The sequence below is a fragment of the Salvelinus namaycush genome, chromosome 9, assembly GCF_016432855.1.
Source record: "Salvelinus namaycush isolate Seneca chromosome 9, SaNama_1.0, whole genome shotgun sequence".
NCBI lineage: Eukaryota > Metazoa > Chordata > Actinopteri > Salmoniformes > Salmonidae > Salvelinus > Salvelinus namaycush.
In genome coordinates this window covers 32,933,301-33,005,389 of record NC_052315.1, presented here as the reverse complement: position 1 = coordinate 33,005,389, position 72,089 = coordinate 32,933,301, and the positions used below count along the sequence as shown (strand labels likewise).

The 72,089-nt window shown below is 41.6% G+C and overlaps 1 protein-coding gene across 1 annotated transcript; it reads left to right on the top strand.

The window, feature by feature from the left end:
• Window positions 1-32,873: 32,873 nt before the first annotated feature.
• On the top strand, window positions 32,874-57,321 carry sema3e (sema domain, immunoglobulin domain (Ig), short basic domain, secreted, (semaphorin) 3E). Its single transcript, XM_039000390.1, has 18 exons — window positions 32,874-32,901; window positions 33,991-34,151; window positions 46,720-46,779; window positions 47,357-47,476; window positions 48,543-48,636; window positions 49,337-49,453; window positions 51,807-51,949; window positions 52,103-52,217; window positions 52,334-52,403; window positions 52,499-52,643; window positions 54,401-54,626; window positions 54,863-54,954; window positions 55,081-55,122; window positions 55,357-55,523; window positions 55,773-55,854; window positions 56,110-56,220; window positions 56,341-56,602; window positions 56,672-57,321. Exons 1-18 carry the CDS (start codon window positions 32,874-32,876, stop codon window positions 56,890-56,892), a joined length of 2,256 nt encoding a protein of 751 aa, XP_038856318.1. The 3' UTR covers window positions 56,893-57,321.
• The last annotated feature ends 14,768 nt before the right edge of the window (window positions 57,322-72,089 follow it).

Below are 72,089 nucleotides of genomic sequence, written 5' to 3'. Positions count from 1 at the left end.
TACCAATGAAACATTTAATTTCTCACCATGTATTTTCAAAAATCGTTCTCCGTTAGCTGCTCTTCCATCTTTAGTAAATCTTCCTCTGTTTCGTTCAGGTTGAAGTTGAATTCCTCAACCGGACTAGGGCGACTGTCTTTAAGAGGTCACGGATCTCACAAAGGAGATATATGCCTCTTGAAAGTCTGAAACAATGTAGTTTTACATTTGTTCACTTCCAAGTATAAACAGCTTAATTTCAATATCATTAAAAATGGTTTAAAAATAAATGTGTCAAACTTGCTTCTGGCATAGGAAAAGGGTCTGATCCTTTGCAACACTTTGGTGGGGGGGATCTCTCATCTGAAGAGGCAGAAGCAGAGTCTCCCACATGACCATCCCTGGAGCATGAAAGCTCAAAATTCTCTGCAATAAAATATTGGGCATCATCCCAAATACATCAGTCAAGAATGAGAAATAGGAGTTGGCTTAAGTTGTGAAGGATCCTCTCAATATAATCACTTGGTGGCTTGCGCCGCGTTTTAGTTTGCTATTTCTCTATCCCCACACTTGGTGGCTTGTGTGGTGTTTTAGTTTGCCATTTCCCCTCACCACCAATACTTGGTGGCTTGAAGGGGGTTTTAGCCTTTTGCTTCTTAGTGGCACTGGCTTTCTGGTACGTCGGAGCAGATTTTAGTTGGGGCTTGGGTTGGCCTACAAAAATAAGACATGCAAGTGTAACATAACGTCCAGCATCTTTCTACACAACTTTGTAAGGCAAACTAAACACAATCTAATTTTACCAAACTTGCATCTGTCACAGGAAAAGGGTCTGATCCTTTGCAGCGATTTGGTGAGGGGGATTCCACAATTAAGAAGTCAGAAGGAGACCAAGCCCTCATGCTCCAGGGTCATGCTCCAAGCCATGTGAGAGACAAAGAGAATTCTCTGTAAGAAAAGGTTGGACAACATCACACCAATTGTTTTTAAAATTAGAATAGCTTTCAGAGACAAAATTATCAAGAGTAAGGAGTTGGCTTAAATTGTGAAGATTGGTCCTCAGCGTCATTACTTGGTGGCTTGTGCTGCGTTTTAGCCATTTGCTTATTGGTAGCAGTGGCACAAGTTCTGGTTCTTCAGGGCAAATTTTGATGGGGCTTGGGTAGACCTTTGCATGAAAATAAACATGCAAGTGTAAAATACCATCCAGCCTTTTTCTACAAACATTTGTCATGGTTCTTTTTGAAGTGGAAGACTTAAAAAGTAAACCTAAACACATTACCAAACATTAAACCAAAATTCTACAACAGCATAGGGGCTTGGTGCCTGGTGATCCAGATCCAGATGGATGTCAGCTCAGTTTCACGTTTGTTTCACTACACTAACAATGGTGAAAAATTGAGTGATTCTGTCTGGGTTGAGGCTCCCTTCACACACGCTTGTAGATTTGAAAGAATCAGTTAAAGTAATGCGGTAAAATGTCTCCCAGTCAATCAAAAGGCAAGACGGTTGTTCAGTGGCTGGGGTTTAGGGACAAGGGGTTGATTAGTATTCAGCATTGCAGGCTACCATACTTACGTACTGTAACTTGGAGGCGGTAGTTTCTGGTGGTGGGAGAGTACATTCCTCATGGGATTCTAAACACAACAGAATAAAAAGATACAGATTAAAAACCATGCCAAGCAAATTGAATTTACACAAACTGTCAATGTGTGTTAAAACATACCCATTACAAATAATTGTAACGTACTTATCTTTCTGTTTCTCTTGGAGATCTCCACTTCACTGGCTGTGGGGATTGACATCTTCACATTGCTGTTTTGATTCTGAATGGTAGGGTGAGGTTTCGAACAATTGCAAAGTCATTTTTAACAACCAGCAGTTTTCACTTATTGTATTTTCAAGTATAATTATCTTCTAGCGACTCAGAAACCCGGATCCGGGAGCACCCCCCACCCCCCCCCCCCCCCCCCCACACTGATTAGCATCGCTAGCATAGCGTCACAATTAAATAGTAGCATCTAAATATCATTAAATCACAAGTCCAAGACACCAAATGAAAGATACAGATCTTGTGAATAAAGCCACCATTTCAGATTTTTAAAATGTTTTACAGGGAAGACAAAATATGTAAATCTATTAGCTAACCACGTTAGCAAAAGACACCACTTTTCTAACTCCATCAGTTTCTTACTCCATCAGGTGCTATCACCAATTCGACCAAATAAAGATATAAATAGCCACTAACCAAGAAAAAACTTCATCAGATGATAGTCTGATAACATATTTATTGTATAGCATAGGTTTTGTTAGAAAAATGTGCATATTTCAGGTATAAATCATAGTTTGCCATTGCAGCCACCATCACAAATCTCCCCAAAGCGACTAGAATTACTACAGAGAGCAACGTGTATTACCAATTTACTCATCATAAAACATTTCTTAAAAATACACAGCTCACAGCAATGGAAAGACACAGATCTTGTGAATTCAGACAATATTTCAGATTTTCTAAGTGTTTTACAGCGAAAACACAATAAATCGTTATATTAGCATACCACATATGCAAACGTTACCCGAGCATTGATTCAAGCCAAAGAGAGCGATATCGTTATCATCGCCAAAATATATTAATTTTTTCACTAACCTTCTCAGAATTCTTCCGATGACACTCCTGTAACATCATATTACAACATACATATAGAGTTTGTTCGAAATGTGCATATTTAGCCACAAAAATCGTGGTTATACAATGAGAATAGTAGCAAAACTGGTCTGAAAATGTCGGGCGCCATCTTTGAGAGTGATCTAGCCTAATCGATAACTAATCATAAACTTGACTAAAAAATACAGGGTTGACAGGAATCGAAAGACAAATTAGTTCTTAATGCAATCGCTGAATTACATTTCTAAAATTATCCTTGCTGTGCAATACCGGGTCCGCCAAAGCGAAGCTACACAAAACAAAATGGCGATATATGCGTTTAACATTTTTCAACAGAACAGCGATTTATCATCATAAATAGTTCTTACTATGAGCTGTTCTTCCATCAGAATCTTGGGCAATGTATCCTTTCTCGGGTCTAATCGTCTTTTGGTCGAAAGATGTCCTCTTGTCCCGTCGAAATGGCCACTAACGTTCGACCGGTACTGGAAACGTGCCCAGCGCTTCAAAGTGCGTCACAAAGAAATGCCTCAAAATCGCACTAAACGGATATAAATTGCTATAAAACGGTTTAAATTAACTACCTTATGATGTTTTTAACACCTATAACGAGTAAAAACATGACCGGCGATATAGAAGTGCCTAAACCATAGCTTGGAAGGAGGCCAGTCCCGACGTCCATCGTGCGTCAGGCGCAGGAAGAAAAGAAAGCTACTTCCGCCTTGTGGTCTTTTATACAGGCCCTGATTGCGCAATCGACTCCATTCAAATTGTCACCTCTTACTGACATCTAGAGGAAGGCGTGGGCAGTGTTTGTATCCTCATAGCATTTACAGGGACATTAAAACTGACCTGGGAACAGAGGCCAAGATTTCTGAAATCTCACTCCCTGTCAGGAAAAGTGCTGTAGAATGAGTTCTGTTCCACTCAGAGACATAATTCAAACGGCTATAGAAACTAGAGAGTGTTTTCTATCCAATAATAACAATAATATGCATATTGTACGAGCAAGAATTGAGTACTAGGCAGTTTAATCTGGAGAGCAATTTATGCTAATGCGAAACTGCGCCCCCTATATTCTCAAGAAGATAATGTATCTTCCATTTACCCGATGTCAGTTTTATCCTCAGAAGCTGGAATGACTCTCATTTAAGACAGTGTGTGGACCAATCATTTATTACTTTGTCATATTTATTTGGGGGCCACCACACAGTTTGGTCTTTGATCCAGTACTCTGCAATAACATCTACTTCCTTCTAATTTTCCATCAACACTGCTCTGGCCCACGTCCTCTGAGATTAGAACCAGGGGAAATACAGACAATATAATATAAAGTACTGACACTAAAAACCATGAAAATGTATAACGCAAGGAGGCCAAGATGCAAAAACAATAGAATTAATTTAATCCATGCTTGAAATAATACAAAAAGTGCAAGGTACTATATTAAAAAAAAGGAACGGCGCATACTGTATGTTTTGGTCTCATACCTTCATCAGTGCTGTACAAACAAATTAAGAAGACAGCAGGTGTGACTTAAGTACGTGTCTTCTTAATTTGTTTGTACAGCACTGATGAAGGTATGAGACCAAAACATACAGTATGCGCCGTTCCTTTTTTTTAATATAGTACCTTGCACTTTTTGTATTATTTAGCTGTTCTAAAACTTTTGACCGGTCGTGAATATAAGAGATATCTGTGTATAATGGCACCGGATGGGATGACTGCAGTTTTACAGGCTCCTAACCAACTGTGGTATTTTGTCTGTTTTTTCACATTGTTTGTAACTTATTTTGTACATAATGTTGCTACTGTCTCTTTTGACCGAGAATATATGTATTATGTTATTTTTCACCGAGCGAATAATATAGAGCTGGTTGGGTTTTCCGTGCATCGACAAGACATAAAAGTCTTGTCTGGTAAGACAAGGGGCGGGGGTGTGTGTCTATTTGTCAATAACAGCTGGTGTGCAATGTCTAATATTAAAGAAGTCTTGAGGTATTGCCCGCCTGAGGTAGAGTACCTCATGATTAGCTGTAGACTACATTATCTACAAAGCTAATTATCATCTATATTTTTTGTAGCCATCTATTTACCACCACAAACCGATGCTGGCACTAAGACCGCACTCAACCAGCTGTATAAGGCCATAAGCAAACAAGAAAGTGCTCATCCAGAAGCGGCGCTCCTATTGGCCGAGGACTTTAATGCAGGCAAACTTAAATCCATTTCACCTCATCTCTACCAGCATGTCACATGTGCAACCAGAGGGAAAAAACTCTAGACTACCTTTACTCCACACACAGAGACGCATACAAAGCTCTCCTTCTGTCACGACTTCCACCGAAGTCAGTTCCTCTCCTTGTTTGGGCGGCGTTCGGCGGTCGGCGTCACCGGTCTTCTAGCCATCGTCAATCCACTTTTCATTTTCCATTTGTTTTGTCTTGTTTTCCTACACACCTGTTTTTCATTTCCCTCATTAATTGTTGTGTATTTAACCCTCTGTTCCCCCCATGTCTTTGTGCGGAATTGTTTGTTGTAAGTGCTTGTGCACATGTTTACTGGTGCGCGTCAGGTTTTGTACTCATGTTGGTTATTTCTTTATGCCGTTGGTTTTGAAATTAAACTGCTCCGGCTATTACCTAGTTCTGCTCTCCTGCGTCTGACTTCCCTGCCACCAGTTACGCACCCCTTACACCCTCGCCCTCCATTTGGCATCCTTTTGATTCCTTCTTACAGCAAAAACTAAAGCAGGAATTACCAGTGACTCGTTCAATACGGAAGTGGTCAGATGACGCGGATGCTACGCTACATGACTGGTTTTCTAGCACAGACTGGAATATGTTACGTGATTCATCCAATGGCATTGAGGAAAATACCTCAGTCACCGGCTTAAAAATAAGTTAATCGACAACGTCGTCCCAACAGTGACTGTACGGCCATATCCCAACCAGAATCCATGGATTACCGGCAACATTGGCACCGAGGTAAAGGCTAGAGCTGCCCTCAGACAAACCATCAAACAGGCAAAGCATCAATACAGTACTAACATTGGAACCTACTACACCGGCACTGATGCTCGTTGGATGTGGCAGGGCTTGCAAACTATTACGGACTAAAAAGGGAAACACAGCCGCAAGCTGCAAAGTTACGCGAGCTTAACAGACGAGGTAAATACCTTTTATGCTCGCATTGAGGCAAGCAACACTGAAGCACGCATGAGAGCACAATCTGTTCCAGACGACTGCGTGATCACGCTCTCCGTAGCCAATGTGTGCAAGTCCTTTAAACAGGTCAACATTCACAAAGCCTCGTGGCCAGAGGAATTACCAGGATGTGTACTCAAAGCATGCGTGGTCCAACTGGCAAGTGTATTCACTGACATTTTCAACCTTTCCCTGACCGAGTCTGTAATACCTACATGTTTCAAGCAGACCACTCTAGTCCCTGTGTCCAGGAAAGTGAAGGTAACATGCCTAAATGATTACCGCCCCGTAGCACTCTCGGCGGTAGCCATGAATTGCTTTGAAAGGCTGGTCATGGCTTACTTCAACACCATCATCCCAGAAACCCTAGATCCAATCCAATTTGCATACCGCCCCACAGATGACGCAATCTCAATCACAGTTCACACTGCCCTTTCCCACCTGGACAAAAGGAACACCTATGTGAGAATGCTGTTCATTGACTACAGCTCAGCGTTCAACACCATCGTGCCCACAAAGCTCATCACTAATCTAAGGACCCCGGGACTAAACACCTCCCTCACAACTGGATCCTGGACTTCCTGATGGGCAGCCCCCAGGTGGTAAGGGTAGGCAACAACACATCTGCCAGGCTGATCCTAAACACTGGAGCCCCTCAGGGGTGCTTGCTTAGTCCCCTCCTGTACTCCCTGTTCACCCACGACTGGGTGGCAAAAAATAACTCCAACACCATTGTTAAGTTTGTTGACGACACAAACGTGGTAGGCCTGATCACAGACAACGACGAGACAGACTGTAGAGAGGAGGTCAGAGACCTGGCAGTGTAGTGCCAGGACATTAACCTCTCCCTCAATGTGAGCAAGACAAAGGAGCTGATCGTGGACTACAGGAAAAGGCAGGCCGAACAGGCCCCCATTAACATCGATGGGGCTGTAGTGGAGCGGGTCGAGAGTTTCAAGTTCCCTGGTGCCCACAGCTCCAACAAACTATCATGGTCCAAACACACCAAGAGGAGACTGAAAAGATCCCCAGATCCTCAAAAAGTTATACAGCTGCACCATTGAGAGCATCCTGACCGGTTGCATCACAGCCTGGTATGGCAACTGCTCGACATCTAACCATAAGGCGCTACAGAAGGTAGTGTGTAAGGCCCAGTACATCACTGGAGCCAAGCTTTCCTGCCATCCAGGACCTATATACTAGGCGGTGTCAGAGGAAGGCCCAAAAAATTGTCAATGACTCATGGCAAGCAGTACCAGAGCACCAAGTATAGGACAAAAAAAGGCTCCTTAACAGCTTCTACCCCCAAGCCATAAGACTGCTGAACAATTAATCAAATGGCCTCCCAGACTTTTTACATTGACCCCCCCCCCCCACCCTTTGTTTTTACACTGCTGCTGCTCACTGTTTATTATCTATGCATAGTCACTTTACCCCTATATGTACAAATGACCTCGACTAACATGTACCTCTACACATTGACTCGGTACCGCCGGTACCTCCTGTATATAGCCTCAATATTGTTATTTTATTGTATTACTTTTTGTATTTTTTTGTATTTTTTTTTACTCTAGTTTATTTAGTCCTTTAAGGATCCGTCCCTTTAATAAATGTTCTCCTAAAATGACATACACAAATCGAACTGCTTGTAACTCAGGCCCTGAAGCAAAGATATGCATATTCTTGGTACCATTTGAAAGGAAACAATTTGAAGTTTGTGGAAATGTGAAATATTTTTGGGATAATATATCAAAATAGTCTGGTGAAAGAAAAAAACAACCGTTCATTTGTATTTTTTTGTACCATCATCTTTGAAATACAGAACGGCCATAATGTATTATCCCAGCCCAGGTGCAATTTAGATTTTGGCCACTAGATGGCAGCAGTGTATGTGCACAGTTTTAGACTGATCCAATGAACCATTGCATTTCTGTTCAAAATGTTGTATCAAGACTGCCCAAATGTGCCTAATTTGTTATCAAAACTTCTTACGGATACGTGGGACGGTAGCGTCCCACCTGGTCAACATCCTGTGAAATTGCAAATACTAAATTCAAATATTTAACATTCTTGAAAATATATGTGTTATACATCAAAATAAAGCTTATCTTCTTGTTAATCCAGCCAAGGTGTCAGATTTCAAAAAGGCTTTACGGCGAAAGCAAACCATGCGATTATGTGAGGACAGCGCCCCGCATACAAATGCATGACAAATCATATTTCAACCAAGCAGTTGCGACACGGAAGTCAGAAATAGCGATATAATATATGCCTTACCTTTGAAGATCTTCTTCTCATCTATTCTCTTCTCTTCTTCTCAAAAAAATTCTGTAGCATTGAAGTTCTCCAATGACACAGTGGCCTCTGTCATTCTTAAATGAAAGAAGTTTGGAACCACCAAGACCCTTTCTAGAGCTATCCGCCTGGCCAAACTGAGCAATCGGGCGAGAAGAGCCTTGGTCAGTGAGATGACCAAGAACCTGATGGTCACTCTGACAGAGCTCCAGAGTTCCTCTGTGGAGATGGGAGAACCTTCCAGAAGAACAACCATCTTTGCAGCACTCCACCAATTAGGCCTTTATGGTAGAGTGGCCAGAAGGAAACCTCTCCTCAGCCCGCTTGAAGTTTGCCAAAACTATAAGAAACAAGACTCTCATGCCGTGCGGTAGCAGAGAGAAAAGTCTATGACTTTTGTTGCTGGAGTCTGACAATTTGTTGGCCCTTCCTCTGACACCACCTGGTATAGAGGTCCTGGATGTCAGGAAGCTCAGCCCCAGTGATGTACAGGGAAATATGCACTACCCTCTGTAGCACCTTGCGGTCGGATGCCGAGAGACCTGAAAATAGCTGTGACGCTCCCCATCCAACCTGGCAGAGCTTGAGAGGATCTTTTTATTTTTAAATAAAATTCACCTTTATTTAAACAGGTAGGCCAGTTGAGAACAAGTTCTCATTTACAACTGGGACCTGGCAAAGATAAAGCAAAGCAGTGCGACAATAACAACAACACAGAGTTACACATAAACAAACGTACAGTCAATAACACAAAAGAAAAGCTAAATAGAAAAATCTATGTACAGTGTGTGCAAGTGTAGAAGGGTAGGGAGGTAGGCAATAAATAGGCCATAGAGGCGAAACTAATTACAATTTAGCATAATACTGGAGTGATAGATGTGCAGATGATGATGTGCAAATAGAGATACTGGGATGCAAAAGAGCAAGAGGGTAACTAATAATATGGGGTTGAGGTAGTCGGGTGTGCTATTTACAGATTGGCTGTGTACAGGTACAGTGATTGGTAAGCTGCTCAGATAGCTGATGCTTAAAGTTAAAGAGGGAGATATAAGACTCCAGCTTCAGAGATTTTTGCAATTTGTTCCTGTCATTGGCATCAGAGAACTGGACGGAAAGGCGGCCAATGGAAGTGTTGGCTTTGGGGATGACAAGTGCAATGTACCTGCTGAAGCGCGTGCTACGGGTGGGTGTTGCTATGGTGACCAGTGAGCTGAGATAAGGCGGGGCTTTACCTAGCAGAGACTTATAGATGACCTGGAGCCAGTGGGTTTGGTGACAGATATGTAGTGAGGGCCAGCCAACGAGAGCATACAGGTCGCAGTGGTGGGTAGTATATGGGGCTTTGGTGACAAAACGGATGGCACTGTGATAGACTACATCCAGTTTGCTGGGTAGAGTGTTGGGGGCTATTTTGTAAATTACATCACCGAAGTCAAGGATCGGTAGGATAGTCAGTTTTACGAGGGTATGTTTGGCAGCATGAGTGAAGGAGTTTTTTTTGCGAAATAGGAAGCCGATTCTAGATTTAATTTTGGATTGGAGATGCTTAATGTGAGTCTGAAAGGAGAGTTTACAGTCTAACCAGACACCTAGGTATTTGTAGTTAGGTGTAGTGTAGTCGTGTAGTGTAGAGTAGTGATGCTAGTCGGGCGGGAGGGTGCGGGCAGCAATCGGTTGAAGAGCATGCACTTAGTTTTAGTAGCATTTAAAAGCAATTGGAGGCCACGAAAGGAGTGTTGTATGGCGTTGAAGCTCGTTTGGAGTTTTGTTAGCACTGTGTCCAAAGAAGGACCAGATGTATACAGAATGATGTCGTCTGCGTAGAGGTGGATCAGAGAATCACCAACTGCTTGAGCAACTTCATTGATATATACAGAGAAAAGAGTCGGCTCGAGACTTAAACACTGTGGCACCCCCATAGAGACTGCCAGAGGTCCGGACAACAAACCCTCCGATTTGATACACTGAACTCTGAGAAGTAGTTGGTGAACCAGGCGAGGCAGTCATTTGAGAAGCCAAGGCTATTGAGTCTGCTGATAACAATGCGGTGATTGACAGAGTCGAAAGCCTTGGCCAGGTCGATGAAGACGGCTGCACAGTACTGTCTTTTATCGATGGTGGTTATGATATCATTTAGGACCTTGAGCATGGCTGAGGTGCGTCCATGACCAGCTCGGAAACCAGATTGCATAGTGGAGAAGGTACGGTGGGATTCGAAATGGTCGGTGATCTGTTTATTAACTTGGCTTTCTTTTGAAGATTTTAGAAAGGCAGGGCAGGATGGATATACGTCTATAACAGTTTGGGTCTAGAGTGTCTCCCCCTTTGAAGAGGGGTAAGCCCGCTGCAGCTTTCCAATCTTTGGGGATCTCAGACGACACGAAAGAGAGGTTGAATAGGCTAGTAATAGGGGTTGCAACAACTTCAAGTTGCTGCAGGGGATGCTGCAGAGCGAGTTGCTGCAGGGGGTGCTGAAATGTTGGCCAGGGTAGGGGTAGCCAGGTGGAAAGCATGGCCAGCTCTGGAAAAATGCTTATTGAAAAGATCAATTATTGTAGATTTATCGGATCTGCAGAGAAGAATGGGAGGAACTCCCAAAATACAGGTTTGCCAAGCTTGTAGTGTCATACCCAAGAAGACTCGATGCTGTAATAGCTGCCAAAGGAGCTTCAACAAAGTACTGAGTACAGGGTCTGAATACTTACAGTATGTAAATGTCATAGTTCAGTTGTAATAAATTTGAACAAAATTCTAAAAACCTTTTGTTGCTTTTTCATTATGGGGTATTGTGTGTAGATTGATGAGGGAAAATAAACAATTCAATCAATTTAAAAATAAGTCTGTAACGTAACAAAATGTAGAAAGAGTCAAAAGGTGTCGGAATACTTTCTGAATGTACTGTATGTGTGAGTGTGTGGTTAGAGTCCAGGGAGTGTACATCAGGCCTGTGCAAGAGTCAGTGCAAAAAAAATATAATAAAAAGATTAAAATAAGAGGGTCAATGCAATTAGTCCAGGTTGCCATTTAATAAACTGTTCAGCTGTTGTATGGCTTCGAGGTAGAAGCTGTTAAGGAGACGTTTAGTCCCAGACTTGGCAGTCCCGTACCGCGTGCCGTGCGGTAGCAGAGAGAAAAGTCTATGGCTTGTGTGGCTGGAGTCTGACAATTTTTTTACCCTTCCTTTGACCCCGCCTGGTATAGAGGTCCTGGATGGCAGGAAGCTCAGCCCCAGTGATGTACAGGGCCATATGCACTACCCTCTTTAGCGCCTTGCGGTCGGATGCCGAGCAGTATCCATACCAAGTGGTGATGCAAGCCGTCAGCTCTTGATAGTGCAGCTGTATAACTTTTTGAGTATCTGAGGATCTCACATATTTTCAGCTTCCTAAGGCGGTATAGGCATTGCTGTGGCCTCTTCACAACTGTTTTGGTGTGTTTGACGATGATAGATCCAACGATCACCTCCTTTGTCTTGCTCACGCTAAGGAATAGGTTGTTGTCCTGGCACCACACTGCCAGGGCTCTGACCTCCTCCCTACAGGCTTTCTCATTGTCGTTGGTGATCAGTCCTACCACCGTTGTGTCGTCTGAAAACTTGGTGTCCATGACCACGCATCCGTGGGTGAACTGGGAGTACAGGAGGGGACTAAGCACACACCCCTGAGGATACACAGTGCTGAGGGTCAGCATGGCGGATGTGTTGTTGCCTACCCTCACCACCTGGGGGCTGCCCTTCAGGAAGTCCAGGATCCAGTTGCGGAGGGAGGTGTTCAGTCCCATGGTTCTTATATTTGTGATGAGCTTGGATCGCACTATGGTGTCGAACTCTGAGCTGTAGTCAATGAGCAGCAGGTTAAGGGCAGTGTAGAGTTTTCAACATATACATGGTTTTGATGATTACGTTGAAATTAGATTGATGTAACAACCTGTTAGTCAGGTTAAGTCATTGTATTTCAGTTTAAGTTGAACCTAATTTCAATCTTTGCAATTCTGTTTGAAATTATATAAAAACACTACTGGTTGATGACTTTTTGCAAATCCAAATGTGTTTCAAACATAGATTCAAAGTCACAATATGTTGAAACAAAGTTGATTCAACCAGTTTGTGTCCAGTGGAAACATTCATATTTCATTCAAGTCATTACTAGCCTGGGGGAGAGGAGCTGCTCTGACTGACAGACAGACAGACAGACAGACAGACAGACAGACAGACAGACAGACAGACAGACAGACAGACAGACAGACAGACAGACAGACAGACAGACAGACAGACAGACAGACAGACAGACAGACAGACAGACAGACAGACAGACAGACAGACAGACAGACAGACAGACAGGAAGGAAGACATTCTCCGAAGGGAGAGGTGTCTCTGTGACTGACATTCACTTAACCACAGGAAAGGAGAGAGAGGAGAGGAGAGAGTAGATGGTGGGCACTGGAACAGGATTGAGGCTACAATCACAGTCAACCCTGAACTTCTTCCATCCCGCCTCTCTCTCTCTCTCTCTCTCTCTCTCTCTCTCTCTCTCTCTCTGCTGTAGCGTGTTCTGGCTGGTAGAGCATGCTGTAGAAAGCTGCTGGCTTATCCTATCATTATGGAATGAAAAACATCTACGCTTTAATGTGTCTCATGGTCTCTGCCTGCATTTACACCCACCGACATACCCACCGATTTTTACACACCACACACACACTCACACACACACACACTCACACACACACACACACACACACACACACACACACACACACACACACACACACACACACACACACACACACACACACACACACACACACAGAGCGAATAGCGGGAATGCTTTAGCGTGTGCAGGCCTTGAAGGTAGATCAGGGAGAGAGAGGTATGTGGTTAAAGTCTTTGTTATTAGCCCTAGGGAACTGAACTATCACAATATTATCATAATATCTGCTAGCCAGGAGAACAGGGTGGAGGAGAGGACTAATTCAATCTATCTGGTTGGTTTTCTCTGGATGTGGACCCAGTTTATGTCTGGTTCACAGGTGCTATACTATAGAGATCAATAGAATCTGCCCTTTAGATCTGTGGAAATATGCTCTCAAATGGACGCCCTCCAGGACTGCGTTTACAGGTCTGAATTATTTTGGGAATGTCATCAGAGCTTCCAAGGTCATCCATATGGATCCTTCAGAGCTCTGACATTGACATTCCATCTTAGTTTCTGTAAGGGTTCATATCATCACTATCTCTCTCCTCTCTTCCATTCCATTCCATTCCACTCATCTCATCCTCTTTCCTCTCCTGCAACTCTTAACTGAACATTTCACCATACATGTGTAGGATCAGTTATTTTCCAACACTGGTGATATTTTCCGTCGAACTCAATTGACTTTCATAATAATCAGCTTAGAAAATCTCCTTTTGTATCGTGTTACAATCACAGACTGTCTCCAGTTTCCAGAGAAAACAGACCTTAAGCCCTGCATGCAGCTCCTCCAAAGACCTTAAATTCACTTTATGAGAGCCTAATACACTCTCATTGGGCATGGCTTTCCGCCAATCAAAACCTTTAATCCTAGTGCTCCATCGCCACATCTGTATGATTGTCTAAAGATGGCAGCCAGAGGGATGATCTAACCATAGAATTGTAATGACTAGAACGGACATCCTCATAAGAAAAATGACAATCACTAACAGAGCCTTAGAATACATTATATGTCTGAAATTATATACGGACTTGCATTATCTGCATATTGTATCCCTGTAATGAACTCTTCCCGGGTAAAACAAGTATTCCATTATGCTGTATGTCTAATGAGAGGTTGTTACTGCTGGCATGTGTCAGAGTCATGGTGGGGTGGAGGCAGCGGGCCAAATGAAGAGGCGGAGGGAGACAAGGAGCCAAAACATGATTTATCTCTCTTCTACCATCTCCATCTATCTCTGTCCTCACGCTTCGCTTGAAGCAGGAGCTTCACTAGAATTCCAAAACACAGTTTTATAGAGCTTCAATCTGGTTATTAGCTAAATAAATACCAGAGACTGGCAGACATTGGACTAATCTAGAGTATTGGAGGATGTTAACATTGTTGTTAATTGTGAATAACATGAATTGTCTTTGTTATAACTAGGAACCATGGCCAAACCTGTCGTGTCAATGTGAATCCAACACATCCTCCTTCCACTAGCAGTTAGCTCTCCATATTGGCATGTTCTCTAGGCATTGCGGATTGGATCCTCTGATTCATACATTCCGACCTGGGTTCAATCCTAACTGTCACCACAGCTGCATAATGGCTACCTGTACAGAGGCTCTCCCCATTGAATGTGTTTAAAGAACATGAGTTTATGAATCACATAAAACTCTGAGCAAAAGTTGTTACAGGGACTGAAAGTGATAGGTACTCCTCTGCATCTTCTATTCACAGGGGAAATATTATTTTACCCCACAGTAATGTCCAATCCATCAGAGAATTATGAAAAACGTCTGCTCCAATTCCTCAGAAATAACATCAGACACCAAGTGTAATACAAAGAGACAGACGGACAAGACCGCTAAAATATATTTTCTTGAAATGTGTCTGATTTGAATAGCCAAAATGTATTTCTGCTGAAGACCACAGCACTGACTTAACATTTTACAAAAATTGTGTCACACCCTGGCCTTAGTTATCTTTGTTTTCTTTATTATTTTAGTTAGGTCAGGGTGTGACATGGGGGATGTAAGTGTTTTGTATTGTCTAGGGTTTTTTGTATGTTTATGGGGCAGTGTTCAGTCTAGGTGTATGTATGTCTATGGTTGCCTGGATTGGTTCTCAATTAGAGACAGCTGTCTATCGTTGTCTCTGATTGGGAACCATATTTAGGCAGCCATAGTCATTAGGTAGTTCGTGGGTGATTGTCTATGTCTAAGTTGCCTGTGTCTGCACCTTTTGTTTGTATAGCTTCACGTTCGTCGGTTTATTGTTTTGTTTAGTTTGTATAGTGTTCGTTTCGTTTTCGTCTTCGTCTTCAATAAAAAGAGGATGTATTGCTATCACGCTGCGCCTTGGTCATCCTCTCTTCCACGTTACGACGAACGTGACAAATTGGGATACTTCAAACAGTATCTCTGCCAAATTAATATTTATTTAGAAAGCATAATCATTTTGTAACATTGGTACATATTTTTTCTTAAACCTCAGATTTTCCGTGCGTGGGGAATTAAGTATCCAGATGATTATGTCATATTGTTAGGGTGGGCATTCTAGTTTCTTTATTTCTATGTTTTGTATGTCTATGTTTTGGCCGGGTATGGTTCTCAATCAGGGACAGCTGTCTATCGTTGTCTCTGATTGGGAATCATACTTAGGCAGCCTTTTTTCCTTTGTTGTTTGTGGGTAGTTGACTTTGTTAGTGGCAATATAGCCCTAGTAAGCTTCACGGTCGTTTCTTTGTTTCTTGTTTTGTTGGCGACATTCTAAATAAAATAAAATATACACTCACCACGCTGCACCTTGGTCCGGTCATTTCCACCTAGACGACGGCCGTGACAGAACTACCTACCATAAACGGACCAAGTAGCATGGTAAGGAGGAATGGACGTGGGAGGACATTTTGAATGGGAAAGGATCCTGGATGTGGGAGGAGGTCCTGGCGGGGAAGGATCGCCTGCCCTGGGAGCAGGTGGAAGCAGCGAGGAAAGCGGAGGCAGCTAGACAAAGGGCCCAAGATTACACAGGGTCACGGCTGGCACTAAAGACCGGGAAACCACTCCAAAAAAAGCCAGACTACAGTTTGCAACTGCACATGGGGACAAAGATCGTACTTTTTGGAGAAATATCCTCTGGTCTGACGAAACAAAAATAGAACTGTTTGGCCATAATGACCATCGTTATGTTTGGAGTGAAAAAGGGGGAGGCTTGCAAGCCGAAGAACACTATCCCAACCGTGAAGCACGGGGGTGGCAGCATTTTTTTGTGGGGGTGCTTGGCTGCAGGAGGGATTGGTGCGCTTCACAAAATAGATGGCATCATGAGGGAGGAAAATTATGTGGATATATTGAAGCAACATCTCAAGACATCAGTCAGGAAGTTAAATCTTGGTCGGAAAGGGGTCTTCCAAATGGACAATGACCCCAAGCATACTTCCAAAGTTGTGGCAAAATGGCTTAATTCAACAAAGTCAAGGTATTGGAGTGGCCATCACAAAGCCCTGACCTCATCCTAGAGAAATTTGTGGGCAGAACTGAAAAAGCGTGTGCGAGCAAGGAGGTCTACAAACCTGACTCAGTTACACCAGCTCTGTCAGGAGGAATGGGCCAAAATTCACCCAACTTTTTGTGGGAAGCTTGTGGAAGGCTACCCGAAACGTTTGACCCAAGTTAAACAATTTAAAGGCAATGCGAGCAAATACTAATCAGGTGTATGTAAACTTCTGACCCACTGGGAATGTGATGAAAGAAATAAAAGCTGAAATAAGTCATTCTCTATACTATTATTCTGACATTTCATATTCTTAAAATAAAGTGGTGATCCTAACTGACCTAAAACAGGGAATGTTTACTAGGATTAAATTCAGGAATTGTGAAAAACTGAGTTTAAATGTATTTGGCTAAGGTGTATGTAAACTTACAACTTCAACTGTATATATACAGTGGGGCAAAAAAGTATTTAGTCAGCCACCAATTGTGCAAGTTCTCCCACTTAAAAAGATGAGAGAGGCCTGTAATTTCCATCATAGGTACACTTCAACTATGACAGACAAAATGAGAAAAAGAAATCCAGAAAATCACATTGTAGGATTTTTAATGAATTTATTTGCAAATGATGGTGGAAAATAAGTATTTGGTCACCTACAAACAAGCAAGATTTCTGTCTCTCACAGACCTGTAACTTCTTCTTTAAGAGGCTCCTCTGTCCTCCACTCGTTACCTGTATTAATGGCACCTGTTTGAACTTGTTATCAGTATAAAAGACACCTGTCCACAACCTCAAACAGTCACACTCCAAACTCCACTATGGCCAAGACCAAAGAGCTGTCAAAGGACACCAGAAACAAAATTGTAGACCTGCACCAGGCTGGGAAGACTGAATCTGCAATAGGTAAGCAGCTTGGTTTGAAGAAATCAACTGTGGGAGCAATTATTAGGAAATGGAAGACATACAAGACCACTGATAATCTCCCTCGATCTGGGGCTCCACGCAAGATCTCACCCCGTGGGGTCAAAATGATCACAAGAACGGTGAGCAAAAATCCCAGAACCACACGGGGGGACCTGCAGAGAGCTGGGACCAAAGTAACAAAGCCTACCATCAGTAACACACTACGTCGCCAGGGACTCAAATCCTACAGTGTCAGACATGTCCCCCTGCTTAAGCCAGTACATGTCCAGGCCCGTCTGAAGTTTGCTAGAGAGCATTTGGATGATCCAGAAGAAGATTGGGAGAATATCATATGGTCAGATGAAACCAAAATATAACTTTTTGGTAAAAACTCAACTCGTCATGTTTGGAGGACAAAGAATGCTGAGTTGCATCCAAAGAACACCATACCTACTGTGAAGCATGGGGGTGGAAACATCATGCTTTGGGGCTGTTTTTCTGCAAAGGGACCAGGACGACTGATCCGTGTAAAGGAAAGAATGAATGGGGCCATGTATCGTGAGATTTTGAGTGAAAACCTCCTCATCAGCAAGGGCATTGAAGATGAAACGTGACTGGGTCTTTCAGCATGACAATGATCCCAAACACACCACCCGGGCAACGAAGGAGTGGCTTCGTAAGAAGCATTTCAAGGTCCTGGAGTGGCCTAGCCAGTCTCCAGATCTCAACCCCATAGAAAATCTTTGGAGGGAGTCGAAAGTTCGTGTTGCCCAGCAACAGCCCCAAAACATCACTGCTCTAGAGGAGATCTGCATGGAGGAATGGGCCAAAATACCAGCAACAGTGTGTGAAAACCTTGTGAAGACTTACAGAAAACGTTTGACCTCTGTCATTGCCAACAAAGGGTATATAACAAAGTATTGAGATAAACTTTTGTTATTGACCAAATACTTATTTTCCACCATAATTTGCAAATAAATTCATTAAAAATCCTACAATGTGATTTTCTGGATTTTTTTTTCTCATTTTGTCTGTCATAGTTGAAGTGTACCTATGATGAAAATTACAGGCCTCTCTCATCTTTTTAAGTGGGAGAACTTGCACAATTGGTGGCTGACTAAATACTTTTTTGCCCCACCGTATATATATATATATATATATATATATATATATATATATATATATATATATATATATATATATATATATACAGTGCCTTCGGAAAGTTTACAGACCCCTTGACTTTTTACACATTTTGTTACATTACAGCCTTTTTCTAAAATGAATTAAATAATAAAAATATCCTCAGCATTCCACACAAAAAAAACATAATGACAAAGCAAAAACTGGTTTTAGACATTTTTGCACAAACAAAAATATCCTATTTACATTACTATTCATACCCTTTGCTATGAGACTCGAATTTGAGCTCAGGTGAATCCTGTTCCCATTGATCATCCTTGAGATGTTTCTTCAACTTGATTGGAGTCCACCTGTGGTAAATTCCAGTGATTGGACATGATTTGGAAATGCACACAAATGTCTATATAAGGTCCCACAGTTGACAGTGCACATCAGAGCAAAAACCAAGTCATGAGGTCGAAGGAATTGTCCGTAGAGCTCCGAGACAGGATTGTGTCGAGGCAAAGATCTGGGGAAGGGTACCAAAATCTTTCTGTAGCATTGAAAGTCCCCAAGAACACAGTGGTCTCTATCATTCTTAAATGGAAGAAGTTTGGAACCACGAAGACTCTTCCTAGAGCTGGGCTCCCAGCCAAACTGAGCCATCGGGGGAGATGGGCCTTGGTCAGGGTGGTGACCAAGAACCCGATGCTCACTCTGACAGAGCTCTAGTGTTCCTCTGTGGAGATGGGAGAACCTTCCTGAAGTACAACCATCTCCACAGCACTCCACCAATCAGGCCTTTACTGTAGAATGGCCAGACAGAAGCCACTACTTAGTAAAATGCACATGACAGCCCACTTGGAGTTGGCCAAAATACACCTAAAGTCTCTCAGACCATAAGAAACAAGATTATCTGTTCTTATGAAAGCAAGATTGAACTCTTTGGCCCGAATGCCAAGTGTCACATCTGGAGGAAACGTGGCACCATCCCTACGGTGAAGCATGGTGGTGGCAGCATCATGCTGTGGGAATGTTTTTCAGTGGCAGGGACTGGGACTCGGGGAAGGTTCACCTTCCAACAGGACAACGACCCTAAGCACACAGCCAAGACAACTCAGGAGTGGCTTTTGGACAATTCTCTGAATGTTCTTGAATGGCCCAGCCAGAGCCCGGACTTGAATCCGATCGAACATCTCTGGAGAGACCTGAAAATAGTTGTGCAGCGATGCTCCCCATTCAACCTGACAGAGGATCTGCAGAGAAGAATGGGAGAAACTCCCCAAATACAGTTGTGCACCGGGGCCTCCCACTCCTCTTTCTATTCTGGTTAGAGATAGTTTGCGCTGTTCTGTGAAAGGAGTAATACACGGCGTTGTACCAGATCTTCAGTTTCTTGGAAATTTCTCGCATGGATTTGCCTTCATTTCTCAGAACAAGAATAGACTGACGAGTTTCAGAGAAAGGTCTTTGTTTCTGGCCATTTTGAGCCTGTAATTGAACCCACAAATGCTGATGCTCCAGATACTCAACTAGTCTAAAGAAGGACAGTTTTATTGCTTCTTTAATCAGTACAACAGTTTTCAGCTGTGCTAACATAATTGCAAAAGTTTTTTTTAATGATCAATTAGCCTTTTAAAATAATAAACTTGGATTAGCTAACACAGCGTGCCATTGGAAAACAGGAGTTATGGTTGCTGATTATGGGCCTCTGTACACCTATGTAGATATTCCATTAAAAATCTGCCATTTCCAGCTGCAATAGTCATTTACAACATTAACAATGTCTACACTGTATTTCTGATCAATTTTATGTTATTTTAGTGGACAAAACATGTGCTTTTCTTTCAAAAACAAGGACATTTCTAAGTGACCCCGAACTTCTGCACGGTAGTGTTTTTATACTGTATGTGTGTTAAGCATATTTTAAACCACTTCAGAGTGCCTTCTAGAATATGGCGAGAGGACATCAGCTGTCTTTACTATAAGGTTTTACTGCGTGGAAGTATGTTAGAAATATTTATGGTATATGTGGTTTAAGTAGTGTAGTGGTGAAGTTTGGCCGATGAAAGCTTTTAGCAGCTCACTGTTGGAGTTGTCTGAGAGGAACATTTTTCACTACAAAATGTTAGCGACAGCAGTTTATCTTAGTGAACATGTCTGACATTAGCTCTATCTAAACAATCTGATATCATCACCTGAACACTTTAAGAAATAACATATATATATATATACTGTGCTTCAACTTTGACATAGCTATTCCCTTCCTGAGCCATTTAGAGTTTGTCCATTTTAGAGAGTTAGCGCATTTTAGGCCTTTCCACCGTTTGCGTTCTGATCATTTCTGATCATCCATAGCTCTGTTCCACCCTTATGCCTTATTCCTCTGTTCAGTTGTTGATGTTCTACTGTGCAATGTGCAAGTAGTAATTACCAGTAGGGAGCCCCCCTCTGAGCGGTAAAATAACCCTTCCCTCCCAGACTAGAACAGAAGAGAGCTGCTGTATATGTTTAACTGTCTTAAATGGTTTAAGCTGGAGGTGGGTTTGTGATGATGAACGAGTTGGGGAATACCAGTGTTGCATGAAGTCCTTTGTTTGTTAGGCGAAATGCTGTATCTTTTAAATTAGGGTGATTTTTCTCATTAAATATAATGTGTTAAGTGAGGAGATGTATTAAGTCTGTTCCGCCTACTCTATAATTACTACTATTCTTCCCACTGACTGGTTCAGCTCTGGTGATAAAACAGAAATAATACAGTTTTATAAAGTCTTTATATAGTACTTAAACTACCTGGAGAGGATGTGAGAGGACGATGTTCTGAATCACCTCAGGGGATCTCTCTCCTCTCTCTCTCTCTCTCTCTCTCTCTCTCTCTCTCTCTCTCTCTCTCTCTCTCTCTCTCTCTCTCGTGGAGTTTGCAGAGATTTTGGATGTAACTTTTTAGGTCCGTTACTATTAAGCATTATTAATAATTATGAAACTATTGGCCAACAAAGGTACTGTTAAATTACAATCTCTCTCTCCCTCTCTCCGTGTTGAGTGTGCTCCGTAGCTCATTAATATCGTGTCCAGAAGGAGAAACAACTGGCAAGACTTTGACTTCTGCTCTGACCTTTTCACTGTACAAACACCAGGGTGAGAGAGAGGGAATGAGGGGACGCAGAAGGTGAAATGGTCATGGGGTGCAGGATCTAGGGGTGGGGTATTGAGGGTGAAAGGAAGGGGGTTAGGGATGAGGCAGCGGTGATGTGAGGTAATGCCTTTGATCAGGCAGCACATTGCAATCTGTTTGCCTATAGCTAGCAGGCCCTATATTTCCTCACTTTAAATGAACCTCAGCCTTTACTATCGCCACAGACACACCATGGAGCAGAGGGTTTAAGGTTCTAGAGAGGAATTTTGCTGGGGGGTCTACTTTACTAGCTGGGCTTTAATCTAACTCCATCATTATAGACTCTCTGTAGACTCTAAGAGACTATGTCTCTGTGTGTCTGACGTGACCAGGGCTCAAAAATATTAGTGCTCTGATGTCTGTCTCTCCTTTGGGCTACAACAAAGTTTGACACCCCATAAAACACTGCAAACTCTATTCACATCAAACTTAAAACAGAGTTGGGGTGAACCACATGAAAGTGTGTTTGTTCTGTTGTTGTTCTCTACAGGCAGTATTATGTCAGGCAATCTGGTTCTCCTGCTTTCCAGATGTACACACTCATTCAGAGATCAGAGGTCGCTTCTCCAACCTTCTCTTCTCCTTCTTCTGTTGTCATCCCTACTCTTTTTCTCTGCTTTCCCAACTCTCTGTTTTAACTCACCACCACCTCTTCATCTACCCCTCTACCCCTGATACCCACACTGCCATTCTCGTGTCCTCTTCCCCTCTCTTCTCTCTTCTTCCCCAGCTCCTCTCTTCTACCCTAGCCCCCCCTTGTCCCCCTCCCCGTCCTACTCAATGTGGCTCTTATTTTAGTCTGTGACATCGTTCCCCCATGTGTGGTGGTCCGGGAGCCCTCCCAAAACGTGGACCTGAACTGATCATTTGGGTACATGTTCAGGGATGTTTGGGGTTCTTTTGGTACTTTGGGGTTCTTGTGGGTACCTGTTTTGGGTTGTTTGGGGTACTTTTAGGTACTTTGGGGTTCTTTTGGGTACCTGTTTGGGGATGTTAAGGGTACCTTTGGGCAGTTGTGGAAAAACTATCCAATTGTCATACTTGAGTAAAAGTAAACATGCCTTTATAGAAAAGGACGTAAAAGTGAAAGGCACCCAGTAAAATATGACTTTAGTAAAAGTCTAAAAGTATTTGGTTTTCAATATATTTAAGTATCAAAGTATGTGTAATTGCAAAAATATACTTACATATCAAAACTAGAAATAAAAGTAAATCATTTCAAATTGCTTACATTAAGCAAACTAAACTGCAAAATGTTATTGTTTTTATTTTATTTAAGAATAACCAGGGGCACACTCCAACACTCAGACATACAAAGAAGCATTTGCGTTTAGTGAGTCTGCCAGATTAAAAGCAGTAGTGATGACCACGGATGATCCCTTGATAAGCGTGTGAATTGGACCATTCCCTGTCTTGCTAAGCACTGAAATTGTAATGAGTCCTTTTGGGTCAGGGAAAATGTATGGAGTGAAAAGTACATCATTGTCTTTAGGAATGTAGTGAAGTAAAAGTAAAAGTAGTCAAAACTATAAATATTAAAGTATAGATACCTCAAAAAACTACTTGAGAAGTACTTTAAATTATCTTTAACTTCTTAAGTACTTTACACCACTGCTTTTGAGGACTTTTGGGTTCATTTTGGGTAACTGTTTGGGGTGATTTAGAGTACTTTCAGTTATTTTAGGTACCTGTTTGGGGTTATTTTGGGTACTTTTGGGTTCATTTTGGGTTGTTTGGAAAGATTAGTAGGCCCCCCTGTGGTTAGTGCTGGCAAGACATCAACTTTTTCCAACAAATAGAATCATAGATGGGTGGGTTGTTTAACAACTTTTGTGTAAAACAGACGAGGTTGTCATAGAATCAAAGGACACCGGCTCTAACGCTCGTCGGATGTGGCAGGGTTTGCAAACTATTACGGACTACAAAGGGAGACCCAGCCACGAGCTGTCATGGCTCACATCAACACCATCATCCCGGAAACACTGGACCCACTCCAATTCGCATACGGCCCCAACAGATCCACAGATGACGCAATCTCAATCGCACTCCACACTGCCCTTTCCCACCTGGACAAAAGGAACACCTATGTGAGAATGTTGTTCATTGACTACAGCTCAGCGTTCAACACTATAGTGCCCACAAAGCTCATCACTAAGCTAAGGACCCTGGGACTAAGCACCTCCCTCTGCAACTGGATCCTGGACTTCCTGACAGGCAGCCCCCAGGTAGTAAGGGTAGACAACAACACATCTGCCACCCTGATCCTCAACACTGGGACCCCTCAGGGGTGCGTCCTTAGTCCCCTCCTGTACTACCTGTTCACCCATGACTGTGTGGCCAAACGTGACTCCAACACCAACATTAAGTTTGCTGACAACACAACAGATCACCAACAATGATGAGACAGCCTATAGGGAGGAGGTCAGAGACCTGGACAGTGTGGTGCCAGGACAACAACCTCTATATCAGTTAATCAATCAAATGTATTTATAAAGCCTTTTTTACATCAGCTGATGTCACATAGTGCTATCCATTAATGTGAGCAAAACAAAGGAGCTGATCATGGACTAGAGGGCTGAACAGGTCCCTATTAACATTGACGTTGCTGTAGTGGAGCGGGTCGCGAGTTTCAAGTTCCTTGGTGTCCACATCACCAACAAACTGTCATGGTCCAAACATACCAAGACAGTCGTGAAGGGGGCACGACAACACCTTTTCCCCCTCAGGAGACTGAAAATATTTGGCATGGGTCCCCAGATCCTCAAAAAGTTCTACAGCTGCACCATTGAGAGCATCCTCACCGGTTGCATCCCTGCCTGGTATGGCAACTGCTCGGCATCTGACCGTAAGGCGATACAGAGAGTAGTGCGTATGGCCCAGTACATCACCGGGGCCAAGCTTCCTGCCATCCGGAACCTATATACTAGGCGGTTTCAGAGGAAGGCCCTAAAAATTGTCAAAGACATCCAAAGTCTTGTTGCTAGCTTTCTGGCCATCCAGAATCATAACAACACACGGCCTTCTGCCTCTGTGATGTGCGTGCATCGTTTTCGTGACGTTGTTCGGCAACCTGTCTATTGCCTTTAACTTTCCCGAGGTTCATGTTTTATAGACTCTGAGCAAGAATCTGTATTTCTCTCTAACTAACTGTTTCCCTCGCTTCGCCACTGTTGATAAAAATAAAGGAAGCCTTGTTTCCTCCCAGTCTGATACACTCTGCGCTCTGCTCCAGTAGGAATACAGTTACAGAGATGCCATGGTAGGGATTTAAATAGTTTATTATGATTTAATTTCTCTAAATCTCCCCTGCAATCTCTCAGCACTTCACAGGCGGGTGATGAAAGGATTAGTCATGAGGGAGTCTCTCTTTTTTCTCTCCTTCTGTTTTCCATTTGATGTGGGAGCACAGTCTCACTCTCATTTGTTTTAGCAAAAGACACACTCTCTCGTTCACTACTTAGCTGGAGAGAGTGACAGTGAGGAGAGACACACACACACACACACACACACACACACACACACACACACACACACACACACACACACACACACACAGACGCACACAGTCACACAGTAACACACTCACACACCAACCAGCTGCAGAAGATGACAGAGAGGAGAGGAGTAGAAATCTCCTTACTGTGTCTATAGAGACGGAACAGCAGTAACTGCTTTAGATAATTATACACTGTTTGACTTTTGTTAGCTATGCATGTCTCAGCATGATCAAATGATCGTCCTATTTACTTCACTCACTTCCTGTAATCATTATCATCATCACCATCATTATCACCACCACCACCATCATTATAATGGTTGTTATCAGCATGTTCAGTGTCCTCTTCATTGTCACCTTCATCCTTATCTTCAATCTCATTATTAAGGACTTTTGATTTGGTCCAGTGATGTGTTAACTTCATCATATCTCCAGTGCCCATTTTTATTTATTTATAAACTTGTATTTTCCCAATGGTGCCACCAGTACAAACATTTTCACACAAACAGGAAGATTTTCTTTTACATGACAAATAAAACAAGAATAGTTCAAATAACCACAAGGCACAACCTCGACACCACAATTTCAACAAATAAACCACCTCAATCAATCGAAACAACTGTAATCCTCAATGAATTCATTCAACACCAGAGTCTTAAACTGTTCCAGTGGCACCAGTGAATCAATAATTATGTAGGCTATTCCTACAATTTTGGGCATTAAAACTAAAGGAGGATTTACCTAAAGACCAGAGGGACCTCAAGAGTTTACCAATCATGCGAGCGGGTTTGGTAGCTCATTCTGTTATACGTTAGCAAGGAGGTTAGGTGAGTTGGAAGCTTGTGTAGTAGAGCTTTGTAAACAAAACGGGAGTAATGAAGTGATCTACGGGACTTTAATGAGGACCAGCCAACCTCTTGATACAGGATGCAGTGGTGAGTATTAAAACTGTCACCTGTGATAAAGTGAAGCGCCCTATGGTAGATGGCATCCAAAGGTTTAAGTGTAGTGGCTGCTGCAATCTGATAAATAGTGTCACCATAGTTAAAGAACTGTCAGGAAAGTTGACTGTATAATCTGCTTCCTGCTATTTAGAGAGAGGCTAAATCTATTTCTAAAAAAGAAGCCCACGTTAAATCTTAGCTCTTTAACTAGCTCATCCACATGTTATTTAATTAACGAACATGAATTTTTTGTCAATTCAAATGCCCAGATACTTATAGGCCGGTACCCGATCGATGGGAGAAGCATCCAATGAGTAAATGTGTAGTTCATCTGAAACATTAGAGAACTAGAGAATTAGAGAACAACATATATTTAGTCTTGCCCAGTGAATGACACGCTCTGTCCTGCTCCACTTCACCTGTCTGTCCTTGTCAGCGTCAGCTGAATCATTACTCATTCCATATGTGTTTCATCTGGAGGTGTGTGTGTGTGAGTCCCACATACGTGTGTTTTCGCATCATGTGTCTGCTCGCGTTAGCATGCGTGCATGTGTGTGTTTGTACACGTGCACGCATTTAAGAGCTGTAACTGGCTGGATTAGATAATTACAGGAAGCGTGTCTGGGCGCTGGCATAACACCACTGCCACATCCCCTCTGTCTCTCTCAAGAGCACAAAACACACACACACTGTTTGAGATCAATGATGCTACCAGAACAATCAGACTAATCTCAATCCTAACAGCACCTAGAGATCTAATACCTCTTAAAACAAACCTTAACTCTGCTTGTACCACATAGATCTCTATTGCTAGCACAACCAAGAGACTGGATCTAAAATCTGAAAAATAAACAGAAACTATCTGTCTCTACCAAGATATCTAATCCTATAAAGACACTCTGTCTCCAGATGTAATGCTACTAAAAACAGATGCTGAAATAACAAATAACAGAATCCCCATCCTGAAACACTGGCATTTAGAAAGCCCTGTAGGTGTTTGAAGTAACTTAAACCTTGACATATAACTCCATAGAAGTTGTGTCTGAGGAGATGGTGAGGGTAGCCAGGAGTATTCTCCTCTCCTCAGTGCAAGAGAAAATGGCAGCTCCAATTTGGGAAAGGGAGGAAAACAGAGGGTCTCATTTGATCATATAAACCACCTGTGTGCTAGACTGCTCTGCCTGACACTATGAAGCTTTAGGGGGTTTCCTAACACAGTACAGACCCTGTCTCATCCAATTCTGTGCTTCAGGGCCCATGGGAAGTGGCCCTCTCTGGGGTGGTAGCTTCTGACTCTGGTCCTTCACCTCCAGGCCTGGGCTCTAGAGCTGTAGACATGATAGAAGGACCACCTTACGGGTTTGATTAGAGAGAAAATACACAGAGTAAACAAATGTTAAGAACACCTGCTTTTTCTATGACATAGACCAGTGTTACTCACAATTTTTTGTAAACGGGCCACTTTGGGTTGAGACAATCATTCAGAGGGCCGCACAGATCATTAATTTGTTGTATTCTTTCTTCCAATATGATCAATTATCAATTGAGAGCAAATTCAGAACAATAGAGCACATGCAATTGATTACTCTGTGTGTGTGTGTGTGTGTGTGTGTGTGTGTGTGTGTGTGTGTGTGTGTGTGTGTGTGTGTGTGTGTGTGTGTGTGTGTGTGTGTGTGTGTGTGTGTGTGTGTGTGTGTGTGTGTGTGTGTGTGTGTGTGTGTGGGGCACGGGCCTTTGTGTGTGTGTGAACCATGTGTTCAGTCACTATTAAACTTCCCCACCCTAATCAAACTCATGGTCTAGAGACACACTACTTCCACTTTAAGATAAATAAATAACTAAAACTAAGAGATAAAGGCAGAAGGATGATGTTCCCCCTAGTTACTGACCTACTGCCAGTTTTGCATTATTCCAAAAATGGTTAAGGTTAGGATTTGTGGACTGTAAGCTGATACTAGATCTGTGCCCAAGGACAGCCGCTACCCAGGGTCAGATAAAGACAACACTTCCGCTTCCTGTCTGATGAAAGGAATTCCTCCCCTCAGGACAGCTGATAGGCTGGGCTGTGAGGATCAAATAACCCTTTCAGCAATCACAACATCTTTCCCAGACATCCAAGTTCTTACCAATGCTCTTCTTATGCTCTTCTGGGAGAAGCTTTGGGATGTTACTAGTGTTCTTTCTGATATATCTTTATCTAGGTCAGAAACTCTGTAATGCAAAATGTATCTTCAAGTTCATATAACATATGATACAACAAAACATTAACCATGTACGAGCTATATTAGCATGAATACCTTAGGTTCTGTCTCTGATTCATCTGGCTTGCATTACTTTGCTTTACTGTAAATGCTGTTGAAAGATGAGCTCATTACTTTAGTAACTTTCTGACCATATCAAAAATGCATGGTGACTGCAAGGGGTTGGTAGCCTACTTCATTATTAGTCTACATTGGAGCTTCAAGTTCATCAGTGTTCACATCACTAAGGAATTAACTTGGTCCACACACACCCACACCGCACGACAGCACCTCTTCCCCCTCAGGAGGATGAAAAGATTAGGCATGGGCCCTCAGATCCTCAAAAAGCTACACCATTGAGAGTATGTTGACTGGCTGCATCACCGCTTGGTACAGCAACAGCAAGGCACCCGACCGCAAGGTGCTACAGAGGGTGGGGAGTACGGCCCTATACATCACTGGGGCCGAGCTCCCTGTCATCCAGGACCTCTATGCCAGCCGGTGTCAGACAAAGGCCCAAAATATTGTCAAATACTCCAGCCAGCCAAGCCATAGATTGTTCTCTCTGCTACCGTACGGCAAGCGGTACCAGTATTTGTATTTTATTCTAGATCCCCATTAGCTGCTTTCAAGGCAGCAACTACTCTTGCTGGGGTTCAATCACAATTACAGTTTTATCTCAATCTCTTCATTCAAAGACTCAATCATGGACACTCTTACTGACAGTTGTGGCTGCTTTGCGTGATGTATTGTTGTCTCTACCTTCTTGCCCTTTGTGCTGTTGTCTGTGCCCAATAATGTTTGTACCATGTTTTGTGCTGCTATCATGTTGTGTTGCTACCATGTTGTTGTCATGTTGTGTTGCTACCATGCTGTGTTGTCAGTGTTGCTGCCTTGCTATGTTGTTGTCTTAGGTCTCTCTTTATGTAGTGTTGTGTTGTGTCTCTTGTTGTGATGTGTGTTTTGTCCTATATTTATATATATACTGTATATATTTCTATCCCAGCCCCCGTTCCCGCAGGAGGACTTTTGCCTTTAGTAGGCCGTCAATGTAAATAAGATTTTTTCTTAACTGACTTCCCTAGTTAAATAAAGGTTTAATAAAATAAAATAAATTATTTAAAAAATGACAGAAATTAAAACAATAAATAACACAACACATTATTACACACTACTCTATACAAGCATATCTACAATACAAAATCAATAATACTGCAAAATAACAATACTAAAACGTAAGTGTGTGTAGAGTCCGTGTGTTAGCACGTGTTTACAAATGATGTGTGTGTGCCAGTGTGTGTGTGTGTGTGTCTCTTTACAGTCTGTGTTGTTCCATAAGGTGTAGTTTTATCTGTTTTTTCATCTGATTTTACTGCTTGACTGTGTGACATGATGTGGAATAGAGGTCAATGTAGTCATGGCTCTATGTAGCACTGTGCCTTTCCTGTAGTATGTTCTGGACTTGAGGACAGTGAAGAGACCTCTAGTCTATGAGACCAGGCTGAACACCCACATCAGTGGAGGCTGCTGAGGGGAGGACGGCTCATAATAATGACTGGAACAAAGCTAATGGAATGGCATCAACCACATAGAAAGCATGTGTGTGATGTTGTTGATACCTTTCCACCAATTCCGCTCCAGCCATTACCACGTGCCCAACCTCCTGTGACACACATACACACCCCAACACACACTTTTTTGCACTAACTCTCCTTCACTGACTCCATGAACACACACTGGACTCAACCCACACACTCACACATACTTACATTGACACCATAACACACACACACACACACACACACACACACACACACACACACACACACACACACACACACACACACACACACACACACACACACACACACACACACACACACACACACACACACTGATGCCACACACACATGCACATATACACACACACACACACAATTCCACACCACATACGCTGCTGCTACTGTCTATTATCTTTCCTGTTGCCTAGTCACTTTACCCTTACCTACAGTACATTTACATTGCTACCTCAATTACCTCACACCCCTGCACATCGACTCGGTACTGGTACTCCCTGTATATAATTGTTTACTCATTGTTATTCGTTATTTACTGTGTATTTATTCCTTGTGTCACTATTCCTAATAATTTAACATTTTTGTATCTTTAACTCTTCATTGTTGGAAAAGGACGTGTAAGTAAGCATTTCACTGTTAGTCTTCAATCATGTCAGGGGTTGCCGGGTAGCCCAGTGGTTAAGAGCATTCAGAGATTAATCAAAAGGTTGCTGGTTTGAATCCCTGAGCCAGCTAGGTGAAAAATCTGTGCAAGGCAATTAACCCGAATTGCTCCTGTAAGTCGCTCTGGAAACCAGTGTCTGTTAAATGACTAAAATGCTTCAGTGAGCTCTTCACTGCCTCTATTAGAGGGGGACTGCCCCCTCCTATTGAAGTCCAGTGTGTGTTTTCTACATTGTAGAATAATAGTGAAGACAACAAAACTATGAAATAACATGAAATAACACATAGGGAACTTTTGTAAGGAACAATATTTTCCAGTTTACAATATTTTCCAGTTTGGGTACGTAGTGTTCAACAAATCAAAATATATTTGAGACTCTTCAAAGTAGCCACCCTTTGGCTTGATGACAGCTTTACACACTCTTGGCATTCCCTCAACCAGCTCTACCTGTAATGCTTTTCCATCAGTCTTGAAGGAGTTCCCACATATGCTGAGCACTTGTTGGTTGCTTTTCCTTCACACTGCGGTCCAACTCATCCCAAACCATTTCAATTGGGTTCAGGTTGAGTGATTGTGGAGGCCAGGTCATCTGATGCAGCACTCCATCACTCTCCTTCTTGGTCGAATAGCCCTTACACAGCCTGGAGGTGTGTTGAGTCATTGTCCTGTTGAAAAACAAATGATAGTCCCACAATCGGCAAACCAGATGGGATGGCGTATCGCTGCAAAATGCTGTCGTAGCCATGATGGTTAAGTGTGCCTTGAATTCTAAATAAATCACAGACAGTGTCACCAGCAAAGCACAGCCACACCATCACACTTCATCCTCCATGCTACACGGTTAAGTGTGCCTTTATCTTGGCCAGGTCACAGTTGTAAATGAGAACTTGTTCTCAACTAGCCTACCTGGTTAAATAATCACCCAACCTGAACCCAATTGAAATGGTTTGGGATGAGTTGGATACGGAAATCATCTGTTCACCTACTCTGCGTCTCATAGCGATTGGAACCAATAATCTCAAATTTGGACTCATCAGACGAAGGACAGATTTCCACCGGTCTAATGTCTATTGCTCGTGTTTCTTGGCCCAAGCAAGTCTCTTCTTATTATTGGTGTTCTTTAGTAGTGGTTTCTTTGCAGCTAATCGACCATGAAGGCCTGATTCACGCAGTTTCCTCAGAACAGTTGATGTTGAGATGTGTCTGTTACTTGAACTTTGTGAAGCATCTATTTGGGCTGCAATGTCAGAATCTGGTAACTCTAATGAACATATCCTCTGCAGCAGAGGTAACTCTGGGTCTTCCTTTCCTGTGGTGGTCTTCATGAGAGCCAGTTTCATCATAGCGCTTGATGGTTTTTGCAACTGCACTTGAAGAAACTTTAAAAGTTCTTGAAATGTTCTGTATTGACTGACCTTCATGTCTGGTTGAAATAATGCCAAGAATGTGCAAAGCTGTCATCAAGGCAAAGGGTGGATACTTTAAAGAATCTCAAATATATTTATAGAATATAGAATCTCAAATCTCAAATATATTTTGATTTGTTTAACACTTTTTTGGTTACTACATGATTCCATGTGATATTTCATAGTTATATATTATTCTACAATGTAGAAAATAGTAAAGAAAAATAAGAAAAACCCTTGAATGAGTAGATGTGTCCATACTTTTGACTGGTACTGTATATATATGTACAAACAAAGATATGGGGGATTGGAAATGATGTAGACAATTACATTGATGGAAGCCACAATATGTCTGCAATATTAAAGCTGATCAACCACCTACAAAAATATATATATATATATATATATATCTATATATATATATATATATATATATATATATAAAAATAAACCTCCTTGACCTCCCGTCACCATAATCTTTGGTAGTACTCACAGAGGCTCTATGCAGCAGCAACAACAGGCTCTCTGACGTCATTTCACCTCTCGGTTAACTGTTGGCGCGCCGACCGTGGAAAAAACAGAAATACTTGAAAGGATTGTCTTTGGCAAAATGTCATCCTAAGTTCTGATATTTTTTACTTTGAAATCTGCTGGGTCTCCAATATGATTCCACTCACTTTTTAACTGGGTAGTCTATTTGTTATTCCACTCACTTGTAGCTAGCTGTATAGTCCTTTTTTTGTTGGTCTTGACTCTTGACTAGGAGGCATGTTCAATAATTTCACAGCAGAATTACCTTTCGTAAGGCTTGCTCTCTAATGTTTCGGTTTGGTTTGCTAACTAGCTAGTGCCGTCATTCAAAATGGCACACAAAGTTTGTAATAACAGAAGCTAATTAGTTATGATTGGCAGCCCTAAGGATATATAAAGTTGAGGCAAAAATATTTATCTTTTGATGATGAAAATGTAATATTCAACTTCAAGCTTTACCTGACAAACATGAGGCTTCAGATTTTATTTTAAAGACAATCCCGGAACATGCATGAACCCCATAACCTTTCCCCAGGTGAAGCATCCCAGAATCTGATTGCGCCCTCTCCTGGCAAGGATACATTTTACAGTGCCACCTTCTACATTAGACAAGGACAGTTTTTCTATTTCTCTAGTTCAACAGCAGGTAGCCTGATCATGCAGACTCAGAGGTACATATCCTCAGGCTCTGTATCACCCAGGGTCTTTATCTTGTCATTACATCATTGGTTTTATAGAGGGTTTCATTTGTGGGTATTCATTCAGCACACACACATGTAAGCGACCAGGAGACCCTTGAGGCAGCGCACAATTGGCCGAGCGTTGTTCGGGTTAGGGAAAGGATTGGCAGGCCAGGATTTCCTTGTCCCATCGCGCTCTAGCAACTCCAGTGATGGGCTGGGCGAATGTACGCTGACTTCAGTCGCCAGTTGTACGGTGTTTCCTCCGACACATTGGTGCGGCTGGCTTCCAGGTTAAGCGAGCAGTGTGTCAAGAAGCAGTGCGGCTCGGCAGTGCCGTGTTTCAGAGGACGCATGGCTCTCGACCTTCGCCTCTACCAAGTCCATACGGGAGTTGCAGCTATGGGACAAGACTGTAACTAATAATTGGATATCACGAAAAAGTTGTAAAAACACACAAAAAAATGCATAAACTGACCAGGTGAATCCAGGTGAAAGGTACAGCAGGATCCCTTATTGATGTCACTTGTTAAATCCACTTCAATCAGTGTAGATGAAAGGGAGGACACAGGTTAAAGAAGGATTTTTAAGCCTTGAGACAATTGAGACATGGAATGTGTATGTGTGCCACTCACCGGTTTGTGTCAAGAATAAATAGGCAGATAAATATTTGTTTTGTGTTTCTGACCTACTGGTTTACCTTTTTTTGTGGCAGCAGGTCACAAATGTTGCTGATGGTATTGCACACTGCGGTATTTCGCCTTACAGATACGGGAGTTTGTCAACATTTTATTTGAATTTTTTGTGGGTTTGTGCAATTCTATGGTCGTACATTTGGCAGGAGGTTAGAAATTGCATCTCGGTTTCCACCTCATTTTGTCTCTCTCTCTCTCTCTCTAACTCTCTCTCTCTCTCTCTCTCTCTCTCTCTCTCTCTCTCTACAGAACTATGGGAGTTGAACAGGACGTGGGTGTTCCAGAGACCAGGTCCCTCCCTGCAAACCCAGACCATGATGTTGGACGAGGCCCATGAGAGGCTGTATGTAGGGGCTAAAAACACCCTGTACTCCCTCAGCCTGGAGAGAGTTAACCACCAACACAGAGAGGTAGGCCTGTCTGTCTGTCTGTCTGTCTGTCTGTCTGTCTGTCTGTCTGTCTGTCTGTCTGTCTGTCTGTCTGTCTGTCTGTCTGTCTGTCTGTCTGTCTGTCTGTCTGTCTGTCTGTCTGTCTGTCTGTCTGTCTGTCTGTCTGTCTGTCTGTCTGTCTGTCTGTCTGTCTGTCTGTCTGTCTGTCTGTCTGTCTGTCTGTCTGTCTGTCTGTCTGTCTGTCTGTCTGTGTGGAGGTGATTTGAGTGTGTGGAGGTGATTTGAACTCTTGCCCCTCCAGGTCAGTAGGTTACCCAAACAGAGTGTATATATTTGTGTGTCTTTATTATGTTACTAAAGTTAGGACACAAAGTCCTTCCATAAAGAGCACAGCTGGACACAGAGAGGAGAGAGATACTGCCATATGCCCAGTCTCAAGTCCCAACAACATCTCATAGGCTACGTGAAATTGTCTCCATAATGTATTACTAATATTTCTTCAGCACTATACACACGTGTAATAATAATTATTGGCCAATAGAATCGGTGGGACTGGCTGTCAGATCTGACTGTTTCCCTGAGGTGGATGAAGTAGTAAATACTTGTGTTATAATGAGGTGTTATGAACTTTAGTTCTGTTTAATTACGTTACACGATGACATACAGAGGAGGATAAGTTACAACTGACTATGGAACATATCTGTAATGTAGATTTCTACGTGTAAAATAATGTGATTATTATTGTCCATTTCCTACTGAGTTATATGAGGTCTTATGTTTATTATTATGTTTTAATCTGTTCTCTTGAAATTACATAGTATCACTGATAATATATTTAATAATATATTTTATGATGATAGAGAGTGATTTGGTGCTGATGTTTTCCATACAAACATGTTGCTGTGTCCTAACTTGACCCTTTAGAATTACAAAGATTCACTATGTTTACTAAACTCTTAGAATTAGTGGTGGCTCCAGGAACCCTGGAGATCCTCAATGAACCCCTTGAGTTCTTCAAGGAACCATTGCTAGTAAATGGTTCATTTTTGCACCTTTGGTTAGTTGAGGGGATCTTGGAGGAACCTATTTCGTATTTGGTATTTTATTAGGATCCCCAATAGCTGTTGCAAAATCAGCAGTTACTCTACCTAGGGTCCACACAAAACATGAAACATGATACAGAACATCAATAAACAAGAACAGCTCAAGGATAGAACTACATTTTTTTTTTTAGGCAAACGTAGCCTACATATCAATGCATACACACAAACTATCTAGGTCAAAGGGGGGAGAGGCGTTGTGCCTTGATGTGTTGCTTTGTCTGTTTTTTGAAACCAGGTTTGCTGTTTATGTGAGCAATATGAGATGGAAGTTCTTTGCAATAAGGGCTCTATATAATACTGTATGCTTCCTTAAATTTGTTTTGGATTTGGGGACTGTGAAAAGACCCCTGGTGGCATGTCTGGTGGGTTAGGCGTGTGTGTCAGAGCTGTGTGTAAGTTGACTGCAAACAATTTGGGATTTCCAACACACGAATGTTTCTTATAAAAAGAAGAAGTTATGCAGTCAGTCTCTCCTCAACTCTTAGCCAAGAGTGACTGGCATGCATAGTATTTATATCAGCCCTCTGATTACAATGAAGAGAAAAACGTGTCGCTCTTTTCTGGGCCAGCTGCAGTTTAACTAGGTCTTTCCTTGCAGCACTGGACCACACGACTGGACAATAATCAAGATTAGACAAAACTAGAGCCTGCAGATCTTGCTTTTTGGAGTGTGGTGTCAAAAAAGCAGAGCATCTCTTTATTACGAACAGACCTCTCCCCATCTTTACAACCATTGAATCTATATGTTTTGACCATGACAGTTTAAATGCTAAGGTAACGCCAAGTAATTTAGTCTCCTCAACTTGTTCAACAGCCACACCATTCATTACCAGATTCAGCTGAGGTCTAGAACTTAATAAGGAATGATTTGTACCAAATACAATGCTCTTATAATTATAGATGTTCAGGACCAGTTTATTACCGGCCACCCATTCCAAAACAGACTGCAACTCTTTGTTAAGGGTTTCAGTGACTTCATTAGTTGTGGTTGCTGATGCGTATATGGTTGAATCGTCACCATACATGGACAGACATGCTTTGTTTAATGCCAGTGGCAGGTCATTGGTAAAAATAGAAAAGAGTAGAGGGCCTAGAGAGCTGCCGTGAGGTACACCACACTTTACATGTTTGACAATAGAGAAGCTTCCACTAAAGAAAACCATTTGAGTTCTATTAGATACCGTATATAGCTCTGAATCCAGAATATGGCAGAGGTTGAAAAGCCATAGCACATACGTCTTTTTCAACAACATGTTATGGTCAATAATTCCTAAGGTTGCACTGAAATCTAACTGTACCGCTTCCACATTCTTCTTATTATCAATTTCTTTCAACCAATCATCAGTCATTTGAGTCAGTGAGGTACATGTTGAGTGCCCTTCTCTATAAGCATGCTGAAAGTCTGTTGTTAATTTGTTTACAGAAAAATAGCATTGTATTTGGTCAAACACAATTTTTTCCAACAGTTTGCTAAGAGCTGGCAGCAAGCTTATAGGTCTGCTGTTAGAACCAGTAAAGGCTGCTTTACCGCTCTTGGGTAGCATAATTATTTTGGCTTCTCTCCAGGCCTGAGGACAAAGACTTTCCTCTAGGCTCAGATTAAAAATATGACAGATAGGAGTGGCTATAGAGTCAGCTACCATACTCAGTCGCTTTCCATCTAAGTTGTCAATGCCGGAGGTTTGTCATTATTGATCGATAACAATCATCTTTCCACCTCTCCCACACTAACTTTACAAAATTCAAACGTGGAATGCTTTTCTTTCATTATTAGTTTTTTATGCATGAAAACAATTGCTCACTGTTCGTTGTTGGCATTTCCTGCCTATGTTTGCCCACTTTGCCAATGAAGTAATCATTAAAAAATGTGGCAATATCATATGGTTTTGTGATGAATAAGTCATCTGATTCGATGAAAGATGGAGTTGAATTTGTCTTTCTACCCATAATTTAATTTAATTAAAGTACTCCAAAGTTTTTTCCATTATTCTTTATATCATTGATCTTGTCCTCATAATACATTTTCTTCTTCTTTTTGTTGAGTTTACTTACATAATTTCTCAATTTGCAGTAAGTCAGACAGTCTGATGTACAGCCAATCTTATAAGCCACTCCCTTTTCCCCATTTCATTCAACCATGCAGTTTTTCAATTCCTCATCAATCCATGGAGCCTTAACAGTTCTAACAGTCAGTTTCTTAAACTTCTTATGGCTGCAGGGGCAGTATTGAGTAGCTTGGATGAAAGGTGCACAGAGGTGCCCAGAGTAAACGGCCTGCTCCTCAGTCATAGTTGCTAATATTTGCATAGTATTAGTAGTATTGGATAGAAAACACTCTGAAGTTTCTAAAAACTGTTTGAATTATGTCTGTGAGTATAACAGAACTCATATGGCAGGCAAAAACCTGAGAAGTTCCACTTCCTGTTTGGATTTTTCTGGGGGTGGCAGATTTTCAACCAAGCTCTCATTGAAATTACAGCGAGATATGGATGATTTTTCACTTCCTACGGCTTCCACTAGATGTGGAAGAACTTTGTCTGATGACTCTAATGTGAAGGGGGGCCGAAGGAGACAGGAATTAGTCACCACTGCCACGAGCTGACCATGCTTTGACCACGCGCGTTCACGTGATAGGCAGCTCCGTTCCATCGCTCAACTGAAGTCAATCTAATTCCCCCGGTTGGAACGTTATTCAAGATGTATGTTAACAACATTCTAAAGATTGATTCAGTACATCGTTTGACATGTTTCTACTGACTGTTACGGAACTTTTGGACATTTCGTCACGTTATAGTGGACGCGCTTTGTGACTTTGGAAATGTTTACCAAACGCGCTAACCAAAGTAGCTAATTGGACATAAATAACGGACATTATCGAACAAATCAAGCATTTATTGTGGACCTGGGATTCCTAGGACTGCATTCTGATGAAGTTCATCAAAGGTAAGGAAACATTTATCATGTATTTTCTGGTTTCTGTTGACTCCAAAATGGCGGCTAATTTTATTATATTTCTGAGCGCCGTCTCAGATTATTGCATAGGTTGCTTTTTCCGTAAAGTGTTTTTGAAATCTGACACAGCGGTTGCATTAAGGAGAGGTATATCTATAATTCCATGTGTATAACTTGTATTATCATCTACATTTATGATGAGTATTTCTGTTGAAACGATGTGGCTATGCAAAATCACTTGATGTTTTTGGAACTAGTGAAAGTAACGCGCCAATGTAAACTCAGAGTTTTTTTATATAAATATGAACTTTATCAAACAAAACATGCATGTATTGTGTAACATGAAGTCCTATGAGTGTCATCTGATGAAGATAATCAAAGGTTAGTGATTCATTTTATCTCTATTTCTGCTTTTTGTGAAAAAATGGCTGTGCTTATTGTGGTTTGGTGGTGACCTAACATAATCGTTTGTAATGCTTCCGCTGAAAAGCATATTTGAAATCGGACACTTTGGTGGGATTAACAACAAGATTACCTTTAAAATTATATAAAACACATGTATGTTTGAGGAATTTTAATTATGAGATTTCTGTTGTTTGAATTTGGCGCCCTGCACTTTCACTGGCTGTTGTCATATCGATCCCGGTAGCAGTCAATATTTAGGTCCCCAAGAACGTAGACCTCTCTGTTTACATCACATACATCATCAAGCATTTCACACATATTAGTTACATACCTAAAATAACTTCAATCTCAACTCTGAACCTCGAAGCCAGTTCCACTGCTTTTTTTCATTGTTCCCCTTTAATCAGGGACTGATTTAGATCTGTGACACCAGGTGTGTGCATTTAATTATCAGATATTAAATGAAACCAACAGGCTCCGGACACCATAGAGTAAGAGTGAAATACCCCTGCTATAATGTATTAATTAAAGGAAAATTACACCCCAAAACTATCTTTTGATACTTGTTTCATTAGTCCATTGTTGACAGTCCCAAAATGTTTTGCTTGTCAGCAATCAAGTTTTCAAGATATGTAGTGTTCAAAATACAGATATCGTACCATGATGATGCAAAACACAGCATCATATGATGAAATTTGCATCATACATGGATGATTTCTGTAATTTGAAAGTTACATATCTTGAAAGCTTGATAGCTGACAACAAAATATTTGGGAATATGTCTATCTTTTCAGACCCAGGAAAGTGGGAAAGTGAAAATAGCCCACATTAAAACAGTACCAGTCAAAAGTTTGGACAGACCTACTCATTTAAGGGTTTTTCTTTATTTTGCAGCAGGTCTGATTCACACAGTCTCCTCTGAACAGTTGATGTTGAGATGTGTCTGTTACTTGAACTCTGTGAAGCATTTATTTGGGCTGCAATTTCTGAGAATGGTAACTCTAATGAACTTATCCTCGGCGGCAGAGGTACCTCTGGGTTTTCCTTTCCTGTGGCTGTCCTCACGAGAGCCAATTTCATCATAGCGCTTGATGGTTTTTGTGACTGCACTTGAAGAAACATTCTAAATTCTTGACATTTTCCACATTGAATGACCTTCATGTCTTAAAGTAAGGATGGACTGTCGTTTCTCTATACTTATTTGAGCTGTTCTTGTCATAATATGGACTTGGTCTTTAAACTTCTGTATACCACCCCTACCTTGTCACAACACAACTGATTGGCTGAAATGCATTAAGAAGGAAAGAAATTCCACAAATGAACTTTTAACAAGGCACACCTGTTAATTGAAATGCATTCCAGGTGACTACCTCATGAAGATGGTTGAGAGAATGCCAAGAGTGTGCAAAGCTGTCATAAAAAGCAAAGGGCGGCTACTTTGAAGAATCTAAAATCTAAAATCTATTTTGATTTGTTTAACACTTTTTGGGTTGTTTTTCATAGTTTAGATGTCTTCACTATTATTCTACAATGTAGAAAATAGTAAAAGTAAAGAAAAACCCTTGAATGAGTAGGTATGTCCAAACTTTTGACTGGTACTGTACATGTGACCGTTTCAGGAAACTAGGCGTATGTCGCGGGTCACTACTTCACAGGAGAGCCGTTTGAACGTAAACTTTTTTTTAAATCAAAATGCGTTTTTTGGCAGAAATGCCTTCTGGAACATGTGAACTATCACGTGCCTTAATAATAAACTTGCATACCATTTGTAAATACGAATTCAATTAAATTACAAGCCTAGTTGGTTTCGCCAAAGAAAGTAATGCAACCTTCCCGCTAGCCCTGATTGGCTGAGATAATGAGTGGGCTTGACATGCCGAGAGATGATAGCATATAGCACGCTTCTGTCTATTTGAGCTGGTCAGTACAGTGGTTGCCAACTAAACGTTTTGAGATTATGCTGCAGGATTTAGAGGTAATTTGTTGTTTAGTACAGTACCCTGCGTCACTGCTTCATTGCTCCAGACCAGCGCAAGGGAAGTTAAAGCACTGATGGTGCTTTCGGGTCCCAAGGCGCTAATGTGACTCTAACTGACAATGAATGGGCAACATAAACCAAATAGAATGATAATTGTGGACGACTTCAAAATTGCATTTCAATGAACTGAATGAGGAGGATGAAGAATGTGATTGAATTTAGAACAATAGTGTAAGAATTGCTATTCCTCTGTCCTGCATGCGCACACCCGGAAAAATACACTTATTTTTGTTTCTACTTGTCAGTATTACTTACAAAAATTGTTGTTACACTAAGGTTTTTATTCTAAGAGAAACGAAAATGTTCAATTATATTCTATGATATTCTTAAGATATATGTGTTGACTGAATATAAGCAAGTGATGTCTGCTAAATAATCAAGTTGATGGTGCGGTCATATAGCCTCGGCACCTACATAAAGCTGAGCGACTCACTCATTCATGGCTTTGGATCAAAACAAATAAGTAATTCTTTCTGATAGTCTTTAACAAAGTAATGTTTTGGTTATCCTGACCTGGACACCATGCCCATTATGAGCTATTAGCAGGACAATAGACTCTTGCCAACTCCTCTCTGTATTTTGATACCTTGTGCAAGGCAATTGATCAGCATTAAAAACTTTGGTGCTGGAGCCTCACGAGTGGCACAGCGGTCTAAGAAACTGCATCACATTGCAAACTACGTTGCTACAGATGCTGGTTTGATGCTCATGCCGGGTGTGACCGGGATAGATAACAAACTGAATTTATTTACAAATTAGTAAGAATGTCTCACCCCATGTTCAAGAATGGCCTTTTTCCCTCGCTCACTTTATGTTATCTCCGTTTGGGTATTGTTATCTCCATTTGGGTATTGGTTAGACTACAATTAGGGTGTGGAAATGTTAGGATTATTTTGCTCTTACTGTAGTACTGTAGCCTACTCCTGACGGGTCTCGTTGTACAGCGCTATTATGGGCTATTTGCAGGACAATAGACTCTTACCAAGAGGGAGGGTAGGGGGAGAATTGTATCGACAAATGTATTTATTAGTTAGGTTGGCTGTATCACAACAGGCCGTGATTGGGAGTCCCTTTGGGCGTTGTCCAGGTTTGGCCGGTGTAGGCCATCATTGTAAATACGAATTTATTCTTAACTAACTTGCCTAGTTAAATGAAGGTCAAATTGTACAGCGCCATATTTTCCTGACGGAAACCCTGAGAGTTTTGTTTTTCGTCTTTTCGTCTTTCTTGGAATATTAATCAAATTAATTAAGCTACATTTCTTACAAAAAAAGGTTTTATGAGCCGACGGTGGGCTTTTAGTTTCTCTCCCTCTAAAAACAGAAATAAATAATTATAAATAACAAACTGGCTTTATTTAGAAATTAGTAAGAATGTCTCACCTCATGTTCAAGAATGGCTTTTTTCTCGCTCACTTTCAGTCATTTGAAAACTAAATAATCTCCAAGATATCGTTACTTTTTAGACAAGCCATAGAAAGTTGGTAGCAATTTCAGTTTAATCCACCAGAAAAGACAGAACAAATAAAACAACAAATATTGTCGTTATACTCAAGTATACTAATTGATAAAAAATGGTTATCAATTGGAACCTTTAACATGTGGAAGGGGGGAAAAATATTATTATTATTATTATTAACCCTGTTAACAAGTGTAGCAGGCTGTGAATTCTGCAAACAACGTTTCTAGGATGGGCTATTAGCAGGACAATATATATTGGTCATATTGTTCATGGCTCCTGAGTGGCACAGTGGCACAGGCATTGCATCTCAGTGCAAGAGGCATCACTACAGTCCCTGGTTCGAATCCAGGCTGTATCACATCCGACTGTGATTGGGAGTCCCATGGGGTGGTTCCCAATTGGCCCAGCGTCGTCCGGATAGGTTATTTGACAATGAAATAAACAAAGAGATTATTAATTAATTTAGAATTATATAAAAGCACCTTAGAAATTCTCACAGATTGGATTTGCCCTAACGGAAAATACCCCTTAAATATTAATTTAGAATCCTCCAATCCTTCTAATCTAATTATTGGCGGAGAGTCCGATATACTGTAGGCCTGCCATAGGCGACATGAGTCTCACTAGTGTTCAGTAATGCTGTGCTGTTAAAAGTGGTGTAGGTCTTATTTATTTAAAAAGCTTATTGAAGTTAGAAGCTATAGTATTTTAAGCAATAGGCCAAATCAAATCAAATGTATTTATAAAGCCCTTCCATCAGCTGATATCTCAAAGTGCTGTACAGAAACCCAGCCTAAAACACAAGCAATGCAGGTGTAGAAGCACGGTGGCTAGGAAAAACTCCCTAGAAAGGCCAGAACCAAGGAAGAAACCTAGAGAGGAACCAGGCTATGAGGCACAGCCAGTCCTCTTCTGGCTGTGCCAGGTGGATATTATAACAGAACATGGCCAAGATGTTCAAATGTTCAAAGATGACCGCAGGGTCAAATAATAATAATAAAGTCTACCCGCTGTGGTCAACTATTTCAGCACCGTTTCACACTGCTCTGATACAAGCATGTGGACTGGTCTTGATAAATCAATGAGATTTTTATTTTTTTATTCCCGTTTGGGTGTCTTTATCTCCGTTTGGGTATTGGTTAGGGTGTTGAAATGTTATGCTCTTAGTACTGTAGCCTACTCCCAACCGTCACGTTGTACAGCGTCATATTGAAGGTTATCATATGCTTCTCAAAGATGCCCTCTGCTTGTCAAACTAGCACTAACTAGCATTAATGTAACAATGGCTGACAATTAAATAACATGCCATAGAATTCTGCGGTAGCCGGCAAGGTGTGCTGCCGTATGAGAAAACCTTTACAGGAAGAACCACTGTATGTCTAGGTAATCCTGTCTAACTCAGATTTTTTTTTAAATGCATCGTGTATTAAAACTGCATAAGTGTTGCTCTCCACTTTCTGGTTAGCTACCTGCAGATTCAGCTATAGCCTAATATTAGCTAGCCAACATTGAACCTGGTTGATTAGCTACCTGCAGATTCAGGCAGGTTAGTAACGTCATGAGTTGTGATTATGGTTCATTGTTTACCTAGCTAGGTAGCTAACGTTAGCTGGCTGGCTCGCAAGCTAACTTTACATGTATGACCTTATTATTCCTATCTCAGAGCTATTTGCTTGGCTAGCTATAGCCTAATGTTAGCTAGCTAACATTGAACCTGGTTAGTTAGCTACTTGCAGATTCATGCAGGGTAGTAACGTCATGAGTTGTGATTATGGATCATTATTTACCTAGCTAGCTAAAGCGTTAGCTGGCTGGCTCGCTAACTAACGTTACATGTATGACCTTATTATTTGTATCTCAGAGCTATTTGTTGGCTAGCTATAGCCTAATTTTAGCTAGCTATCATTGAACCTGGTTGGTTAGGTCCCTGCAGATTCATGCAGGGTAGTAACGTCATGAGTTGTGATTATGGTTCATTGTTTACCTAACTAGCTAGCTAGCCACATGTCTTAACAAAAGACTCCACCAAACAAGTAACCATTTCGGGTGCATTTGTAAATTCAGTCTGGCCATCTACTCTGATTTCAGAGCACTCTCGTCTGAGTGTGTCAGAGAGCGCAGAATAACTGATGAATTTACGAACGCTCAACACCGTTGAATATGTCAAGTGTCAGTAAACTAATCGGCCAGAGCATCCGGTTTGCGCTCTGAACTCGAAACGCTCTGAATTCACAAATGGACAATCACAAAGTCCCTGTGTCACCTGACCACACGACTGAACAGTAGTCCAGGTGCGACAAAACTAGAGCCTGTAGGACCTGTCTTGTTGATTGTGCTGTTAAGAAGGTAGAGGTTTATTATGGACTGATTTCTCCCCACCTACTGTTTTATCAATATGTTTTGACCATGACAGTTTACAATCCAGGGATACTCCGAGCAGTTTAGTCACCATAACTTACTTAATTGACACATTATTTATTACAGCATATAAATGAGGTTTAGGGTTTAGTGACTTATTTGTACCAAATACAATGCTTTTAGTTTTGAAATATTTAGGACTAACTTATTCCTTGCCACCCATTCTGAAGCTAACTGCAGCTCTTTGTTAAGTGTTGCAGTCATTTCAGTAACTGTAGTAGATGATGTGTATAGTGTTGAGTCATTCGCATACATAGATACACTGGATTTACTCAAAGCCAGTGGCATGTTGATAGTAAAGGTTGAAAAAAGTAAGGGGCCTAGACAGCTGCCCTTGGGAATTCTTAATTTTACCTGTATTATGTTGGAGAGGCTTCTATTAAAGAACACCCTTTGTGTTCTGTTAGATAGGTAACTCTCGATCCACAATATAGCAGGGGATGTAAAGACATAACACATACTTTTTTCCAGCTGCAGACTATGATCGATAAAGTCAAAAGCTGCACTGAAGTCTAACAAAACAGCTCCCACAATCTTTTTATCATCAATTTGTGTAAGTGCTGTGCTTGTTGAATGCCCTTCCCTATAAGCATGCTGAAAGTATGTTGTCAATTTGTTTTCTGTAAAATAGCATTGTGTCTGGTCAAACACCATTTTTTCCAAAACTTTACTAAGGGTTGGTAAAACGCTGATTGGTCGGCAATTTGAGCCAGTTAAGGGGGCTTTACTAATCTTAGAAAGCGGAATTACTTTTGCTCCCCTCCAGGCCTGTGGGCACACACTTTCTAGTTGGCTTAAATTTAAGTTATGGTAAATAGGAGTGGCAATATCGTCCGCTATTATCCTCAATAATTTTCAATCTTAGTTGTCAGACCTTGGTGGCTTGCCATTATTAATAGTATGCATGCCAGTCTCTCTCGGCTGAGAGTTGAGGAAAGACTGACTGCGTCACTTCTTGTTTTTATAAGAAACATTGATGTGTAGGAAAATTCCAAATTGTTTGCATAGTAAACTTATACACAGCACTGACACACACTTACCCCACCAGACATGCCTCCGGGGTTTTTTAACAGTCCTCAGGTCCAGAACAAATGAATGGAAATATACAGTATTATACAGAGACACGAGTGCATGGAACTCTCTTCCATCTTATATAGTGCAAGTGAACAGCAAACCTGGTTTAAAAAAAACAGATAAAGCAACACCTCACGGCACAGCGCCTCTCCCCATGTGACCTACTTGTTGTGTGTATGTACTGACATGTGTGTCTCGACTGATAGATGAGCACATACACACACATTACACGTTCATGTTTTTAAATGTATGTAAATTGTAAAGTATTTTTTTTGTCTGTAATGTATTTTTCGTTAGCTTTCACCATTGGCATTGGCTAATGGGGATCCTAATAATTCAAATCAAATCAACAATGGACTAATGAAACAAACACCAAAAGTTAGATTTCCTTTAATGTAGTAACGGGTTCCTGGAGGAACCTTGGACTGGAGGCATGGCTTAGTAGGGGCCTGGCTTTTAGATATCTTTTTTTGTGCCACCCTTTCAAGTAAATGTCATTCCTGTTCATCTGTTCTGTTCTATTGTCATCACATGTTAAGGTTGAACACTGATAGTTTTGTAGCTTCACTGAGACTTACAGAGGGGAATGAGTTCCTCAAGAGCCTATGCAAATCCCAAAGTTGAAATAGTTACCACTGTATTACTATATGTAATCAGCATTGTTTATATAGGGAAATTGACATTTGCAGTGTACGAACTTAACATGATGAACAAGAATGACATTTACTCTAACGGGTGCCCAAAAATAACTATCTGAAAACCCCGCCTCCAGTAAGCCACGCTGCCACCTCTGCAATATATTATTAAAAAGGTACTAAATTGAACCCCTCCCATCCCATAAAGGTTCCTCAAAGAGTTCCTTGAAGACTCTTTTCAGAAGGGTTCCTCGAGGAACCTTTTTGAGCAGTTTTTAGAACCCTAAAGGCAGGGTAGCTTTAATTCTAAGAGTGTAGTTCAGACACTTTATAATGGTTATGGAGACCTTTTGTGGTTCAGTCCACCCATAAACAAACATTAATTACAGGATGTTATTACACAATCTCACTAGTTAAACAGACAGAAAGTGTGCATGTGTGAGTGTGTGTTTGCATGTCCGTATGCATGTGTTAGTGTCTTATTTATTGTCATCTCTCATCAGATTGACTGGGCCAGCTCTGAGTCTCAGGTAGAAGATTGTTTGATGAAGGGTAAAGAGAAGGTAACAGAATCTGCTCATTCTACATCTACATCTGTCATAGTTTACCCTACATATATGCAGTGTCCGATATCTGTCTTGCCTACTACTTACTGATACTACATACTGTGTGCTATTCATACTACATACTATTTAGAACGTACTGTTTTGCAAAAATGTATGCAGTAACAATAAATATCAAAATACTAGGCTCACCCATACTGAGAATGCGACATCTAATGAGCATTTGCGTTGTTTCCCGCCATTTGCGCATTTTGGTACAGCACAGCCTCATGATTATCAGCTGATTATCAGCTGTGTTAAACACATGGTTCTGAAAAGACAATTATCTTCCTCAATAGCGTGAAAGGAATTTGTACCACATAAAATCCCGAAATTAGTATGATATCTTGACATTTAAAGCATACTCATAAAAAAAAAATATATAATGACATACTGTACTATAAAATTTTCTATTTTCGCATACCTAATCAGCCTACAATTTAAAATGCAAGTACAGATATTCGGACACGGCCATACACTTCAAGTTACCTACCTAACCTAACATCCCCTCTGTCTCCCTCTCCCCCCTCCCCTACAGCCAGAGTGTGCTAACTACATCAAGGTGTTGCAGCAGTTTAATGCAACCCACCTGTTGGCCTGTGGAACAGGAGCATTTAACCCTCTCTGTGTCACCATCAGGGTGGGACACGCAGGACAGGTGAGCAGGGATGGGATTTTTTTCCTTGGAGTTATTGCAAATAAGGTTGATATGCGAACATATAGAAGGAATGACATGCTGCTGTCTTGGCTCAGTCTCGTCATCTGTTCTTTAGACACAGGCAGTCTTTCCTGAATGAGCTGTAAAAATCTCAACACGCCCAATGGTCAATTTATGTTTCCTCAGAGAGAGACAGGGAGTTTGTTTATTCATCTGAAGGAGATACACACAGAGACACAAGGTGTGACATTATTGATGTTTGTGTGTCCTTTGAGAGAGAAAGGGAGAGGGGAGAGAGGGGGAGGAGAAGAGAAAGAGGAAGTTGGTACTGATAGTTAGTTTGTGTCCTCTGAGTGAGAGAGAGAGAGAGAGAGAGAGAGAGAGAGAGAGAGAGAGAGAGAGAGGGAATGTGTTTGTCTGGATTGTAAATTAGTTTAATTTATATCATCCCCTGTCTGTCTGAGAGGACATGTGACAACAGCACCAGCAGGGAAAACAAACCAGTCTCCCACAAGACTTCAGTCAGAATAAAGAACAGAACATGCTATGGCTAAGGTCAAGCTCAGGGATGTCCGTGTGTCACTACACCAAATACCCCTGTTTCGTACTGCTAATTATCTGAAGACTCTTGTCACTTCCTTGCCATTCAGAGTGTCTAAAGACTTGTATCTGTGATGACTCAAAAGCAGCTTTATCTCGTGACTGTTTGATAATGGTAACACAGGGGTGTCAATAGTTAATAGAGACGAGCAATCCTGACTGCCACTGTGTCCATCCTGAGACATCCCCCCCTGTTTGCTGAGAGGTGCTTCTAATAACGGTTGCTAGATGTTGGAACATATCGTGACACTCACACCTCACCATTGTCAAAGCCCCCCACTCTCTTCATTGTCCCTGCTTTATATACTGTTAATTTACTTGTTTATATGTGACACTATGATTCATATATTTTTTTACATTTGATCACACCAATACGTACTCGGAAACAGGCCATTTTACGAAGTGTGTGTGCATGTGCGAGCGAGCATGAGTGTTTGTGTTCTCACTGATACCTTTTTGTCCCCAGGCCAGACAGTTTGAGCTGGAGGAGCAGAGTGTAGAGAGTGGCCGAGGGAGATGTCCCTATGACCACAACAGCCCCGTAACCTCCACCCTGGACAGTAAGAAGACCACACACTACAAGACATTATCACTTCTGTTGTTTCACTTTCTACCTTCTTGTATGTTTCATAATATGTTACTTTCTCAATAACTCTCTGTCTCAGGCACACTTAACCCTAACCCTATTAGAAGACTGATACTCTAGTAGAATTGCTGTTATTGAGTATATTGCACAGTGCTTAGAGCAGCGTTTCCCAAACTGGGTCCTGGGGTCCCCAAGGGGTGCACGTTTCAGCTTTTGCCCTAGCACTACACAGCTGATTCAAATAATGAACTCATCATCAAGCTTGGATTATTTGAACAACTGTGTACTAGGGCAAAAACCAAACGTGTTTGGGAAACGGTGGCTTAGAGGCAGGTTTAGTTTTAGCACAATGCTGCCACCGTGTGGAAATAACTAATTATAAATCCGTTATTTTCAGATTGCGATAAATAACCAAACAAAAAATTACCAAACATAATTTGCAATTTATTATAATTTTGTTCTTAATTTAATTTAATGTGTGAAAAATTAGGTGTTAACGGATGAAACATCTGGTTTATTATGGTTCTCTCTGTGTGTGTGTGTGTGTGTGTGTGTGTGTGTGTGTGTGTGTGTGTGTGTGTGTGTGTGTGTGTGTGTGTGTGTGTGTGTGTGTGTGTGTGTGTCTGTGTCTGTGTCTGTGTCTGTGTGTGTGTGTGTGTGTGTGTGTGTGTTAGGAGGAGAGCTGTATATTGGCCTGTATACAGACTACTGGGAAAATGATGCAGCTCTGTGTCGACTGAACAACCAAAGCTACACACGCACTGAGAGAGACAACAGACAACAGCTCAACGGTCAGGAATTTCTCGTTATCTCATTATTACTTTCTGTTTGATCTCTGGTACTCACCCACACTTACAGTGCCTTCATGAAGTATTCATACCCCTTGACTTATTCCACATTTTGTTGTGTTACAGCCTGAATTCAAAAGAGTAAAAAAATAATTATAATCTCACCCATCTACACACAACCCCATAACGACATAGTGAATATATGTTTTTAGGCATTTGGTTACTCTAGTAATTAAACCTTGAGTATCTGAAGCCCGCGGATATGGATAGTCATTCTTTACCCCGGCCTTACATCTGGTGACAGCGGTGGTTCTTTCAAGACTGGAAGCTAAAGAACTCCGCCGGGTTTTGGACTTTCTTAACTGCATTTGGAGCTGATTCGGAGCTTCTCCCTATCTAGCTTGTCGATGTACTGGAGTTTCCCGACCTGGTTGGGGGTTCTGTGCTAAAGAGTTTCATTGTGAGTGACATCAGCAATGCTTATGACAGCAGGACTTCAACATTGGTTACTGTGACTACTTCAAGCAACATGAGACCCCTGTGCCTGTATTTTGTCTGCCAATGTTTTTATTGAAAAGTATCATGTTGGACATTGTTTTGTCCATTGTCCACATGCCCGTTTTGCTAGCTAATGTTAGATGACCATCTGTGTGTGTTAGTTAGCTAGCTGGCTAGATAGTAGCTAGCTTTACCTCACAAGTTCTGGACAGGAGGAGTTTGTACATGCGGAGAACATTTTTTCTCTCTCTGTCATCTCTGCCTGTGTACATGTACATACTTATTCCCCCCATTTTGTGCTGCTGAGGCTGTGGGTGACTCAGGCACATTGTGGGACTAGCTAACTGTGGATGGTGTCATTTGGGGAAAGGAAGAGATCGAAGAGGAGACATTCGGTGGTGTACCTGTGGGGCCTTTTGCCGAGGCATTGCAGGCTTGGCCAGTGACTGGGGATGACTGCTGTGGAGCAAGAGGTGCCTAGATCACTACGGCGATGGTAGCACACTACAACATGGGCCTACCAACAACATCCAGGCCACCTGACCTACTAGTCATCATTGACTCATTGAGTGGGCATGGACCTGAAGGAACACACACATTAGCTTCAAAAAAAGAAAGAAGATCATTTCGTACTGTGCTGTTGTGCTACTTGCTGTTAATATTCTAGTCAGGCCTACATGTCATCTAAATGTTGTAGCGATATTGTTGCATGTTGCATTTAGAGAGACTCTACGTTTCTTTTGCAAAGGGAGTACCGTGGGACCGTAATTGGAGGATTTTCATTTTTATACCAGATGATGGGGCTCTGGGGTATAAAGCTCAGGGGTTGCTGGGGTAGCTCTAGTTTAGAGTTTGGTGCCAGCTCTTAGGTCATATTATTTATTCTTCATGTAATTTGTCCCCTGAAGTTGTTTGGTTGCTCTAATAATTAAACCTTGAGTAATATCTGAAGTTGCAGTGTCCATGGATAATCATTCTTTACACTAGTTAGCATTGGCTCACGAAACTACCTCTAACTTCCCTCATACTGCACACAGAGACATAAAAATGGTATCCATACGACTTCATCTGACTCTGGGTAGGTAGAAAAATGGCTTAATTGCCAGAATCTCGTGTATGCCTTCTAACGGGATACATTAGGATTTTGACAATGAAGCCCTTTATCTACTTCCCCAGAGTCAGATGTAGACTTTACCGTGAAATGCTTACTTATAAGCCCTTAACCAACAGTGCAGTTCAAGAAGAAGAAAATATTTACCAAGTAGGCTAAAATAAAAAGTAATAAGAAAAAGTAACAAAATAAGAAAAACAATGACGAGGCTATATACAGGGGGCACCGGTACTGAGTCAGTGTGCAGGGGTACAGGCTAGTTGAGGTAATCTGTACATGTAGGTGGGGGCGAAGTGACTATGCATAGGTAACTGCTTGCCGTGCGGTAGCAGAGAAAACAGTCTATAACTTGGGTGACTGGAGTCTCTGACAATTATATGGGCTTTCCTCTGACACCGCCTATTATATAGGTCCTGGATGTCAGGAAGCTTGACCCCAGTGATGTACTGGGCCGTTCGCACTACCCTCTGTAGCGCCTTACGGTCAGATGCCAAGCAGTTGCCATACCAGGCGGAAAGACCCCAGGTGGTGATGCAAAGTAGCTATTTAAAGTAACACAAGTATTTGCAAGAATACTAATAACAGTGCCTTTTCACATGCTATATTGTATATGCTCTCTACATAAATGTAGAATGATGTTATATATTATATGTGAAAAACTTTGCCGCCAGGATTATGCCGCCAACCTTTCCAACGGCATAATCCTGCGGTCACATTCTCTTTCTGAAACTGTTATGTTTCCTCTAGAGCCTAAGTTCATTGGGTCGGTGGTGATTCCTGATAACGATGACAGGGATGATGACAAGGTCTACTTCTTCTTCACGGAGAGAGGGATGGACGCAGAGGGGGTTAACAAGGCTGTTTACACCCGGGTGGGACGGGTCTGTGCGGTGAGAATTGCACAAATTCAAGTTCTATCCTGCATGCCAGCATATCAATATACTGTATCATGTCCTCCCTTCGCCTCCTTCCAATTCTAATCCATTTCCTTCCCTCTCCCCCTCTCCTCTCCTCTCCCCTCACCCTCCATCCCCTCCCTTCAGAATGACCAAGGAGGTCAGAGGATGTTGGTGAATCGTTGGAGCTCCTTCCTAAAGACCCGTCTCATCTGCTCTGTGGCTGGATCCAACGGCATCGACACACACTTCGACAAGCTGGGTACGGCTGTGTGTTTCTGTGTGTTTCCTAGAGAAGGGGATACACCTATAGTACTTTCACTTAATGGAACCCTAAATCTCTCTCTCTTTCTCTCTCCCATGTGTGTTTCATTTCAGAGGATGTATTTGTGTTGAAGAACAAGGATGAGAAGAATCCAGAGATATTTGGCCTCTTCAGTACTACAAGGTCTGCTGAGAGAGTCCAGTGTGTTTTTTCAAAAAATGTAGTGGTATATTGTATTGAATATCTTCTCTCTCTATCTACACCCCTCCCCTCCTCAGTGCTGTGTTCCAGGGCTATGCAGTGTGTGTGTACCACATGAATGTTGTGCGAGCAGCGTTCAACGGCCAATTTGCACACCGGGAGAAACCAGAGCACCACTGGACCCCATACAAAGGCCGGGTCCCCTACCCACGCCCCGGATCTGTGAGTTACAACCTACAGCTACAACATACAGTAGGGCAAAAAAGTATTTAGTCAGCCACCAATTGGGCAAGTTCTCCCACTTAAAAATATGAGAGAGGCCTGTAATTTTCATCATAGGTACACTTCAACTATGACAGACAAAATTAGGGGAAAAAATCCAGAAAATCACATTGTAGGATTTTTAATGAATTTATTTGCAAATTATGGTGGAAAATAAGTATTTGGTCACCTACAAACAAGCAAGATTTCTGGCTCTCACAGACCTGTAACTTCTTCTTTAAGAGGCTCCTCTGTCCTCCACTCGTTACCTGTATTAATGGCACCTGTTTGAACTTGTTATCAGTATAAAAGACACCTGTCCACAACCTCAAACAGTCACACTCCAAACTCCACTATGGCCAAGACCAAAGAGCTGTCAAAGGACACCAGAAACAAAATTGTAGACCTGCACCAGGCTGGGAAGACTGAATCTGCAATAGGTAAGCAGCTTGGTTTGAAGAAATCAACTGTGGGAGCAATTATTAGGAAATGGAAGACATACAAGACCACTGATAATCTCCTTCGATCTGGGGCTCCACGCAAGATGTCACCCCGTGGGGTCAAAATGATCACAAGAACGGTGAGCAAAAATCCCAGAACCACACGGGGGGACCTAGTGAATGACCTGCAGAGAGCTGGGACCAAAGTAACAAAGCCTACCATCAACAAGGGCATTGAAGATGAAACGTGGCTGGGTCTTTCAGCATGACAATGATCCCAAACACACCGCCCGGGCAACGAAGGAGTGGCTTCGTAAGAAGCATTTCAAGGTCCTGGAGTGGCCTAGCCAGTCTCCAGATCTCAACCCCATAGAACATCTTTGGAGGGAGTTGAAAGTCTGTGTTGCCCAGCAACAGCCCCAAAACATCACTGCTCTAGAGGAGATATGCATGGGGGAATGGGCCAAAATACCAGCAACAGTGTGTGAAAACCTTGTGAAGACTTACAGAAAACGTTTGACCTCTGTCATTGCCAACAAAGGGTATATAACAAAGTATTGAGATAAACTTTTGTTATTGACCAAATACTTATTTTCCACCATAATTTGCAAATAAATTCATTAAAAATCCTACAATGTGATTTTCTGGATTTTATTTTCTCATTTTGTCTGTCATAGTTGAAGTGTACCTATGATGAAAATTACAGGCCTCTCTCATCTTTTTAAGTGGGAGAACTTGCACAATTAGTGGCTGACTAAATACTTTTTTGCCCCACTGTATACTGACTTATCAATAGGCTTTACATTACCTGATTGGCTCTCCATACCCGATAACTAAGGATCCATGCACTGCATAGTTGGTGTAACACAAGAAAATGGTAGTTTAGGAATTTGCTTAAGAGTTGCACCTTCATTACAGCAAACTCCATACTGTATATCCAAACAATATACTTTCAACAATGTCTTTCAAAAATGTGCTATTCCAGCAGCAGCAGCATTGTACATTCACAGCACTCCCCTTAAGCCTGTGTCTGTGGCAGCTGCCCTTTGAATGTCAGAGCTACTGTAGCTGTCTCTGCAGGTCACATCAGAGACGAGGACAATCAGTGCTATCATTATACTGCAACATACAGCTTCAATATTCGAGTCTTTGACAGTTTAATGCTATTTTCTTATTCATATGTTTCTTCTCCCCCCTCTCTTCCTCTCTTCCTCTCTCTCTTTCTCCCTCTCTATCCCTTTTCCCTCTCCATCTCTTCCCCTTCTTCTCTCTCTCCAGTGTGCCAGTAAGATGAACGGTGGTGGGTTCTCAGGTTCTAAGGAGTTCCCTGATGAGGTTCTGCGTTTCGTGCGTTCCCACCCCGTCATGTCCAGCCCGGTCCTGCCCCTCCACAAGAAACCTGTCCTACTGCAGACGGAGCCAGGAGGGAGGAGACTAACCCAGATTGCTGTGGACCGCGTCCAGGCCCAGGACGGACACTACCACGTCCTGTACATAGGCAGAGGTACACTGACACTACACTATGATCATCCAGTGCTGTGTATCACCAAGGTTATAGCTCCCTCTACTGATCACATACAGCATTACAATCACAATCTTCAGGAAGGTAAGATAGGCCTACCAGACAGACAGGCACTGACATCCCAAAACAAAGCCTTTGACTCTCTTCTATTTGGATGTCCTGGGTGGTTGTATTGGTGAAGGTGTGATATTTACATAACTTAATACTCTCTCCCGTAGACGACTCTGTTGTGTTGAAGGTTATCAGCATCTACAACAAAGACACAGACACCATAGAGGAAGTGCTACTGGAGGAACTGCAGGTGTTCAAGGTACTGTTGTTATTTAGCGCCACCATATGGCAAAAGATGGCCATTGCATCAATTACACATTCTTGGCACTCGACAATTTGATTTGTTTGTGGAAGATCAAAATGTTTTCATGTTATTTCTTTCTAGGTCCCTGTGCCAATAACTGAGATCATCATATCTGCAAAACGAGTATGACAACTATTTATCATGTTAAAATCTTAAGTTAATAACATAGTTACTAACATTGTTTTGAAGCATGGTTGTTTAAAACTGCAGTATCTTCATCTAGCCACAAGATGACAGTGTATTGATTATCTGAATGTCGGGAAATGTAATGACAGTAGGCAAAGCGTTTTATGATGTTGATATTTACAAAAATGTGTACCTCTGTTAATTCTGGTCCCTGTGTTGTTGTTTTCATAGCAACAGCTCTATGTGGGTTCTGAGGTGGGTGTGGCTCAGGTGAGGCTCCATCAATGTGAACTGTACGGGTCAGAGTGTGCCGACTGTTGCCTAGCCAGGGATCCTTACTGTGCCTGGGACGGACTCACCTGCTCACGATACTACCCTGTTGGGGTCTACACCAAGAGGTGAGACGGAAACACACACCTCATACACAAAGACACACAGGCATGTACAGTCACACACAGACATATGAACATGTGCACAGCGGTGCAGAGGCATCACATAGCAATCATTAGCACCTCTATCCTCCCTAATCCCCTTCTTCTTTCTCATCATCCCTTCCCTTTCTTCCCTTTGATGTCACTCTGTCCTTATCTCACTTTCCCAAATGCCCATTTAACACCCTCCACCACTCCCCCTCTCTCTCTCAGCAGACGATTCAGACGACAGGATGTTCGCCATGGCAATGCTGTACAGCTATGCAATGGGCTGCAGATTGATGGTCAGTCTGTGTGTGTGTTTGTGTGTGTGTGGGGGGGGTAGAAAGTAATTACTCCTTGGCCAATGGCTTTTGGCCTGGCTGAGGTATCAGAAAGGTCACTGCTGAATTGTGTGTGTGTGTGTGTGTGTGTGTGTGTGTGTGTGTGTGTGTGTGTGTGTGTGTGTGTGTGTGTGTGTGTGTGTGTGTGTGTGTGTGTGTGTGTGTGTGTGTGTGTGTGTGTGTGTGTGTGTGTGTGTGTGTGTGTAGGGGAGAACTACCAGGGTGCGGAGGAGAGGCAGGTGTATGGGGTAGAGAATAACAGTACTCTACTGGAGTGTACCCCTCGTTCTCTACAGGCCAGAGTTCTGTGGTACATACAGAGAGGTCCAGACAGAGAGAAGGTGAGACAGACATATATACATACTGTGTATACATACACACCAATTTCCTCCTTTCTTCCTTCCTTTTCCATCTCTCCTTACCTCCCCTCCCCTCCCCTCCCTCTTCTCTCCCTCCCCCAGGTCAGAGGTGATGAGAGTGTAGTCATAACGACCCACGGGCTGTTGTTCCTGATTGTGCGGATTGGGGACGCTGGCATGTACGTGTGTCAGACGGTAGAACACGGCTATGTCCACACCCTACTGAGGGTCACGCTACATGTGCTGGGAGGGGAGAGGGTCAGTGCCCTGATACACAGGACAGGGGAGGAAGGAGAGGAAGAAGGGGAGACCACAGCAACCTCCTGTCACCTTCCCATAGATACCCCTCCAGACCTCCACACTGGTTCCAACTCTGACCCCACTTCCAGACTACCAGGAGCCCTACCAGGGTCCTCCCTAGCCCCCGCTCCAGCTCCAGGCCCTACCTCTCGGCTGTGGTACAAGGAGTTCCTCCAGCTTATAGGATATCGGGATACACAGCGGCTGGAGGAGTACTGTGAGAGGGTCTGGTGCTCAGAGAAAAGACGCAGGAAGACCAAACTTAGATACACCCAGCCACTGGGAAGAGGAGAGAGGAGGGCAAGGGGGAGGGGAGAGCCTCACAGAACCCCCAGACACACCATGGACACCTGAGAGGAGGGAGGGAGACGGCAGAACAACCACACACACAATGGGCCAGTTTTTTGTTGTTGTAGAGAATACTACTTCCAAACAAAGCTAAAACATGACACTTCTTTTTTTTAGACTTTACCGTAAGGTCTTCTTCCTTCTTATAACCATATTACATGTTATGTTATATTGTGTTTTTACCTTTCCTTGTTTCTGGTGTAATCTTTGCCACTGGTGCAAATGCTGAGTGTCCGTCAGATGGAAGGCACGTAGAACAGTTGAACTGTTTAGAACAACGTGGCCTTAAGACCACAGTACTGACAGCAGGCTTCTCTGAACAGACATAGTACAGAAGATTCATAGCCATCCCAGCTGAACCCACAGATAACGAACATTCAAACAGATTCCTCAGAAATAAAATGTTTCTGGAGATACACTTGAGCTGCTTGCGTTCAAAACCACTGGTTAGAAAATACACAACGTTACGGTAAATACATTATTTTTCTAGGTTCCTGCTTTGAGTTTAGTAGTGGTTTAGAATTGATTAATTAAACTGGACATTGTACTGTATTATTGTTTTACTGTATAGTTGGTAAAGTTGATGATGTACGCAAGTATTTCCTACTATACTTTGTCAGTTAGTTTGGTGTGACATGGCGGAGATTGAGAAGATCTAGATGAGTTGACATCATTGAATGATTACAGTAACGCAAAACTGTGTCTGCGGATCCGAGAATACCATCCATAATAAATACCTTGGAACTTAACATTTGAAAACAATAATAATAGTTTTCATAATGTACTATTGATGATGGAACAGGGATTATATAACATTTTATAGACGTAACCCCTCAATAAATATAGATACTTGATCTGAGCCATTAGAAATCTAATTATATCCACAGTGTATCTCAACAGATGCATTTTCTCTTCAATAAATGGCCAACTTAAATGTGAACTGCAATCAACTGGTAGTTATAGAGTTGGTTGATTAGTATTCATATCAGCTGTCTCTTTCTCTGCTGTCAGTAATGATGCTACAAATGGGGGTTCATAATAACCATAGCAGAAGACAATCTACGTCGCCATATTTTCCCTCCCAAATAAGGAAGAACGCCACAGTGACCATCCAAGCATGTCATTGGCTAGACAGAGGAGCCTGTCTCATGAATATTCAAACCTATTGGAGGAAATCAACCGTTTTATATTCTGACAGCATAAGATTGATCAGGTTTCCATTACAATCCCTCTTTTATATGGAGTCTTTTTTGAAGTCTTTAAATTACATTATTCCTGCACTCATCATCATCCTGAATGTTCTCTGACTAAGAGTTTTAATAATGAACAAAAATATAAATACAACATGTAAAGTGATGGTCCCTTGTTTCATGCCCTGAAATAAAATATTCCAGAAATGTTCCATATGCACAAAAAGGTTAATTCTCTCAAATTTTGTGCACAAATTTGTTTACATCCCTGTTAGTGAGGATTTCTCCTTTGCCAAGATAATCCATTCACCTGACAGGTGTGGCATATCAAGAAGCTGATTAGACAGCATCATCATTACATAGGTGCACCTTGTGCTGGGGACAATAAAAGGCAACTCTAAAATGTGCAAGTTTGCCACACAACACAATGCCACAGATGTCTCATGTTTTAATGGAGTGTGCAATTGGCATGCTGACTGCAGGAATGTCCACCAGAGCTGTTGACAGAGACTTTAATGTTAATTTCTTAACCATAAGCTGCTTCCAACGTTGTTTTTGAGAAATTGGCAGTACGTCCAACCGGCCTCACAACCGCAGACCACTTGCAACCACGCCAGCCCAGGAACTCCACATCCGGCATTTTCACCTGCGGGATTGTCTGAGACGAGCCTCCCGGACAGCTGAGGAAACTGTGGGTTTTCACAACCGAATAATTTCTGCACAAACTGTCAGAAACCATCTCAGGTAAACTCATCTGCGTGCTCGTTATCCTCACAAGGGTCTTGACCTGACTGCAGTTCAACGTTGTAACCGACTTCAGCGTCCAAATTCTCAACTTTGATGGCCACTGGCACGCTGGAGAAGTGTGCTCTTCGTGGATGAATCCCGGTTTCAAATGTACTGGGCAGGAACCCTTGTGGTTAGAGCGTTGGGCCAGTAACTGAAAGGTTGCTGGATTGAATCCCCGAGCTAACAAGGTAAAAATATGTCGTTCTGCCCCTGAACAAGGCAGTTAACCCACTGTTCCCCGGTAGGCCGTCATTGTAAAGAAGAATTTGTTCTTAACTGACTTGCCTAGTTAAATAACTGGCAGATGTACTGTATGGTGTCGTGTGGGCGAACGGTTTACTGGTGTGAACAGAGACCCTATGGTGGCGGTGGAATTATGGTATGGGCAGGCATAAACTACATACAACAAATACAACTGCATTTTTTTTTTTTTATTATTATTATTTTTTTATCCCCTTTTCTCCCCAATTTTTCGTGGTATCCAATCGCTAGTAATTACTATCTTGTCTCATCGCTACAACTCCCGTACGGGCTCGGGAGAGACGAAGGTCGAAAGCCACGCGTCCTCCGAAGCACAACCCAACCAAGCCGCACTGCTTCTTAACACAGCGCGCCTCCAACCCGGAAGCCAGCCGCACCAATGTGTCGGAGGAAACACCGTGCACCTGGCCCCCTTGGTTAACGCGCACTGCGCCCGGCCCGCCACAGGAGTCGCTGGAGCGCGATGAGACAAGGATATCCCTACCGGCCAAACCCTCCCTAACCCGGTCGACGCTAGCCCAATTGTGCATCGCCCCACGGACCTCCCGGTCGCGGCCGGCTGCGACAGAGCCTGGGCGCGAACCCAGAGACTCTGGTGGCGCAGCTAGCACTGCGATGCAGTGCCCTAGACCACTGCGCCACCCGGGAGGCCCTACAACTGCATTTTATCTATGGCAATTTGAATGCACAGAGATACCGTGACAAGATCCTGAAGCCCATTGTCATGCCATTCATCAGCCGCCATCACTTCATGTTTCAGCATGATAATGCACTGCCCCATGTTCCAATGATCTGCACACAATTCACGGAAGCTGAAAATGTCCCAGTTCTTCCATGGCCTGCACACTCACCAGACGCGTCACCCATTGAGCATGTTTGGGATGCTCTGGATCGACGTGTATGACAGCGTGCTCCAGTTTCCGCCAATATCCATCAACTTCGCACAGCCATTGAAGAGGAGTGGGACAACATTTCACAGGCCACAATCAACAGCCTGATCAACTCTATGCGAAGGAGATGTGTAGCGCTGCATGAGGCAAATGGTGTTCACACCAGATACTGACAGTTTTTTTTTATCCACGGCCCTACCTTTATTTACCCCCCCTGGAGTCGATGCCAGCGCCCATGCGGAAATTGAATTAGCATAATAAAACATCTGTCTGCCGCACTTCCACATCTGGTGGAAGGTGAGAGAGATAGAGCGGTGTTTGTCAGACCATGAGACATCACAAAAATCTGTCTTCTTACCAAATCCCACGGACCTCACAACACTTGTCTGAAGGTTCCCCGGGTCCAAACATCATTAGAATAATTTATGGAGACTGTTTAGTGCCCAAAATAAAGGTCTAAATACATGTAAAAAAATAACAAAGGTTTCCTGATCTTTCTAATAACGCTCAGATATAGGACAGACACTTAAAGAACAAACTTCCTTTAGATTTCTTTTTTTGTGACTGTCTGTTGTTCCATGTAGGGAATCTGTTATTCAATGCGTTTGTACGGGCTAATAGCAGTAAGGCCCAAAATATGTTTAATCTGATCATATATTTTTATTTTTATGTTGATACCATATAGCTTAGTAGAACCCCCCCCAATTCTCTCCTTCCACCCCCAACTCTCTCTCTCTTCCTCGCTCTCTCTTGCTCTCCTGTTGTCACTCTACCTCCGAATCAAGGATTGTCATCTAGGAATGCTCCCGTTTTTCTTTCTCTTTGTCTCTATATCTCTCTGTCCCTCACTCATGAGTCTTGAGGAGTGTAAGTGGGGAGGACCTCAGTGCAGCTGATGGATCATGGGTTTTTCTCACACACACAGAGCTGAGGATGAGTTCACGCAGCTGATCTGTTCCACTGGCTACCATAGTAACGGGCTATTAACCCGTCTCCCTCTCGCCACCTCCCTACAGCAACACAACTACCCTTCTCTGTGTCTTAGCACAGTAGCACTGTCACTCAGGTACAAGCTTTTGCATCACAACAGTTTCAGCTTAAATGGCCTTCATCAGACCTGAAATGGTGCAGGAAAAAAGCACTCAGCAGCAGCATTTACCGTGAGGAGGTTGACACCCTTAGCACCCAGCCCAGCATATAGACCCTCTACAGCACCCGGTGTCACAGGAAGGCCAAGAAGATCCTCAAGGACCTCAGCTACTCGAGCCATGGCCCGTTCACCCCCCTAACCATCTAGAAGGTGGAGACAGTACAGTTGCATCAAAGCTGGGAAAAAGAGACTGAAAAACAGCTTTTATCTCCAGAACATCAGACCATTAAACAGTCACCACTAGCCAGCCTCCACCCAGTACCAAACCCTGAACTTAGTCACTGTAACTAGCTGGCTACCACCCGGTACTCTACCCTGCACCTTAGAGACTGCTGCCTATGTACACAGTCATTGAATACTGATCACTTCAATTGTGTTTACATACTTCAGTATATTCTCATGTTGAGAATGGCGCTTGAATGTAAATTTGACCAACTCTGCTAAAAAGCACAAAAATGGCTGTGCAGCGGCTACATAACAGCGCACTCTGTCTGTCATCTAGGGTTAATACACACAGTTGAAGTCAGAAGTTTACATACACTTATTTTAGAGTCATTAAAGCTCGTTTTCAACCACTCCACACATTTCTTGTCAACAAACTATATTTTTGTCAAGTCGGTGAGGACATCTACTTTGTGCATGACACAAGTCATTTTTCCAACAATTATTTACAGACAGATTATTTCACTTATAATTCACTGTATCACAATTCCAGTGGGTCAGAAGTTTACATACAGTAAGTTGACTGTGCCTTTAAACAACTTGGAAAATTCCAGAAAATTATGTCATATCTTTAGAAGCTTCTGATAGGCTAATTGACATCATTTGAGTCAATTGGAGGCGTACCTGTGGATGTATTTAAAGGCCTACCTTCAAACTCAGTGCCTCTTTGCTTGATATCATGGGAAAATCATGGGAAATCAGCCAAGACCTCAGAATAAAAATTGTAGACCTCCACAAGTCTGGTTCATCCTTGGGAGCAATTTCCAAATGCCTGACGGTATCATGTTCATTTGTACAAACAATAGTACGCAAGTATAAACACCATGGGACCACGCAGCCATCATACCGCTCAGGAAGGAGACACGTTCTGTCTCCTAGAGATGAACGTACTTTGGTGCGAAAAGTGCAAATCAATCCCAGAACAACAGCAAAGGACCTCGTGGACGCTGGAGGAAACGGGTACAGAAGTGTCTATATCCACAGTATAACGAGTCCTATATGGACATAACCTGAAAGGCCGCTAAGCAAGGAAGAAGCCACTGCTCCAAAACCGGCATAAAAAAGCCGGTTTTGGAGGAAAAAGGGGGAGGCTTGCAAGCCGAAGAACAACATCTTAATCGTGAAGAACGGGGGTGGCAGCATCATGTTGTGGGGGTGCTTTGCTGAAAGAGGGACTGGTGCACTTCACAAAATAGATGGCATCATAAGGTAGGAAAATTATGTGGATATATTGAAGCAACATCACAAGACATCAGGCAGGCAGATAAAGCTTGGTCGCAAATGGGTCTTCCAAATGGACAATGACCCCAAGCATACTTTGTCGTGGAAAATCGGTTCAAATATAACGCTTTACAAGAACTTGTGAAATCAAACATGCTTTTAATACAATTGTATAGCAATCTGGAATGTCCCGCGGAACACACACCATTTCCCAGCCCCGGCTCCAGCATTTATACACATACAACATATAAGTCCAACCCATATGCAAATAAGCATACTTCCCCTAATTCTTCCTGTCACCATTATCTTTTTAGTTCAGTGCCTCAGTATGTTCTCTGGTATGTGTATCTCTTAATGGAATCAGCAGACTATATGTCTAGTGTGTTCAGGTGCCCTAAGCACATATTTCTCTGGTATGTGTGTCTTAATGGAATCAGCAGACTATATGTCTAGTGGGTCCAAGTGCCCTAAGTGCATATTTCTCTGGTATGTGTATCTTTAGTAGAATCAGCAGACTATGTGTCTCTTCTCTTCATGTGGTCTGTTTTTTTTAATGTTCAGCTGTCCTATGCCTTTATATGTTATCCATGTGTCTCATTTTACTCCTACAAATCCCTCCTCTGGGGCTAATTAGCCACATACATTATGCAAATATGACTTTGAAATGGTAAATGAGAATACCTATGATGGATAATAAAATAAACAAACAAAGTAAAACATATAAACCAACTGGACCAAACATCTCCAATTTGTTAATGTGAAATAGGAGTAAAAGATCCAATCAGAAACATTAAAGAAAACCTAACTAGACCAAACATTTCAACATTATCCTCCCTTGCAGACACCTACCAACCTTTGTTAAATGATTAAAGACATGGTCCATAGACACTTGTAACCGGAATACCCTCTATTACCTAACATGTTTTTGTAAAATGATCCTATTTTTAGAAGGCAAAACTAACTTTAATTAAAAGAAAATATATATGTTCATCGATATATATCTAAAAATTCAAAGAAACATACAAAGAACACAAAGCATTAGGCCAAATAAAAATGCTAAAACCCCATTATCTAGGAGCACAGTCCTCATCCTTACAAATAAGATAATCTCCTCTTTAACACTTGGCACAGAAAAAAGGTTCTGGGTGATGGTTATGACCATCCTCATGAATTTTTGTACACCACTTGCAATTGTGACGCAAATGACACTTTTTGTGGACATGTATAAGTAAACATTCATCTGAACTGGGTAATTGAACATATACATGGAAACCATCCTTATGAAAATCGTGACACGCATGACCACCCTCCCCCAATCACTTCATAGAGACAGTTAGTGTTACCAAAGGGGCAGTCAAGAGGTCCTCCAACCGCATTACAAGGCTTTCCATACTTATTAGTATACTTGCCAGGGCTACCCGGTACAGGATCAATCACCACAGGAGGGTCATCTCTTCTTACAGACATCTGTTTAACTGTTGTCTGAACCACAATTGACTTTACCAGGGGTATAACACAACAAAATGCAATACCCAGAGCCAATAACCCTCCTCCCAACATGATGGCCATCCTAGCAAACATGGCTCCCCACTTTCCTAACGCTAGGTCCAACCAATCGCATACATGAGAGTCTAAACCAGCATTAGCCTTTACTTCTGCTCGTAATCCTTTGAGTTTGGCCATAGCAATATTGGGAATAAAGGTGCAACAGTCATCCCCAAACATGACACAAACTCCACCCTTCTCCGCTAAGAGCCAATTGAGAGCCTGTCTATTTTGCCAAGTCATTTTACTGGTAGCCTGTACCTGTTCCCCCAACGCCGTTAGATCCGAGTCAGTATAGTTAATGAATCTCTGTTGGTTATAGTATATATAATTAATCCACTCTAAGTTCTTATTTGGTGTTATCCACAAGAATATAGATTCAAATCCTGATTTAACCTCATCTCTGGCCTTGAAATCCCTAGGTACACCTCTAAGCAGTCCAATTGCATTAAGGTATACCTCAGGATCCTTCTCATATTTCCTTTTAACTCTAGGTTTAACATAGTCATCATGGGGTGATTTAATAATAGTAACCTATTTAATTGCTCTAACTAAGGCACAAAGACCAATCCATCCATCAGACAATACATTCAACAGTTAGTTTCTGGATGTGTGGAAAGAACAATCAGCAATACCTCTGTCTTGATTTTTCAACATAGTAAGAGATGGCGCAACCTGAGTTATGTGACCACACAACCCTTTTCTATTCATAATCAACCCTTTATCATTACTTTTACGAACTCCCACATTCTCTAACACCCAAATAGTATCACATTCTACAGTGGTGTTTCCTACATCAATTCCTTCGGTGTGGTGTCTGTAAAAACATTCATATTTTCCTTTAACCACGGTACCTCTGTCTAATTGAGGTACAGTTAATTCAGTTCTAATGTTATAGGCAGCACAATCATTGTCTCCCAGCATGGTCTCATTCAACATAGTTTTACCCCTAGTGCTTACCCAGAGCAATCCTACATTTTATGTCACACAAGGAAATAGAATACTTTCTATTGGTACAATGGTCATTTTTCCAACTTACACAGTTTTTAAATGATGCTGGTTCAGAGATTATTAAAAGATCAGACAAAGGTGATTTTCTACACAAAATACAATTGTCCATTCTGTGTTTGTTTGCCATATACTTAGCCCATTCGTATCACTCCTTCTTCACTACTTCTTCTCATGTGGTGTCCCTGAGTGGTTCTGATTCTGATATATCTAATTCTGTCGCTTTTACAATGTTCTTATCTTGAGGTAGATCATTAGAGTTTATCAGAAAGTTCCAAATGTCAGTAAAAAATTCTCCTGACTCTGATGTCTCAGGTTGCTTTGTGGGTACGGTGGTCTGCTTGGTAAGGGAGGTCGATGTCATCTTAGTGGTAGCTACTGTGGTCGTCACAGCAGCCGCCACCCTTGTTGTTGTCACAGGTTCTTCCTGCTCAGGTGCAGGGGTAGGATCAATCTTAATGACCGTGGTGCTACTCCCTTCGGTCACTGTTGTTCTTGTTATTTCAACTATTAATTCTTCACCTTCAACTGGTTCAATCTGATTCATGATGAGCACCCTCTCGTATTTTTCTTTGATTAATGTCAGGTCACATCCTTTCGGATCCCAAACGACTTGTCCCTTTGTTTGGTAATGTGTCCATCCACAGAGTGCCATCTCCGGTAAGGGTTTGATCCTTATGATTGAGATAGACTTCAGTTCTCCTGCTTCTGTTATAAGTTGAGGTGGAACAGAGATTCTAACCTTGTCAGTCTTTTTGGATTGTTCGGCTGATTCCTTTCTTCTCTTCCTGCTTCCACCATACATCTTGATTGTGCATGAGTCTGTTGTTTCTATACTAGCATTCACTGTTACTTCTGTTATGTCAATGTCATTATTCTTTTGTTGTTCTAACTTCAATTGTCTAAAGGAGACCATTCAAGAGCTGAAAAGTCAATTGTGGGGAAATCCCCATTTTCTTCAACTTGCGAGACTTTTCCTTCTCTTTCTTCACCTGAGGCTCCCTCCTCAGGCCGGACTTAGCTTCCATCTGGAAGGGTTTCAATTTTTAGGGAAAAGATGTTCTCATTCTGTTCCTTGTGAGGCCTCTCCTCCTCTTCTGGGTGCATTAGTCGGTGCACCTGTCACATTTTGGCTTTCACTTGATTTGCTGTTTTCTTGGCTCCTCCCTGGTGAATCAGCATCCTCTGTGTCCTCATCTCTATATGGTTGTGTCCTTCTCTCTGTTGGGACTCAGGTGCAGTGGTTCAGATGGTACCACGTCTGGCTTCCTTTCACTTGGACGGCCGTTCTTGTTGCTTTGACCACCTCATAGGGTCCTTCTCTCCTCGGTTGATCCCACTTCCTCCGGAACACTCGAACATGGACTAGATCTCCTGGTGTCACTGGGAAAGGTCCTTCTGGTCCCCTTGGATCATCAGACGCAGAACCTCTCGTCCTGGTTCAAATTTCTGCCTTCTTTCTGTGAGGCATTCATACTTAGAGACTTATGGCCTCTGTTCTATGATTGCACCATACATCCTCTTACTTCCATCTCTCATCACACAACAAACTGACATTCCAGCTGAAGCTGGCGAACCCCTCTCCTTCTGGTTTCCTAAACATAAGACTTGGAAAACAACAGACAAAACATAACAGCATTGACAATGTTATGTGTTATGCATAAACATATTCATGAAAACTGAAATCTGAGACCATGACAATTCCCACTCTCTCTTCACCTGACTCTATGCCTCCAGGATACTTTTCTGCTGGACTCCACAAAAATAAAAGCCCTAAAAAGCTTCCTCATGCTTCCACCCAGTCTTCCCCTTTTGGCCCCAGGTTCTGAGAGGTGTTCCCAAATCATATCATTTTTTACTTAGTTTCCCATCTACTCCATTTCAACTGATAATCATGTGCATAACCTTAATCAACATTATCTCTTCTTGACGTAATTCAACACTGTATATGCTTTCACATCAATTCCTTTAACATGTTTGTTTAGAGTATAATATCCTATCATCTATTCTTTTTCACATGATGCATTAAAAAATGAAACAAGTAGCCCCCAAACTCAACCCAGTATGTCTATAGTAGCCCCCAAACTCAACCCAGTATGTCTATAGTGGAATCTAGTCTCTCTCTCTCTCTCTCTGATTCCACGTCCTCTATCATGGTGTTTTCAAGCTCACCCCTTATTCAGCTGGACCTCACTTCTCGTGAGACTTATGTACCCACCAAAGAGAGACATGAAGAACTTTACCACTGCAGTGCTGTAAGAAGTATACCACCAGCCTGGTGTATCTTGATGTACACTCAGTCTCCAGAATGCAGCCCAAGCCCTTCCATTTCTGGCTGTTTTTTCCTGAGGACATACACACTAACACATGGGTTATTCCCTGACAACAGACTTTCTTCTTATACCAAGATCACTAAATCTTAATTTTTAATAACAGCCCTATGTAAACATTCTGCCTCAAATACCTGGCCTCCTGCCACAGAAATATTCATAATGATAGTCAAATGATGGTCCCTACAGCAACTGCTGTAAAATAACATATAATCAGTCAAGTGTCTTCCAGTTGGATTAATATCCAATCCTAACAAAACTAAATCATAAGTTTCTTAAACTTTTGCTCTAATGTTCAAAATGCCACCACTTATTATTTTTTACCTTTTTACCATTCTTACCATTTTATCATTATTTTATTTTTACCATTTTACCATTTTACCATATGTGAATTGTTCTATTCACTTTAGAATTGTCCCTATATTTTACACAGCCAGCTGTCTTTCCTTTTCTGTGAATTATCTCTATTATTATACATAGTTTCTAGAAATAACACCCCTTCACTACCATTACCTTCATTTATGAGACCCCTCATATCCCCAATGTAGTCACAGTTTTTTCTAACCGATAACAGCCATTTGTTGGATACATACTTAAAACATTCTTAAATCAATTTATATATCATTTATATCAGTATCAGTCCCTCCTCAGGAACATATACACAACCTTATGTTCCTCAAAACAAAAATAAATTGACCAAACGAGAAAAAGAGAAAAATAATTATAATAATTACTCATTTGCAATAAATTACCACTATTTGTAATGTAATTAAACCTGGGGAAAATGTCCATCCGTTTAATTCTATGCCAATGTTATTGTTGGTCTCTTTCTTCTTCATCATTGGGTATCATCGCACAACAGACTACTTTTTTATTCAATTATATTATAACATTTTTATCATTACAATTCCAATGACATTATAAAACAAAAGAAACAAAAAACCTTATCTAATATTCTGTAAGTTTTGTCAACCTCCTTGTCTCAGGATTAGTTTCCAGAGCTTTCTTAGGCCTATTAAATTTAAACAGTTCTATATCCAAATAACTAAACAGTTCTTTTTTAAATACATTTTCCAACCCAATATTCAGGATAACAGTCCTTAGTGTTTACTTTAACTCAAATTTGACCTTATCTATTCAATACACATCATCCCTTTAATAATTAACATTTATACTAAACACTTTTAATACCAGTATTATCTATTTTCCAATAGCCCTTTTGTCTCAGTTTTTCTCTCATGAGTGGCCTGGTAATAAAAAGGTCAGTACCCCAATTCCTTTAAGTCATTATTCTCCCAACAAATATAATGTCAGCATGTCTATTTTTAGATACAATTCACAGGTCATCAGACACAGTTGTCCCTCACTATTCAGTCGGTTAGGGTGGGTTTGAGCTCCACACCCACTTGTGGTGATATTCTCTCCCATGCCTTAAAGCATTCTGACGTCACCTTCTATAATAACTCCCTTATTCTACCGGTGATTTCTCAGACGAATTACAGATGATGTATTTATCAACATAACCCTCACAGAGACCCATACTCCAATAAACCCTTTGGAGTAACTTTCATCATATTTCATATGCAGAATGAACAAAGCACATTTGTGTATTTACCCAAAGACCATAACCCCAGGGAACTGATATTTTTTCAAAGTAATTATACACTTTGAATAGAGTCTGGTGTTTTTTAATTATTTTATAATTAAATCCCACCTGTTCCAACAATTTCTAGTGAAGGTGATCAGTCTTACACAGGAAATTCTTAGGATTCAGGGCATTTTGACATCATTAAAATGTTTCCACTCCCCTTTCTTTAGAAACAACTTTAAATACATTTTTCAAAAAACATTTCCATCCTTTTGCATACCCAATTTGAAACTGAATTGGAAAAAACCCTTCCAATAAATCTACTAATGCATATTCATTCCCAGTACATGGTGTACTTACTAGTGAACCATAGGCCAATAACACAAAGGGACTGGACTCACTTATCCAGAACTCCATTTTTAGCCTTATCCAGATATTTTTATTTTTAAAGCGGCTGACTTTAACTAACTGCTTTCCACAGTAATGCAGTCTCCAATGACATTTTGACCAGAGAAGATTAAAACCCTTTTTTTTTTTTTTTTTTCTTTCTGGAAAAGAAAGTGTACATATCGTTAATATTCACAACGTTACCTTTTAATTAGCAAAACAATAGTATTACTTATACATAGATTTTATTCTATAAGCGTCTTTAACAGTTCCAGAGAATTGTGGTATAGAATGTCTAATAATTAAAATTCCATCGGTACTCTACTAGAAGTTAAGTAAAAACATGATCTAATACTTTTTCCATCACATATAAACTGTAATCTCTATGAACCACTCATTGATCAATCAGAGACTATACACCGCCAAGTGAAAATTCCATACCCACTAACCTCAAACCAATTAGTTGTTTGTTATTTTGACAAGGATACAAACTCTTGTATAGCGACATTTCCTGCTATTGCACTAAGTTCTAGTGTCACCTTACACTAATTTTCCCAACCCCCGCTATAACCATATCCAAAACAGGGAGCTATATTCTTATTTGTTCTTAGATATTGTCAATAGTTCTGCTAATCACCCGCACGTCTGCGAGGACGAGAGAAACCACATTTGTACTTCATCATAATGTATTTTCTGATGATAGAATGTTGACATCAGAACGCCTGCAAATCGAGCTTCACATTTTGGTCCCATGCGACTGTGCCTCCCTTATTCTATTTATCCTGTTTATCAGGTAATAGTGTCCTCCATTATCCAGTTTTTTCATATTCAATCCGAATTCGGTAGAACTAATGTGCGCTTCTTTCAGTGACTCCATGGCTTTTTTTTAAAAATCCCTCATCTCTCTATGCTATGGAGAAACAGTCCTTTTGTTTTCATGCCACTATTTATTTATTTATTTTTCCTAAATACTCCCATGTATTATACACCTTTTATTTACTATTTTTCCGAGGTAGAGCTAATCCCCTTTCCAATTAATAATTCATTTGTCACATCACTTAATTTCTCTTATCAAAGCCTACTCTATATAGTACAGACATTATTTCTGAATACTACAGATGACTTAATGTCTTATTCTAGTACAGTACTTAAAATATCACTGTGTTTTTCCCTTTACAGATATCATTATTTATTCATTTTATCCGTTTGGTTTATTCTATTATTATAGTTCTAATCAATTTTATGATTACATTTACATTACATTTAAGTCATTTAGCAGACTCTCTTATCCAGAGCGACTTACAAATTGGAAAGTTCATACATATTGATCCTGGTCCCCCCGTGGGAATTGAACCCTCAACCCTGGCGTTGCAAGCGCCATGCTCTACCAACTGAGCCACACGGGACCCCTGCCCGCTCCGTTAAGATCTCTATCTAACGTCTTACTTTTACCTTTATTTATTTATTTTGTCTATACTTTCTTACCTCTTCTCTATATTCTTATTGTTTGATCCTATGGTCAATTTACTAGTGAGTCAAGCCTCCCCTGTTCTCCTGTTTTATCCTGGCCACTCCATTTTGCACCCCTCTCTGCCCTTCAGGCTATTTTTAGACCGTAGCTTCTGTAGACACAGAGTGACTGACGGCCTGTTTTTTCCTCTTTCTTTGTTACACCGTTCGTGAATTCTTAATGTGTCCTGGATTTCACTATTTATCTTAACTAACCTAGATTCGTTTTTAACTTTATAGTATAATTTCAATTTATCGGCGATTCTGTTTTCTCTTTTGTTACCCACTGCTCTATCCGTATTTATACTATTCGGTTAACGCCTTTTTAAGTATTTTTATTTATTATTTGTTTTGACACCTTTTTGTTATTTTTACCGCGGTCTCTTACCACTTTATCACATCATTGTTTTTATCCTTGCTTATAACTTATTTTACTTCGATGTTTCTTAACTTCGTTCCCTCTATCTTACAATAGTCAGTGGGACCCTTCCTCAACTCTATACTCTGTCACAGGAAGGCTGCGCGCTCCCTCTTCTGGACGTTCTGCCTAAACACACACAACCTGTCCTTCCTTATTCCTAATGTTCTATCTCTACACAGATCTACTCATTTCTTACAACATTTTCATTCATCCTTTTTATTTTTCATCCGTTCATTCAATCCCTTTGTTTTTACCTCAAAACAACTTAGTCTTTCTTTATTGACTTAATTCACTTCCTCCTACATAAGCCTAGACTGCTAGGATTTCTACACTATGACGAGACTACTGTCTAATCGGATCAGCCTGTCTTCATATCATATTCACCCACCCCGTACTGATCTCTATGTTATATTAGAGCAATATCGTGGCGTGACCTACTGAATTACAAACCCCCGTTTAGCTAGACGGAGCGTTTCTTATTCGTAGGATTTCGCTTGCAGTTGAACGCCGCACAATCGGGCTAACGTCCTTCCTGCCTTCTAAATATTCATCCGTTCAGTCCCCCGTTCTGGGGCGGTAGCCATGAAATATTTATTTACTAAATATTCACCCACAGATTCTTCTGCCGTGAATATCCCACCCAAGCAGACCTCTTTAAAAATGTTCCTTTTTTAAAGAGCGGTATCGTGGCT

Excerpts from the sequence above, each read along its gene's own strand:
- sema3e (XM_039000390.1), top strand. The coding sequence starts at position 32,874 with ATGCATGAACCCCATAACCTTTCCCCAG. Across the intron at positions 52,404-52,498 it reads GGCCTCTTCAGTACTACAAG|TGCTGTGTTCCAGGGCTATG; the intron begins GTCTGCTGAGAG and ends TCCCCTCCTCAG. Across the intron at positions 52,644-54,400 it reads CCTACCCACGCCCCGGATCT|TGTGCCAGTAAGATGAACGG; the intron begins GTGAGTTACAAC and ends CTCTCTCTCCAG.